At 43.1% G+C, this 72,089-nt stretch overlaps 1 protein-coding gene and 1 pseudogene across 4 annotated transcripts; both read right to left on the bottom strand.

Moving 5' to 3' along the window:
- Positions 1-25,927: 25,927 nt before the first annotated feature.
- On the bottom strand, positions 25,928-26,632 carry LOC121273353 (annotated as a pseudogene).
- Positions 26,633-32,521: 5,889 nt separating this feature from the next.
- Positions 32,522-69,980, bottom strand: fam241a (family with sequence similarity 241 member A). Of its 4 annotated transcripts, XM_041200815.1 has the most exons (4): positions 69,888-69,980; positions 69,127-69,198; positions 61,722-61,919; positions 33,183-33,314 (listed from the first exon to the last, which is right to left on the bottom strand). In XM_041200815.1, exons 1-4 carry the CDS (start codon positions 69,947-69,949, stop codon positions 33,224-33,226), a joined length of 423 nt encoding a protein of 140 aa, XP_041056749.1. In that variant the 5' UTR covers positions 69,950-69,980; the 3' UTR covers positions 33,183-33,223. The 4 variants fall into 4 exon arrangements, with proteins under 4 accessions (XP_041056759.1, XP_041056779.1, XP_041056749.1 ...); XM_041200825.1 differs by lacking the exons at positions 61,722-61,919; positions 69,888-69,980 and adding an exon at positions 69,577-69,811 and having other exon boundaries at positions 32,522-33,314; XM_041200835.1 differs by lacking the exons at positions 69,127-69,198; positions 69,888-69,980 and adding an exon at positions 62,340-62,541.
- Between the last annotated feature and the right edge of the window lie 2,109 nt (positions 69,981-72,089).

The raw sequence follows: 72,089 nt of genomic DNA, 5'->3' as shown, positions 1-72,089 counted from the left end.
CTTCTCCGCCGATGCTGCCAGACCTGCTGAGTTTTTCCAGGTAATTCTGTTTTTGTTTAGTACAAAGACACTCTGCCTCAGAACAGTATGATATAGGTAGAATGATTGAGACAGGGCTGTGAAGAATTATATATCTATAATTCTCACACCCTTTGTTTCTTATACCAAACTGGTCTATCCAGTATCTGGATGCAGTTAATAATCAGCTTATGCTTTATAATTGAATATTCCTGTCCATTGCTACCAATAAATACTGTTTTTGTTGGTTCTTTTTAGATCATTTTATGCAAGCATGAGAACCATGCAATTTCAGGGCAAGGCAGAATGTCAGTAATTGGCAGGAATATTCAATTATAAAACACCAACTGATTATTAACCTGTCTAAAACCAGACAGACCAGCTCAATAGGACATTTATAAAAGGAAAAATGTTCTCAGAGCTCGAAGCATGGTTTGAAAATTATTTTTTCCTAAAAAGGAACCACTGGACTTGGTAGCATCCTTTCTCTCTGCTGCTCTTTGTAAAGGCATATTATCTTGCACAGCAGGGATGGTAGAAGATAATAGTGTTTCTTCCAAGCCACCAGTACATTTTTCTATGCATTCTTCCTCCTCCTTGCATCTTCACTGTATTGAAATGAAGGGCAGAATTTTCCATTCTGGAGGCTAAATGCGGTGGCAGGCGGGAAAGTCGGTGCAATTCCTGCTGGGCAGCGGGTCGGCTGATGGGGCGTGATCTTCTGTTTTTCAGCTCTTTAATTATGCACCAGCAAGGAGCGCGGCAAATATCATGATGGGGCAGGCAAGGATTCATCCTCCCCGCCGTCACCTCATGGGGTCGACGGTCCTGGTGCTATATTTAAATGCACACAGACAGACATTCCCTCACTGCAGGTGAGGTGTTCTGTTGGATAGATAATCAATGGCACCAAAAAGATCAAAACCATTAGCACCGTGTTTTTAATGAAGCCTCCCTGGGGATTCTCCTCCAAGCTGTCCAGGAGAGGCTGCTGGAGACCATGCACATGCTGAGTCCGTGTCTGATGATGACCCTCTGGAATCAGCCCTAAGAGAAATGTTGGAACTGCAAAGATAGGCAGTGGAACATCAGGCAGAGTTGTCAGAGGCCGTCAGCAGACTGGAACGAAGGATGGAGGAATCCTTCCATGTTCTGTCTGAAATCGTGGCTCTGTCATGTGAGTGCATCAAAGTCTCCATTGGAAGGGTGGTGACCACCTTGGAGACCCAGGTCCAGCAGTTTCTGCTGAATTTGTCTCGGACCTGCACACCATCACTCTAGCCATGGGTGCATTCCAGCAGTAGCTAGGCAAGAGGCGGACAGGGCACCTTAACCTCCCTCCAGGTACCCCTTTTCAAGAAGCCAAGGAGGACCCATTGAGCACCCAAAGGGAGGACAAATGCCAGCCAGGCACCCTGAAGGTATCCGCCTAGGACACTCCAAGAGTACCCTGTGCTCCAACTCCCCTCTGCCAGTGACCCCATCAACACAGCAGCTCAGGCCAAGAGAGGTGCACCTGCCCCTGAGCAGGAGACCCCGAGCAGACCAGGGCCCTCAGGCCTGCCAAAGTCATTTTGGACAACAGGGCATAGTAGTCAGCAGGCTGCCTCCACCTCTGCTGCGGATGTTGGGGCTGCACCTATATGCAGCAGTAGGCTTAGAAAAATTAAGAAGATTTGAATGCACATTGGGGACATGTGTATTCCCTCATTGTATATACTTTCCACTTTTGTAAATATATTTCACATTAATCCATCCCTAAGTCTCAGAGATTCAATGGCTAACTGGTGTAATTCAAGGTCCCGTATTCATTCAAGGGTCAAAAATGTGCTCCCCCATCCCCAACAAATGAATTCCCATCTGGATCCTCAGTTGTATTAATTCTCAGACAATCTCACCACAGCGAGTAGCCGTTATTTCTACATCTGTGACATTGGCAAAGGCACATCATATATGACAATGATGGCTGGATGATATACCTGTGACCCTGAGATCTAAGGCAGACCTTATCTGGGCTGAGGAAAATTGCTTATCAAGGTTAGTGATTATCCTGCCACTGTCACATTGATGTCTGTTATTTGAGGATGGCACATGTATTTGTCATGATGAACATTTTTTCCAAAGTACGCTTTGCAGTGGTGTTTATTTTATGACAGTGAGTTTTTGGAAAAAAATAGTATTCATTGTCAAACACCACAGGCTTTCATGCCTCCTTGCAGATTGTTATTGTCTCTGCATTTAAGGCTGAATGTTAATCCATTCTCAGTTCCCACTCTCCCCATGCATGACGCTGAACTATGGAAGTTGGGATCATTCGGTGACATTCCAAATGCCTACCAAGTGTATGATGTTAGAGGTGTCTGCCCACCTTGGTGAACCCATCTTCTTACCTATGAATATCTTACTTTGGTCCTGAATGGCTGCCTAATGTTGCTTTATTTGATCCTTCTGTAAAGTTAGGACACAACTGGATATGGAATTCATTGCATGGCTGTGCACTCAATGACACAGAGTAAATAGAAAGGATTGGTCTTTGTGAGCTGGACAATGTCGAGAACTGAAAGTGATGCTTTTGAACATCTCCTAAGTACTCAGCAGGGTCTATAAAGGGAAGAAGTTGTCAGTGACTGCTGTGTCAACATTGACTGGGCCACATTTCTCCCTAATGCCAAGGTCATCCAGGACAGAAATTTGGCAGGCTTTCGACGAATGACGGGTCCTGAGTGTTTGTAACTAATTAACCATGATCCTGTTGAGGCACTCTCTGTGGGGACAACACAAACAACACTCGCAGCTTTGGGTGCATGATATTGAATTATAGGTCACTGCGCCCTGATGGCCGAAGGCCTATTGTGGGACAGTAGCAAAATGATGCCTCTGCATTGTTCATCCATGAAAGTTGGTGATTGGAGAGATGGTGTTCTCTGGATGCTGCTCCCCCTTGAGATGGTCAAATACTAACCATTGATGAATATTTTTTCTGTTCGCTCCGCCTTGCTAAGCTGGTGTCATACTGACGTGAATGCATGCATGTGTGCATCGGTGTTTCAGCCGCTTGAAAGCTGCCATGCCCACTGACTTGGTGATGCCATGGTTGAAAGAACTGCACTATGTGGTGTTGCTTAAGGAGGTGTGCTAATAGAGTGCTAATCAACTCCATGGTGGCAAAATTTTGCCAAGGCTACTATGCCTTCCAAGGGTAACTCCGTTGTTAGTGACTGAAGCAGCTTCCATAAACATGGTGAGATTTCTGACCTATCCTGAGACTTTGATGCTGAGAATGAAAGTGCTGTTGTGTCCCCTGAATCAAAGGCTGAGGAGAACTTCAATTTTTTTTTAAATTCATTCATGGGATGAGGGCTTTGCTGGCTGGGCCAGCAATTTTGCCCATCTTTAGTTGCCCTTGAGAAGTTGGTGGTGAGCTGCCTTCTTGAACCGCTGTAGTTCATGTGGTGTAGGTACATCCACAATGCTGTTAGGAAGAAGGCTCCAGGATTTTGACCCAGTGACAGTGAAGGAACGGCGATATAGTTCAAAGTCAGGATGGGGAGTGTCTTGGAAAGGAATTTTCAGGTGATAGTGTTCCCATCTTCCTGCTGCCCTTGTCCTTCTAGATGGTAGTGGTCGTGGGTTTGGAAGGTGCTTTTGAAAGAGCCCTGGTGAATTCCTGCAGTGCATCTTGTAGATGGTACACACTGCTGCTACTGTGCATCAGTGGCAGAGGGAGTGAATGTTTGTGGATGTGGTGTCAATCAAGCGGGCTGCTTTGTCCTGGATGGTGTCAGGTTTCTTGAGTATTGTGGGAGCTGCACTCATCCAGGCAAGTGGGGAGTATTCCATCACACTCCTGACTTGTGCGTTGTAGATGGTGGGCAGGCTTTGGGGAGCCAGGAGGTGAGTTACTCTTTGCAGGATTCCTAGCCTCTGACCTGCTGTTGTAGCCACAGTATTTATATGGCTAGTCCAGTTCAGTTTCTGGTAAATGGCAACTCCCAGGAAGTTGATAGGGGCCGATTCAGTGATGCTAATGCCATTGAATGTCAAGTGGCGATGGTTAGATTCTTTCTTGTTGAAAATGTCATTACCTGGCACTTGTGTGGCATGAAAGTTACTTGTCACATGTCAACCCCAGCCAGGACATTGTCCAGGTCTTGCTGCATTTGGATATGGACTGCTTCAGTATCTGAGGAGTCGCGAATGTTGCTGAACATTGTGCAATCATTAGCGAACATCCCCATTTCCGACGCTGTGATGGAAGGAAGGACATTGATGAAGCAGTTGAAGACGGTTGGGCTGAAGGCATTACCCTGAGGAACTCCTGCAATGATGACCATCCCCTAGTCTTGCCTCTTCTCCTTCCTCCCCACTGGCTGTGCCTCCTGTGCATAGCCTTGGTGCAGCTTGTGCTATAGGCACCTGAAATTTCTTAGTTACAGTCTTAAGGAAAGGCAAAGCATCTGCTCACCTCCAAGTCATGAATGAACTGAAGCTCGCTAGGTGCATGCCACTTATATACAGTTGTGAAACAGATCATTCTAATTTTGCGCTGGCAGGGCACTTAATTTGGAGGAGGAACATAATCCCAGCAAGTAGGTCTTTTAATGAACATTCATGAGATGCAAATGAATGCAAATGTAGCTCCTAACATAGCTCAGTAGGAAACTTGACTGTCTTTAAATCGCCAACAAAGTCTAAAGAACAGAATTCCAAACTAATTTTCTGCCGGTGGGAAACTGACTTTTTCATTCATGCCATATGTTGTCCCCTGCCTGCCATGATTCTCACCGCAGGTGGGAGGGGAAAATTCCACCGAATATAGATCACGGTCTCACATGTCTCTCTCTCTCTACCTTATTTTGTTCCCAGGCTCTCAAATATTTGAGAATGCTGTCTTGCAATAAACTATGGTCACCCATTATGTCTGGTCAACACTGACCAACACTGGCTTCCTGTCACCTAACACGTTAAATTTAATATCTTCATCCCCAAGCCCCTCTGTGACCTAGTCCGACTTTATCTGTGCAACCTCATCAGCTTTGTAATCTATCCCTTACCCTTCAATCCTCCAGCAATGGCCTTTTCTGCATTCCACATCCTTCTTTTGCTCTACTATTTGTTGCTGAGCCCTCAATTGCCTTGGTGCTGCCCTTCAGAACTCCCTTCCTAAACTTGTCTCAAAAACTAGCTTTTTGCCCAGTGGGGGTACTTCCTACTTCTCATTCTGTGTTAATGAGGCCTTGGGTTCCACCAACAAGTCTATCTCTTTTCCAACTTGAAAATACTGAAGGGTCAGTGATTACACCAGGCTTCACTATATCAGGCTTCAGCTGATAGGCCTATTCCCATGCAGATTACTGGACCTGCTGAGGCGTCCTTGGGAGTGAAAACATAACTAGAGCCAGTCAAAAGGAGGGGGTGCTATCTATCAGGGCGAATCTACACCCGTCCCATTGAAGCCCAATCTCAAATGACAGTAGATATTCTAGAAAGAAAGTAAGACCAAGCTACCCAGTGGCTTGCTCAGTTATTTCAGAGGTCAGTTAAGAGTCAACCACATTGCTGTGGGTCTGGAGTCACATGTAGGCCAGACCAGGTAAAGATGGCAGATTTCCTTCCCTAAAAGACATTAGTGAGCCAGATGAGTTTTTACAACAATCAATGATTGTAGTCATAGTCACCATTACTGAGACCAACTTTCAATTCCAGATTTTTATTAATTGAATTCAAATTCTGCCAACTGCCATGGTAAGATTTGAACCCATATCCCCAGACAATTGGACTGGGCTTCTGGATTACAGGTCCAGTGACGTTACCACAACATCACCATCCCACTGTGCAGTGCACAGGCATGCATGACAGTGAATTTAGTAGGCAACCAGCTGGGGGAATATCTTCTCAATTTATATTGGCTGCACCGTCCTCAGAGTTACTCTCAATGCAATCATTTGATTCCTGCAAATTGGGCTTTCTTCACAGCAATTAGACATTTTTGGATAGTAAAATTGTGAAACATGTAGCAGAGAGTTATAATCCTGGAGACCCTGGTGGCCTCTACTGCAATAATCCCCCTGCCCAGGTAGCTGAAATATTGTTTCAAGATGCAAATGATCCAATCTGTGATCACTGTGCTAATGCATGGGGATCATGGTATTTGTGTTCAGTTTTTGATTGTGGATCTTACAAAAATATCTTTAATTGGGGCTGTTGCTTTTTAGGAGCCATCCTTCAGGAATGGCTTCTCTCTCAAATAGTCCATGCATAGAGGATTGACTTAAAATATTAGAATTGTGAGGGCTGCCTAGGAAATGGCCATTCACCTTCTGCTCCTTTGTTGCTGGTCACTTGCCATATGTATGCTGATGCAAACCAGAAATGATTCTGCAATGTGTAGTATTAGTCTCTCACTACTTATTAATATCGTTTCAATCAAAGACAACAAACCTGGGGAAGGGGGCACCTGACCTAGACCCAGTAAATTCCCTGACTTTTTGTTCCAGTTAATTACAGGAGATGATACTGTGGAATGTGGCATTGATGTTCCCCATTGGGTCTATACTTTCGGGAGTTTAGGAGAATGAGAGGTGATCGCAATGAAACATACACGGTTCTGAAGGGGGTTGGTAGGGTGGACACTGAGAGGTTCTCTCCCCTGGCTGAGGAATCTAGAATATGGGGGCACAACCTCAGGAGAAGGAGTTGATCTTTGAAGGCTGAGATGAGGCAAAAGTTTTTTTCACTCAGAGGATTGGGGATCTTTGGAATTCTCTATCCCAAAGGTTGTGGATGTCCCATGTTTTGGAAAATCCATTATTAAGTATATTCTAGCCCGATTTCAAAGTTTTTGGTTTCTCTGAGAATCAAAAGAAATGGGGAATGGGTGGGAATGTGGAGTTGAGGCAGAAGATCAGCCAAGATCATTTTGAATGGTGGAAAAAACTTGAGGGACGTATGGTTTACTCCTGGTCCTCCAGTCAGCATTGCCGTGAAGCAATCTGGGAAGAGTGTCCTGCAGTCAGCATCGTGGTGAAGCAGTCTGGGAAGAGTGTCCTGCAGTCAGCATCATGGTGAAGCAGTCTGGGAAGAGTGTCCTGCAGTCAGTGTCGCGGTGAAGCAGTCTGGGAAGAGTGTCCTGCAGTCAGCATCGTGGTGCAGCAGCCTGGGAAGAGTGTCCCTGCAGTCAGTTCTTGTTGAAAATAACAAGAGTGACATCACAAGACAGCGCGAGAGATCAGAACCAGCGCAAGTGTGGGGAAGCTTCAAAAAGTGACGTCAGCATAAAGGTGAGAGCTGATGGTGAGTAGTGGATAAGTGTTTTTCTCCAGTGTTTTCTCCAGTATTTCTCCATTTTAAAATAGAATAAGCTAAGGAAAGGTAAAAGTTCTAGATTTTATTTAAAGTACATAAATAATTTAACTTTTTTTTACTGTATTTAACTTAAAGTAAGGGTTTTTTTCAACTAGAGGCATGGCAGGGCAGCTCAATCCCGTGTTATGTCCCGCCTGCAACATGTGGGAAGTTCTAGATGCTCCTTGCGCTCTGACCGACCACGTGTGCAGGAAGTGCCACCAGCTGCAGCTACTTGAGCTCCGTGTTTCAGAGCTTGAGTGACAGCTGGAGGCACTGAGGTGCATCAGCGGGGCTGAGTTTCATGGATAGCACGTTTTTAGATGTGGTCACCCCACAGCTTACGGAAGTACAGACAGAGAGGGAATGGGTCACCATTGGTCAGAAGAAAGGCGTCAGGCAGATAGTCAGGAAATCCCCAGAGTGCATCTAGTTCGAGAATCGTTTCTCTGTGTTGGAAAACGGTGAGAGTAACGGTTCCTCTGGGGAGAGCAGCCATGCTCGTGGCACTGTGAGTGCCTTAGCTGCACGGGGACGGGAAGGAAAAAGAGCAATAGTGATAGGAGACTTGATAGTAAAGGGAACAGACATGCGTTTCTGCGGCTGTAGACGTGACTCCAGGATGGTATATTGCATCCTTGGTGCCAGGATCAAGGATGTCACTGAATGGCTGCAGGACATTCTAAAGGGGGAGGGCAAACAGACAGAGATTGTGATATATATTAGTACCAACGACATAGGTAGAAAGAGGGATGAGGTCCTGCCATCAGAATTTAGGGAGCTAGGAAACACATTAAAAAACAGGACCTCAAAGGTAGTAATCTCTGGATTACTTCCAGTGCCACGTGCTAGTGAGTATAGTGAAATAGGAGGTTAGTCCAGATGAATGCGTGGCTTAGGGAGATGGTGCAGGAGGGAGGGCTTTAGAATTCTGGGACATGGGGACTGTTTCTGGGGGTGGTGGGACCTGTACAAGGCATACAGGTTGCACCTGAACCAGAATGGGACCAACATCCTTGTGGGGAGGTTTGCTAGTGCTGTTGGGAGGGTTTAAACTAACTTGGCAGGGGGCTGGGATCCTGAGAGAAGGTTCAGCAGGGGGAGATGCACAGCCAAAATTAGAAGAGAGAGCAAGTGAGTCTGGAATGCATAGAAATTATAGGCCAGTATAGGCACAAGGTGTGACCACCTCTCTATACGTGCTATCTACGATACTCTCCACCTCGCGAATGCTCCACAGTGTCCCCAGCCGCTGCTCCAGCTCCAAAACCCAGGCTTCCAGGAGCTGCAGCTGGAGACACTTCCCACACACATGCTGGCCCTGGGCACTAGAAATGTGACCGGCTTCCCATATAGAGTAGGAGGAGCACACCATGGCTTTGAGCTCTCCTGCCATGACTCACCCCTTTATATTAACTTAAACCTTTTGGAAGATACTTAATATCAATTACTCTCGAGCCTTTCTTCCCTGCTCCTCATTGTTACAGAATACCCTACAAACGATGAACCACAAAATAAGACCTTAAAAACTATAATCAGTAAAAGTAGTAAATGCTTACCCTGCTGTACTCACAGTACTCAAAGGATCACCTCGTTCCCTTCTCACCGAACTCCCTCAGTCACCCTGCTCTCCCAGCTTCTCTTCAACTCCCGACTCCTCTCGCGCTCCTTTTCAACTCCCGGCTCCTCTCGCCCTTCTCTTCAAATCCCGGTTCCTCTCCCAGCTTCTCTTCAACTCCTGACTCCTCTCGCGCTCCTCTTCAACTCCCGGCTCCTCTCCCAGCTTCTCTTCAACTCCCAACTCCTCTGTGCTTCTCTTCAACTCCCTGCTCCTCTCGTGCTCTTCTTCAACTCCCGACTCCTCTCGTGCTCCTTTTCAACTCCCGATTCCTCTAGGTGCTGCTGACTGCCTGTCCCAGAGTCCTTCTCTCACTCTCTCCTCTAGGTGCTGCTGACTGCCCTGTCCCAGAGTCCTCCTCTCACACTGTCCTCTAGGTGCTGCTGACTGCCTGTCCTAGAGTTCTCCTCTTGCTGTCTCCTCTGGGATACTTGCCTTTATTAGCCAAGGCATAGAATATAAGAGCAGGGATGTTATGCTAGAACTGTATAAAATGTTGGTTAGGCCACAGCTAGAGTATTACATGCAGTTCTGGAACCTGCATTATAGGAAGGATGCGATTGCACTAGAGAGAATGCAGAGGAGATTTACCAGGATGTTGCCTGGGCTGGAGAGTTTTAGTTATGAGGAGAGATTGGACAGACTGGGGTTATTTTCCCTGGAGCAGAGGAGATTGAGGGGGAGTATGATTGAGGTGTATAAAATTACGAGGGGCATAGATAGGATAGACAGGAAGAAACTTTTCCTCTTGGAGGGATCAATAACCAGGGGGTATAGATTTTAAGGTAAGGGGCAGGAGGTTTAGAAGTGACGTGAGGAAGAATTTTTTCACCAAAGGGTGGTGGGAATCTGAAACTCACTACTTGAAAGGGTGTTAGAGGCAGAAACCCTCATAACATTTAAGAAGTATTTGGATGTGCACTTGCGATGCCATGGCATACAAGGCTATGGGCCTATTGCTGGAAATGGGATTAGAATAGTAAGGTACTTGTTTGACCGGCACAGACTTGATGGGCTGAAGGGCTTTTTTCTGTGCTGTAGACCTCTATGACTCTATGACTCCTATGTCCTTGCCATAGATCAAGGCATATAAGTCGATCCAGCGTATGAGGATCCCATTATGTTGGCCCTAAAAATCAAATTTTTGCAAAGGCTTCATGTGTAAATTGACCCCCCTTTTCAACCATGAAATGCAATACTTGCAATTGTATTCAGGCTTAATTCTTCACTCCAGAAATGGATGCTTTACTTACTAGTACCTTAAAACTGGGTGCAAGGGATCAAGTATGGGTTCTGTTGCGAAGAAACGCAGAAGTTTAAAACATGCCAATACAAAGCAGATCGGGTGTTGCAAACGACAATGATGGCGACCACTCACACCCACACCAGTGGTTCATTGGTGTCTAAGTCAACTCCATTTTTTTGGAGGGGCTTTTCAAGGCTTCAAATGTTGTCGATGATGTATGATGCACTCCAGGGATTTGAGCACATAATCTAGGGTGACATTTCAGTGCAGTACTGACAAAACACTGCATTGTTAAGAGGTGTCATTTTCCAGATTAAATGTTAAACTGAGGCCTCATATTTCTTCTCAAGTGCAATAAATGATCCCATTGGACTATTTCGATGAAGTGCGGGGGAGTTCTTCCTGCTGTCCTAGCCATTAGTTATCTCCAAACAACATTATTAAAACAATTACCTGATCATTTTTACACCGTTCTTTGTGGAATCTTGCTGTGCCCGTTTGCTGTCTTACAACGGTGACTACATCATTGGCTATAAAGTGCTTTGGGATCTCCTGAGATCATGAAAGGCACAATATTAAAACAAGTCTTTATTCTCTGTGGATTGCAGACATCCTCAGTGATGAAAGTATTGAATAAGAACAGCATTGTTACATGGAGTCAGAAAATGTGTCACATGAATTGGCCTCAACAAAGACTTGTTCTTTTATGACTCCAGCTTTAGTTGGATGCTGTTTGAAAAATACAAAGAGACAGGGTACTGCAAGAGTTAGGCTGCCACCCACCTAGTTCCAACTAGACACTAAATGGAACAGCACCCTAAATTTACAATTAAAAGCCAAAAACTAGATCTTAATTCCACTGAGCATCCCATCTGGAGTGAGCACGCATCAAAGAAGCATGGATTTTGAATATGAAATGGAGAGACCGTACAGGAGAGAGAGTAGAAAAAGAGAGCACTTCATGTTGAATGCATTCTTTAAAGTGCAGTCACTGTTGCTTTTGCCATGATCCCCATGGAGACCAACAAACTAAAAGGACCAAATTTACCAAATGACCCTAACGAAAAACCAGATGGACGAGATTTCACTTTTTATAACTTTAACAATCAAACCAAAATCAACATAAATTAATAGGTAAATTGTGGTCAATATAAATTTCACTTTAAATAATGATATGACAAAGATGGATCTCACAGATGCACCAGGCAGGCCACTTAGCATATACAGCACCATGAGCAGCCTCAAAGTCCTTCAAAACTCTTGTCTTCCTCCAGTAGAGTTCCAGTTTCATTCTTCACACAGGATTTAGCTACCAATTCTTCTCTGACAGTTGCTCCTAACTAATCTGAGTTCCACGGACACGACCTTAACCAAAAGTGGCAGGCTCTTATTAATCAGTCTCTTTAAAATAACTGAAGCAGTGGCAGTAATTTTCTTATCCACACTCTGGGAACTGCCTTCAGGTTTTCTTCTGTAAACTGCCCTACACATAACTCTCCACAGCCTGCTTGCATTGAACTGCACTGAGGAGATCATTTCATGGCTCTGCCCTTTGTCTGGTTTCAACTGGTTTTCGGTTCCCTGGCAACCTGACATCACAGCCCAATTCCCAGGAACCTGAGGTCTTAGGGCAGAATCACCCCAGATTTGCACTAAGTGCAGTAGCGGGCAGGAAAAAGGATGTTTTACCCACGGGCAGCAATGGCAGCTTTACATGCCGTATCATCCCAATCCCACATCATTAATCATGCATTCCTGATGGCGGAAAACACGCCATTTTGATGACACGGTGTTATCATCACCTGCCACGCCATCACGTTGCTGCTTCATCATTGCCAGGCACAATATTTAAAGTGCAGCTGCGTGAACATCTCTTGGTGCTTCCATCCCAGGACTGCTGCAAAGAAGACATGTCCTGAAAGGCAAGAAGACTACAGCCCCCAGTTTAATGATGCATACTTCGAGCGCCTTTTGGATGCAGTGGAGTTCTGCTCTGGCTGCAGGAGGGGCAGCAACATCATTAATCCAGCATGGGAGGTGGTGACAGTGGTGGTCAGCATCAATGCTGCAGTCACCACAACTCAGAAGGGGATTGAGGAGAAGGTCCCCTGCCCTCAATAGGAGGAAGAGCATCCAACAGAGGGCGGTAATGAGAAGTGACTGAGAAGCATTCTGGGAGAGACCTGCCGGAGATGAAGATCCTGATGGTGGAGCCGCTCTTTGCTGTGCAGTTGCAACGGGACCGGGTGGTGGCGGTGCATCTTTACAACCCCTACGTCCCTGTCGCCGACGTGCTCACCTTCCTCACCGGGTACTTTGACAAGGTTGGGAGCTGCACCAAGGTTAGAGACACTTTGGGGATCTGGACATGCGAACGCCAGGTTAAGGTCACACTCAAGACCGACAGTAAGGGAGCCATCTTCCACCCTCCTTCCAGATTCATTATCGGGGGAAGCCGTGGCTACCTTGTCTACACTGGGCAACCCAAACTTTGTCGCTCGTGCGGCGGCCAACTGCAGTGCCGTCCTCTGCAAGAACTGCAAACAGGAAGGGCACCAGACAAAAGACTGCAAACAGGCTAAGTGCTGCAACCTGTGTGGCGAGGCAGGTCACCTCTACAGGACCTGCCCCAAAAGCTGCCGTACTTATGCACAGGCAGCCAAAGCCAACGAGGGGGAAGCAGAAGAAATGCTTCATGTCACTCCAACCACCAAGGGAGATCAATTGGACAAAGGAGGACAAAGAGAGAGATAAGGCGGAGGAAAAGATTGAGGCAACAGACAGCCAATCAACAGCACTGCCCCCTGAACCTCCCACTCCTCAGGAGAGCGAATTAATGGAGGAGGAGGAGGCAGCAGTGGAAAATCAACAGGGGTAGTGGCAGCTGGTGAAGAGAGCCAAATGGAAGAAGGGACCAAGCCATTTACCAGACAAGTGGCAAGAGGCATCTCCCATCCGACACGGATGACAAGGGCAGCAGCTCTTCGGGCGAAGCAGTGCCAGGGCGGCACCAACAGTAGAAGCGGCAAAGCTCTCGGGATTTGGAGGACGAGACACCCGAGCTCCAGAACATTGGAGACAATGAGGCAACCAGCAAACCCCAACTTTGCTTACAACCTGAAGAGGCCAGTGCACCACAGCCCCAGGAATCTGGGAGCAGTGAGACACTCAACACACCCCAGCACCGGGAAGCTGGGAGCAACAACGCCCCAGAGGGGGAGAGGATTGGAGAAGCTTCTCCAACAAAGGTCATTTCAAATCCCGCTCTCTGCACGAACCCCCAGATGCCACCTGAGCAGAACATCACCAATGGGGAGTTTCAGGACAGTTTCCTCAGCCCATCCAAAGTGAGGCGATTTGAGCACACTATGGTTATGAAGGAGCAGACTAAAGGTCTGGGACTCTCAGAGACAACAGGTTTGGTAAGAGAATAAATGCGTTAAAATGGGTTTAAAGATTGTATCCATAAATGTGCGTAGCATTAAATCTACTACGCGATGTGTTGCGACCTTGGACAACCTTGCCAAGGTCAAAGCTGACCTGTTGTTTCTGCAGGAGTGTGTGATACCGCACCTCAGCTCCTACAGGCAATGGTCACGATGATAGTCCCACGGGCCATTGATCTGGTTGGGTGGAAATGACTCTCGTTCCTCCGGCCTGGATATTTTGCTGCGGGGAGGCAACTTCACCATCTCCGAGGTTAAGGAGGTGGTGGGTGGGCACCTCCTCGTAGCAGACATAATGTACAAGAATGCTCCACTCTGGTTAATTAACGTATACGCCCCGTCACAAGGGGCCGAGCGGCTGGATGTTTTTCAATAGCTCCCACTGCTGCTGGCGACCTCCAGGCTGGTCATTGTGACTTCAACTGCATCATTGATGCGGCTGGAAGATCCAGCAGGGCCGACAGCAGATTGGACATTACGTCCAGATCCCTGATGGAAACAGTTAAGGATGCCAAGCTGCATGACATCTTCAACAACCCTGCAGACGGAGCGCAGCATAGATACATCTGGTCATGGCCAGACGGGTCCATCTGTTCCAGGATAGACTTCCTGTTTGTGTCCCGTGCATTTGCAGTCAGATCCACTGACGTCAAGCCGGTGTTTTCTCTGACCACTCCCTCCTACTGGCTGACTGCCACTTAGAGAAGGAGCAGAGGGTGGGCGGGGGGGTCATGGAAGCTAAACGTGCAACTGCTGACCCCAGAGAACATTGAGGAGCTCAAGAGGGATTAAAAAGGTTGGAGAACCGTGAAACCCCTCTTGGAGTCCCTGACACACTGGTGGGAAGCGATCAAGGGAAACATCAAGAGGTTTTTCATCCTCAAAGGCACCCAGAAAGCTAGAAAGGAACAGAGGGAAATGTCCTGACTCCAGGAAAACATGCAGAATCTGCTCTGCCTGCAGTCAATGGGGGTCGATGTCAAGAAGGAATTCCAAGAGGTGAAGAGCCAGCAAGCCTCGCACTTTGCCTCGGAGGCCTCTAAGATCATCTTCCGTTCCAGAGTCCGCTCCGTGGAGCAGGATGAGATGTGCTCACGTTTCTTCTTCCAAAAGGTACACAGAGAGAGCTCTGTGATCAGCAGCCTGAAGGAAGAAGACGGCTCAGTAAAGTCATCACAGTCCAACATTTTGAGGATCAGCAAATCCTTTTATGCTGGATTGAATGACGTGAAGCCCACAGACAGCACGGCCTCCCAGTCCTTCCTGTCCTCTATCACGGAGGTCTTAGACGACAGTACATGGGAGCGCCTGGACAAACCACTAACTCCTGATGAACTGACTAAGGCCCTTGATTCCTTCGAGAAGAGTAAAACTCCCGGAAGCAATGGCTCGCCGGCGGAGTTGTATTCGGCTCTGTGGGACTGGATCGGCCCAGACCTGCTAGAAGTGTATGAGAGTATGCTCCTGGCCGGCAGTATGTCAGAATCCATGAGGAAAGGCATCATCACCCTGATCTACAAGCAGAAGGGGGAAAGGGAGGAAATTAGAAATTGGCGACCCATTTCACTGTTGAATGTGGACTGTAAGATTCTGTTCAAGGTCATTGCCAATCGGGTCAAATCTGCTCTGGAATTGGTGATCCACCCCGACCAGACTTGCACTGTGCTGGGCAGGAAGATCTCTGACAGCCTCGTGCTGCTCAGGGATACGATTGTCTATGCATAGGACAGGGGTGTAGATACCTGCCTCATCAGCCTGGATCAGGAGAAGGCCTTTGACAGAATATCGCACACCTACATGGTGGATCTCCAAAATGGGGTTTGGGGAGGGAATTCGCAATTGGATCCAACTGCTCTACACTAACATCAGTAGCGCAGTCTCAATGGGTGGGAATCAGTTAGCTTTCTGATTAAATCTGGAGTCAGGCAGGGCTGTCCTCTCTCGCCTGTTCTTTTCGTGTGTTGCATAGAACCCTTTGCTGAGTCCATCAGGAAGGATCCAGGCATAAAAGGAATGACGCTCCCAGGCAGTGGAGGCACTCAGATCAAAGCCACCCTGTACATGGACTATGTCGCCGTCTTCTGCTTGGATCCCCTGTCGGTGCGCAGACTGATCCACATCTGTGACCAGTTCAAACTGGCCTCGGGAGCCAAGGTAAATCGTGGGAAGAGCGAGGCCATGTTCTTCGGGAACTGGGCTGACCGATCCTTTGACCCCTTCACTGTCAGGGCTGACGGCCTGAAGGTGCTGAGGAAATGGTTCGGAGGGACCAGGGCATGCGTTAGAAACTGGAAACAGCGAGTGTCTATGATGAAAAGGAAACTGGGCATGTGGGAGTGATGCTCCCTCTCCATTGCGGGTAAGAACCTGGTCATCAGATGTGAGGCACTCTCACTGTTGCAGGTCTGGCTCACTCCACACTCCTGCGTGGTGGTGATCACCCGAGCCATCTTCTGCTTTATCTGGAGGTTGAAAATGAATCGTGTCCGCAGGGACGCAATGTACAAGCCTCTAGATAAAGGGGGAAAAAACGTGCCCAACATCTCCCTCATACTGATGGCCACCTTTGTGTGTGGCTGCATCAAGCGGTGCATAGACCTTCAGTATGCAAACACCAAGTGTCACTAAGTGCTGAGGTTCTACCTATCCCCGGTGTTGCGAAGGATGTGTCTGGCCAAGCTGCCGCGGAACGCTCCAAGTAGTTGGACCGTGCCGTACCACCTGTCCCTCGTGGAAAAATTTATGCCACAAGTCCATCAGGCAGTGGTCGGCATGTAAAGTCTTAGAGGCCCTGCGGGAAAAGGAGAGGGTGGATCCTGTGGGATGGTTTTCCGAGCAGACTGTCAAAGGTATTTGGCAGAATGCATCATCGCTAGAGCTTTCCAACAAGCACCAAGACGTAGCTTGGCTGGTGGTGAGAAAGGGCCTTCTCGTCAGATCCTTTCTACGCGCCAGGAGTCTCACCCCCTCGGTACGTTGCCCTCGAGGTGGCTGTGGTGGGGAAGAGACCGTTGTTCACCTCCTTGTAGATTGTGCCTTTGCAAAGAAGGTCTGGGGAGAGATGCAGTGGTTTCTGTCGAGGTTTATCCCGAGCAGTTCTGTCACACAGGACTCTGTGCTCTACGGGCTGTTCCCAGGGACACACACCGAGACAAACATCAACTGCAGCTGGAGGATCATCAACTCGGTGAAAGACGCTCTTTGGTCAGCCCAAAACTTGGTGGTCTTCCAGCGCAAAGAGTTGTCCCCAACCGAGTGTTGCAGACTGGCACATTCCAAACTCCAGGAATACATGCTGAGGGCGCACTAAAGCTTGGGGCAGCTGCCGCAAAGGCGCAATGGGGAAGGGTCGCCTAAGACCTTTTTGCCACAGTGCACCGAGGGACTGGGAGCTGTGTAGAGCCCCTCGGGCTGTACAGCTCAAAATAAATGTCTGCAAATGATTGTAATATTCATTGTTTGTCCTGATGCACCTTGTGATACATGTTGTAAAAGTTGAACCTGATTGTACTTTTGTGATGGTGATTTTGAAATGGTTTGGAATGTCGTTTAACATATTTTATGAATAAAGTATATTTTTGCAAAAAAAAAGCATTCTGGGAGAAGTCAGCGCAGTCACCACAACTCAGAAGGGGATTTAGGAGAAGCTTCCCTGCCCTCAACAGATGGAAGAGCATCCAACAGAGGGCGGTAGTGAGAAGCGACTGAGAAGCATTCTGGGAAAAGTCAGCGCAGTTACCGCAACTCAGGAGGGGAGCGAGGAGAAGGTCCCCTATCCTCAACAGGAGGAAGAGCATCCAACAGAGGGCAGTAGTGAGAAGTGACTGAGAAGCATTCTGGGAGAAGTCAGCACAGTCACCGCAACTCAGAAGGGGATTGAGGAGGACCCACTGTCAAAGAACGGAATAGCCCCAAACATTACATTGCTTTAGAGAGGGAGAAGCAGTACCTTCAGGAGTTCGCCAGACCTGCGAGGGATACTCTTCCAAAACTGGATTTTTAAAAAAGCAGCTGATTAGTGAGTAAATTCTGGTGAGTTTTTTTTTCAATCTATTAAAATAATTAATTGCTTAATACTGAGGTAGGAGCTAAAACATTTTTTTAAAAAGTATCGAATAGTACTGTACAAGTATAATTAGTCAAGAAACAAGGTTCCTAACTAACATAAATAAGGCCCCAAGCTAGCGTTTTTTTTTAAGGGAGTATCTAGCTTAATCGAGAGGGACGTCATGGCAGGAGAACTCAGACCCGTGATACGCTCCTCCTGCAGGATGTGGGAAATGAGGGATGCTTCCAGCGTCTCCGATGACCATGTATGCAGAAGGTGTGTCCAAATGCAGCTTCTAGCTAACTGGATTTCAGAGCTGGAGCTGCAGGTGGACTCATGCAGGTGGAGCATCCGCAATGCTGAGCAAGTCATGAATAGCATGTTTAGCGAGGTGGTCACTCCACAGTTGAAGATTACACAGGCAGAAAGGGAATGGGCAACCGTCAAGAACAGTAAAAGACTCAGGAAGGTAGTGCAGGAGTCCCCTGTGGTCATCCCCCTCTCCAACAGATATACCGCTTGGGATACTGTTGGGGGGGATGGCCTCTCAGGGGAAAGCAGCAACAGCCAAGTTCACGGCACCGTGGGTGGCTCTGCGGCTCAGAGGGGTGGGAGGAAAACAAGTGGCAGGGCTATAGTGGTAGGGTATTCAATAGTTAGGGGCACAGACAGACGCTTCTGTGGCCGCAAACGTGAATCAAGGATGGTATGTTGCCTCCTTGGTGTCAGGGTCCCAGGATGTCACAGAGCGGCTGCAGGACATTCTGGGGAGGGAAGCCAGTGGTCGTGGTACACGTTGGTACCAACGACATAGGTAAACTAAGAGATGAGGACCTGCAAGCTCAGTAAAGGAAGTTAGGAGATAAATTAAAGTGCAGGACCTCAAATGTGGTAACTTCAGGATTCCACGTGCTAGCGAGAGCAGGAATAAGAGGACAGACCAAATGAACACATGGCTGGAGAGATGGTGTAGCCGGGAGGGATTCAGATTCTTGAGGCACTGGTACCAGTTCTGGGGAAGGTGGAACCTGTACAAACCCGACGGGCTGCACCTAGGCAGAGCAGGGACCAGTGTCCTTGCGGGGGCTTTTGCTAGTTCTGTTGGGGAGTATTTAAACTAGTGTGGCGGGGGATGGGATCCCAGGAGTAGGATCGGATAGGTCAGATTCAGATCAGAAAAATGGAGTTAGAATATTAGCTAGGGAGTTTGTGATAGACATGGAGTTACAGGAGAAGGAAAGTTTACTAAGTGTCCAGCAAGGGAAATTGACGGGGTTAATCTGTTTATACTTCAATGCAAGAAGTATTACAAACAAGGTAGATGAGTTAAGGGCACAGGTAGACACATGGCAGCAGGATGTCATTGCTATAATGGAGACCTGGCTAATGGAGGGACAAAACTGGCAGCTTAATATCCCTGGTTATAGAGTCTTCAGATACGATAAGAGTAGGAGATAAAAAAGGAAGGTGGGGGGGGTGCTGGGTAACACGAATGGTTAAAGAATCAATTCCAATTGTGGGAAAGGATGATATACTAAATGGGTCAACAAACGAGGCTTTATGGATTGAGCTTAGAAATAAAAATGGGGCAGTCACACTACTGGGAGTATACTACAGACCCCCAAATAGTGAAAGGGAGATAGAAGAACAAATATGTAGGCAAATTTCTGCTTGTAAGAACAAGAGGGCAATAATAGTAGGAGGTTCAACTATCCTAATATCCAATGGGATTCAAACAATATAAGGCGCGCTGAGGGAGAAATATTCATACAATGTGTCCAGGAAAATTTTTTTCAACCAATTAGTGACAAACCCAATGAGAGGAGATGCAATTCTAGACCTTGTCTTGGGGAACGAAGAAGGGCAAGTGGGTGAAGTGACAGTTGGCGACCATATTGGGGACAGTGATCACAATTCAGTTAGATTTAGCATTACCATGGAAAAGGACAGAGATAAGGCAGGAGTAAAAGTCTTGAACTGGGGGAAGGCAAATTTTGCAGAAATGAGAAGGGACTTGGCTGAGGTGGACTGGACAGCACTGCTGGAGGATAAAACAGTGAAAAACCAGTGGGAAGCACTAAAAAGTGAGATCCTAATTGTACAAAGTAGACATGTCCCCTACAAAAATAAGAGTGGTACTGCCAAATCTAGACCCCTCTGGTTGTCTAGAGGAATACAGGGGAAGATCAAACAGAAAAAGAAAGCGTACGATAGGCACAAAGAACTAAGCACTGAAGATAGCCTAGACGAATATAGGAAGTACAGGGACGAAGTAAAAAAGGAAATAAGGAAATCAAAGATAGGGCATGAAAAAAGATTAGCAAGTAAAGTTAAAGATAACCCAAAGATGTTTTACCAATATTTTAATGCTAAAAGGTTAGTTAAGGAAAAAATGGGACCTATCAGAGATGAAGATGGAAACTTGTGTGTAGATGCAGAGGCTGTGGGAAGAGATTTGAATGAATATTTTGTCTCTGTGTTTACAAAGGAAAGGGAGGATGTAAATATAGTAGTCCAGGAGGAACACTGCGAGATTTTGGACGGGATAGTCATAAAGAGAGAAAGTATTTGAAGGGTTGAAATCCTTGAAAGTTGATAAGTCACCAGGGCCAGATGGATTGTTTCCGAGGCTGCTGAAGGAAGTCAGGGAGGAGATAGAAGATGCTCTGAGGATGATTTTCCCACCTTCACTAGATACAGGGGAGGTACCTGAGGACTGGAAAAATGCAAACGTAGTTCCATTGTTTAAAAAGGGATCAAAGGAAATGCCAAACAATTATAGGCCAGTTAGTCTTAGTGGTGAGCAAATTACTAGAATCAATCCTGAGAAATAAGATTAACTGTCATGTGGAAAGGCATGGACTAGTCAGGGATGGTCAGCATGGATTTGTTAAAGGAAGGTCTTGCCTCACAAATATGATTGAATTCTTTGAGGAAGTGACAAGAAGGGTTGATGAAGGTAGTGCAGTGGATGTTGTGTACATAGATTTTTGCAAAGCATTTGACAAGGTCCCACATGGCAGATTGGTCAGGAAAGCAAAAGCCCATGGGATTCAGGGTAATGTGGCAAACTGGGTAAAAGGTTGGCTTTGTAACAGGCAACAAAGGGTAATGGTCGATGGATGCCCTTGCGAATGGAAAGTTGTCTCAAGTGATGTTCCACAGGGCTCGGTGTTGGGACCCTTGCTGGTTGTGTTATATATTAACAATTTGGACGTGAACGTGGGGGGCACGATTGGGAAATTTGCAGATGACACAAAGATTGGCCAAGTAGTGGATAGTGTAGAGGATAGCCATAATCTCCAAAACGATATAGATGGGTTGGTGGAGTGGGCAGTAAAGTGTCAGATGGATTTTAACATAAAGAAGTGAGGTCATACATTTAGGAAGATCAAACAGTTATAGGGATTACACAATAAATGGGAATATACTAAGAGGGGTAGATGAAGTGAGAGATCTTGGCGTACAAGTACAGAGGTCCCTGAAGGTAGCAGTTCAAGTAGACCAGGTTGTAAAGAAGGCATGTGGAATGCTCTCCTTCACTGGCAGAGGTATAGAATATAAAAGTAAGGATATAATGTTGGAATTGTATAAAACACTGGTGAGGCCACAACTGGAGTATTGTGTGCAGTTCTGGTCACCACATTACAGGAAGGACATAATAGCTCTGGAGAATGTGGAGAGGAGGTTTACAAGAATGTTGCCAGGCTTAGAAAAGTGTAGCTACGATAAGAGATTGGATAGGTTGGGATTATTTTCCTTAGAACAAAGAAGGCTGAGAGGTGACTTGATTGAGGCATACAAAATTATGAGAGGAATAGAATTGTTTCCCTTGGTGGAGAATTCTAGAACCAGGGAACATAGATTCAAGATAAGTGGCAGAAGGTGTAGGGGGGACATGAGGAAGAACATTTTTTTACAGAGGGTCGTGGGTGTATGGAATTCGCTGTCCAAGATGGTGGTAGAGGCAGAAACTGTAAACTCTTTTAAAAAGTACCTGGATCTGCTGTAAGCTGCAGGGCTATGGGCCGGGTGCAGGAAGGTGGGATTAGAAAGGGCACCTGGGTGTCCTCGGGTTGGCATGGACAAGATGGGCCGAATGGCCTCCTTCTATGCTGTAACGTTTCTATGCTTCTGTGGTTCTAATCTGTAGTTCACTGGTTGAAAAACTTCCTTTTCAATGTCTCTACCAGTGATGTTTCCCCCTTTCCTCTTGACAGGTATTCAGAGATAACAGGTTACAGAGATGTGAGGAATAGCCAGCTAGCTACTATGGCAGAATTACTGGAATCTTACAAACACAGGAGAGAGAGGTTTTAGGCCTTCCCTCTTTGCAGGCTAGGAGTGGTACTGCCTGCACTGTTACCACACAAATCCCTGGTCACCTGGTCAATTGAAATGCTGCCGCCAGGTAGTTCCCCTTAGTCCAGGGCTCCTTTCGGGCACCATCCTGTTCTTTTATGACACACTCTGTTTCAGGATAGCAACATTGTTGCTATTCCTCATTCTATTTCAGTGAACATGTCTTTCAACTGCAGCCATGCTAGTTTTTAAAGCCACAGTCCAAGAAAAATAAAAATAGGTTCTTTACACACTGATGGTAAGCACTGCTGTTACTATGCATCAGTGGTGAAGGGAATGAATGTTTGTGTATGTGGTGCCAATCAAGCGGGCTGCTTTGTCATGCACGGTGCCAAACTTCTTGAGTGTTGTGGGAGCTGCATTCATCCAGGTAAGTGGGGAGTATTCCATCACACTCCTAACTTGTGTTTTGTAGATGGTGGACAGGCCTTGCAGAGTCAAGAGGTGATTTACTTGTCGCAGGATTCCTGGCCTCTGACCTGCTCTTGTAGCCTCAGTATTAAATGGCTAGTCCAGTTCATTTTCTCGTCAATGGTAACCCCAGGATGTTGATAGTGGGGGATTCAGTGTGATAATGCCTTTGAATGTCAAGGGGCGATGGTTAGATTCCCCTTTGTTGGAGATGGTCATTACCTAAATCACAGAATCACAGTGCAGATGAGGCCCTTCAGCCCATCGAGTCTGCACCGACCCATGAATAATACCTGACCTACCCACCTAATCCCATTTACCAGCACTTGGCCCATAGCCTTGAATGTTATGACATGCTAAGTGCTCATCCAGGTACTTTTTAAAGGATGTGAGGCAACCCGCCTCCACCACCCTTCCAGGCAATGCATTCTAGACCATCACCCTCTGGGTAAAATAGTTTTTCCTCACATCCCCCCTAAACCTCTTACCCCTCACCTTGAACTTATGACCCCTTGTGACTGACTCTTCAACTAAGGGGAACAGCTGTTCCCTATCCACCCTGTCCATGCCCCTCATAATCTTGTACACCTTGATCAGGTTGCCCCTCAGTCTTCTCTGCTCCAACGAAAACAACCCAAGTCTATCCAACCTCTCTTCATAACTTAAATGTTTCACCCCAGGCAACATCCTGGTGAATCTCCTTTGCACCCCCTCCAGTGCAATCACATCCTTCCTATAATGTGGCGACCAGAACTGCACACAGTACTCCAGCTGTGGCCTCACCAAGGTTTTATACAACTCCAACATGACCTCCCTACTTTTGTAGTCTATGCCTCAATTGATAAAAGCAAATGTCTCATGTGCCTTTTTCACCACCCCACAAACATGCCCCTCCGCCTTCAGAGATCTATGGACACACATGCCCAGGTCCCTTTGTTCCTCAGAACTTCCTAGTGCCATGCCGTTCATTGAATACTTCCTTGTCAAATTACTCCTTCCAAAGTGTATCACCTCACACTTTTCAGGGTTAAAATCCATCTGCCACTTATCTGCCTACTTGACCATCCTGTCTATATCTTCCTGTAGCCCAAGATACTCAACCTCACTCTTAACCACCCGGCCAATCTTTGTGTCATCTGCAAACTTACTAATCCTACCCCCCCACATAGTCATCTATGTCGTTTATATAAATTACAAATAATAGGGGACTGAGCACAGATCCCTGTAGTACGCCACTGGACAGTGGCTTCTAATCACTAAAGCATCCTTATGTCATCACCCTCTGCCTCCTACAGCTAAGCCAATTTTGAATCCACCTCATCAAATAACCCTGTATCCCATGGATGACCAGAGATTTTCAGGTTAAGATGAGAAGGAAAAGAGAGGCTTTTAGGTAAAAGGGAAGCAAATCAACAGAGGCATTAGTGGAGTACAGACAGTGCAGGGTGGAGCTTAAGAAAGCAATTAAGAGAGCAAAGAGGGGATATGAGAAACTTTGCCTTCTTTATAAGTCTCCTGTGTGGGACCTTGTCAAAGGCTTTGCTGAAATCCATATAAATTACATCCACTGCACTACCCTCATCTATACATCTGGTCACCTACTCAAAAAATTCAATCAAATTTGTTAGGCATGACCTCCCTCTGACAAAGCCATGCTGACTATCCCTGATCAAACCTTGCCTCTCCCAGTGGAGATAGGTACTCTCCTTCAGAAATTTCTCCAATAGTTTCCCTACCACTGACGTGAGACTCACTGGCCTGTAGTTCCCTGGCTTATCTCTACAACCCTTCTTAAATAGCAGAACCACATTAGCTCCAGTCTTTTGGCACCACCCCCGTGGCCAGAGAGGAATTAAAAATTTGGGTCAGAGCCCCGGCGATCTCCTCCCTTGCCTCCCTCAGCAGTCAGGGACACAAATCATCCGGACCTGGAGATTTGTCCACTTTTAAGCCTGCTAACACCTCCAATACCTTGTCACTCCCCATATCAATTTGCTCAAGAACCTCGCAGTCTCTGTTCCTGAGTTCGATACCTTCATCCTCATTCTCTTGGGTGAAGACGGATGTGAAGTATTCATTCAACACTCTAGCAATGTCCTCTGGCTCCACCCATAGATTGCCCCCTTGGTCCCTTATGGGCCCTTCATTTTCCTTGGTTATCTTCTAATCATTGATATACTCAGAATATCTTGGGATTTTCCCTACTTTTATCAGCCAGAGTTTCTCATATCCCCTCTTTGCTCTCTTAATTGCTTTCTTAAGCTCCACCCTGCACTGTCTGTACTCCACTAATGCCTCTGCTGATTTGCTTCCCTTTTACCTAAAAGCCTCTCTTTTCCTTCTCATCGTAACCTGAGTATCTCTGGTCATCCATGGTTTTCTGGGCTTGTTACTTCTTCCTATCACTCTAGAGGGAACATGTTGAGCCTGTACCCTCCTCATTTCCTTTTTGAACACCCCCCACTGTTCCTCTGTAGATTTCCCCATAAGTAACTGTTCCCAGTCTACCTTGGCCAGATCCTGCCTTATTTTACTAAAATTCACTCTCCCTCAATCCAAAGCATTTTTTTGCAACTTGTCGATTTCTTTGTCCATAACAAACTTAAACGGTACCATGTTGTGGTCGCTATCACTAAAATGCTCGCCCACTACCACCTCAGCCACCTGTCCGGCTTCATTCCCCAGAATTAGGTCCAGCAATGCACCGTCCCTTGTTGGACCCTTTACATATTGACCTAAAAAGTTCTCCGGTACACATTTCAAGAAATCCACTCCATCCAAGCCCTTAACACTATGTCTATCCCAATTAATGTTGGAAAAGTTGAAATCACCTAATATAATTACCCTATTGTTATTGTTTTTACACACCTCCACAAATTGTGCACATATTTGCTCCTCAATTTCCTGCTGACTATTTGGGGGTCTATAATAAACACCTAATAATGTAGTTTCTCCTTTTTTATTCCTAAGCTCTACCCACTTTTTTTTTTACTTCACATTTTCATGATGCTCAGTGAATAAAGGAAAAATTAATTCCAATTCAGCATTTTAGTCAGCAACACATTCTCATGTTGATTATCTTGGTTTTGTCTGCACCCAGGACTGGCAGGAGTAACTGCTTAAAGGGCAACCTTTTTCATATTCTCAGCGGATAAATAGAACATCTTGCTGCAACTAAGTGTTCATTTTTCACAAGATTTGGGGAAAGAAAGACGTATCTCACTCTACATCCTGTGCTTCCCAACAGCTAACATCAATTTGAATGAGATACTGCCTGTTCAAAATAGGCTGGTTTCACTAGTAAATATTTGCCTTTTTTAAAAAAAAAATTAATTAAAAGCAGCAACACTTATTCTCTTGTAATGCATAGTGTTGGTGGAATTAGTCTTTGGTCTAATGAACAGCAGTTAAGATATCCTGGAGAATCCTTTACATTAAGTTTTGGAAACCTTCATACTGCTTGCCTTCAGAGTTACTTTCTGAGTTAACAGAAAGGCCAGCTTTTTTTCATATTAAGCGGCTTCATTCACAAACACAGGATTCACAGCACTGCTTCCATTGTAAGGGATGGTCTTTCCATCCAAGGTTAGGAACAAGGGGTCACCTGGCTTCAGTTGTTTCCAGTCGTTGTCCTGAAGCTGAGGGTGAACGACAGCAAGAATCTGTTCTTCTGAATCTCTGGGGAAATCGACTTTCTCAAAAACTCTGTAAACGTCAAGGGTACATGGAGGGAATTCCATGCCTCCGTTGTAGAAATGTGCAAAATCCAGGGCACTGTTAATGAGCTTCCGCATGTTTTCTGAAATATTTGCCCTGACCACCCCTTGAGGTTGAGGACCTTTTTCAAGACCTATAGAGTGCTTTGTGACAGTTTGAATTGCACCATATTGGACCACAGGGTTTTCGAGCAGCAGCACTTGACAATTATCATGTGTCAAGGTATTCTTAATATAATGAATCATCTGGATGGTAAAATCATCCTTGGAAGTTTTCATAATCAGACAGTTTCCCATGTTGGAGGTAGTGTTGTGAAGATCTATAGCAAGATCGTAGGCATTCTCGCTGTCTTTTGGTCCAAACAAACGGTTTATCTCCTGGGCTCTTGTAACTTCATAAGGCATTGAGTCACTTGGCGGCATGCTTTTATATAATACAATCTCTGCCCCAGCCAAGAACATCATGCTCCAGATTCCATTTGAGGTATGTAGAGAGCACATACTGCACAAGCTGGGAATGCATTCCAGAGGCTCACTACTCTCTGGGAAACAAGCTGCCTAACACCAGTTTATTCATATTTTTGCATAGTTTAAATCCATATTCCCTGGTCCTCCCCAGTCTGTCAAACTGAAAGAACCAGTCTTTCATTCTATCTACCTGGCACTTGTGTGGCATGAATGTTACTTGCCACTTGTCAGCCCAAGCGTGAATATTGTCCAGATTTTGCTGCATTTGGACATGGACTGCTTTAGTAACTGAGAAGTTGGAAATGTTGCTGAACATGGTGTAATCATTAGTGAACATCCCCACTTTTGACCTTATGATGGAAGGAAGGTCATTGATGAAGCAGCTGAAGGTGGTTGGGCCTCGGACTCTACCCTGAGGAACTCCTGCAGTGATGTCCTGAAGCTGAGATGACTGACTTCCAACAACCACAACCATCTTCCTTTGTGCTAGGTTTGACTCCAACCAGTGGAGAGTTTTCCCCCTGATTCCCATTGACTCCAGTTTTGCTAGGGCTCCTTGATGCCAGACCCGGTCAAATGCGGCCTTGATGTCAAAGGCAGTCACTTTAACCTCACTTAGGGAGTTCAGTTTTTTTGTCCCTGTTTGAACCAAGGCTGTAATGAGGTCAGGAGCTGAGTGGCCATTGCGGTACCCAAACTAGGCATCAGTGAGCAGGTTATTGCTAAGCAAGTGCTGCTTGCTAACACTGTTGATGACCCCTTCCATTAGTTTATTGATGATTGAGTGTAGTCTGATGGGGCGGTAATTGGCTGGGTTACATTTGTCCTGCTTGTGTACAGGACATACATGGGCAATTTTCCACTTGGCCAGGTAGATGCCAGTGTTGTAACTGTACTGGAACAGCTTGGCTAGGAGCGCGGCAAGTTCTGGGGCACAGGTCTTCAGTACTATTGCTGGAATATTGTCAGGGCCCATTGCCTGTGCACAATCCAGTGCCTTCAGCTGTTTCTTGATATCCCGTGAAATGACTTGAATTGGCTGAAGACTGGTATCTGTGATGCTGGGGACTTCTGGAGGAAGCTGAGATGGATCATCCATTCAGCACTTCTGGCTGAAGATTGTAACAAATGCTTCAGCCTTATTATTTGCACTGATGTGCTGGGCTCCCCCATCATTGAGGATGGGTATATTTGTGGAGCCTCCTCCTCCATTGTGTTGTTTAATTGTCCAGCAGCATTCATGACTGGATGTGGCAGGACTGCAGAGCTTAGATCTGATCCGTTGGTTGTGGGATTGCTTAGCTCTATCACTTGCTGCTTATGATGTTTGACATGCAAGTCGTCCTGTGTTTTAGCTTCACCAGGTTGATACCTCATTTTTAGGTATGCCTGGTGCTGCTCCTGGCATGCCCTCCTGCATTCTTCATTGAACCAGTGTTGATCCCCTGGCTTGATGCTAATGGTAGAGTGAGGGATATACCAATCCATGAGGCTACAGATTGTGGTTGAACACAGTTCTGCTGCTGATGACCCACAGCTCCTCATGGATGCCCAGTTTTGAGCTGCTAGAGCTGTTATGAATCTATCCCTTTAGTACGTGGTAGTGCCACACAACACGATTAAGCGTGTGCCTAGTGTGAAGACAAGACTTTGTCTCTACAAGGACCATGTGATATTCACTCCTACTAATACTGCCAAGGACAGATGCAGGTGTAACAGGTGGATTTGTGAAGTTGGGGTTAAGTAGGTTTTTCTTGTTGGTTCTCTCACCAGCTGATACATACTTCAGCCATCTCAGTTAATAGTGGTACTAGCAAGCTATTTTTGTTGAACATTTAAGTGTCTTGACCCAGGATACATTCTGTGCACTTGCTGCCCTCAGTTCTTCTAAGTGGTGTTCAACATGGAGGAGTACTGATTCAACAGCTGAGAGGAAGCAGTCAGTGGTTATCGGGTTTCTTTGCTTGACCTGATGCCATGAGACTTCATAGAGTCCAAAGTAAATGTTGAGATCTCTGACAGCCACTCCCTCCTGATTGTATACCATTGTGCCGCTGCCTCTGGTCTGTCTGTTTTACTGATGGGACACGACTTATCCCGGGATAGTGACGGAGGAGTCTGGGACATTGGCTGTAAAGGTATTATTTGGTGAGTATGACTATGTAAGGCTGTTCCTTAACTAGTCTATGGGACAGCTTTCTCAATTTTGGCACACATACCCAAATGCTAGTGAGGAGAACTTTGCGGGATTGACAGTGCGGAGTGTGCCTGTGTCATTTCTGTGCCTGGATCCCAGGTGGTCCATCCAGTATTCTTCTCATTCAACTTTTCTGTAATAGTTTGATACAACTGAATGGCTTGCTAGCACAACTCAGAGGGTAGTGAAGAGCCAACAACATCACTGTGGATCAAGGGCTGGATTTTCAAAGTTGCAAGGATTCTAGAGACATTTAAAAATGGCAGGCACGACCCAATTCGGGGTTCCTGCTCCCATTCCGTTGCTCCCAATTTTTGATGGTGCAGAATAAGGGTACAAGCAGTGAGCCTGGACCCTGTACTAACCTGGTTGGCTTCACTGTGGGGTAGGCATCTCCTAGCCTCCCACAGTTTTCATGGAGTCAGGCCAGCTTCTCCATGACTCTTGTTCATGGCTCTTCGAGAAGAGTTGTGAACCACAGTCTGGATGCAGGAACCTTTGATAAGGCAAAGTTGAAAGGTCTTACCTGTGCCTGTCCATATGCCAACTCATACCCCCACTGGTTCCTCATATTTTCCAAGCTGGCTGAGAGCACAGACTCCTACAAAAGGATTAACTTTGTTGACACAGATGGAGAGAAACAAAACTTTGCTTAATTAACAGCTTTATGTTATAGAAGCTATTTTTTCTGTGATTTTTTGTCAGTTGTTCAACTGTTTATTTGCACTAGCTAAAGAGCAAGTGCTCATAGCTTATTTTATTGATACTTTGATTGACACTTCAGGGTTGTAGCGATAATTTTTTTTTTAAAAAAAACTATGGATGGGTGTTTGTTTTTTTAAAGCAGTTTCTCATTCCATTATTACTATAGGGTTCTTGGTTCTGTAGTGTATACTGGATAAATGAGCATGGAAGTACTAGGAGTTGGCATGAATGGAGGTGGCTCAGGGAGTGGATGGGGGTTGATGGGGTGCGAGGCCTTTAGGGCCTAAAATATAAGCAAATGACTGGGATAAAGCCGCAGAGCACTGAGGTGAGCCTTTTAATCAGCCTGCCTTGGCACTCGGCCACTCCTGTAGCCAACTACAATATGCTTCTAGGGGTGGCCGGCCCCACTATCTTGCTCCACCTTCCTGGAACAAAAATTGTGTCTGACAAATCACTTTCTGCCCACTTGGAGTTGAGAGATGTCCCGACTCAAGCTACCTGCCTCAGTAGCGAAAATCCAGTCCCTAAAGTCACATGTAGGCCAGATCAGAAAAGGAAGACAGGTTTCCTTCCCTGCAGGACATTAGGTGTATTATAATTCCTTTCCTTACCCTTTTCTCTGCCTAATTTTAAATGCTTCCATTCCAAAGAGTTACATCTAACTCTTTTGAATATCTCTTCTTTTGCAGTAAAACCTGTGTTCGAATAGCTGTGTGAGAAAAATGTAATCCACTTCCACTCTCTTGTCGATAATCCTACCTTATATCTGGTTACTGTTTCACCAATTGGTAGAAACAATCTCTCACATTCATCCTTTTAAAATCTTTTGTAATTTTGAAAATTGATTGGGGTCACCCAGTGAGGATTGGTGCGTAGGAGAGTTGAGATCAGGCGAAGTTTACTTACTGGCCTGTGGCCACACTTACCGCCCGACGATAATTTATTTTCACTGACTTTGAAGTTGGTTGAGGCCCCTGCAGCAGGCACTGGTCTAAATTTAAAAGCCACAACACCTTAATGACATCAATGTCACAAATTGAGTTTCATGATGACTAGGGGAAAACTGCCCAGCATCAAAGTGAGCCGAGAAATATGGTGGGATTGCAGTGTGGCCAGAGGGGGTATAGCTAAGAAAGTATTTTTTTAATTTTATGGATGAGGCTGAAGAAATTCTTCTCTGGGTCTGTCAATTAGAGTAAAGGAAAAACTTTTCAAGTAAAGCAAGCTGTGGTTTATCTGGACGGGTGGGGCACAATGACAAAGTAGCTAAGAAGGTTGCCTCATCAAAATATGTCCACTGCATATTATGGCTACAAAGTGGCAACACATGAAATATTTTCGCATCAACACAATAAGTGCTCACAAAGTTGTGGTTGTGTTCCTGAAAATAGTGACTTTTAGTGAACCAACTTTAGGTTCCCATAGGAATCAATGTTAAAGCTGAAGTTTGGTTCTTCTGGGTGAGAAATGTCTGAAGGAGCCTATGTACAAGTTGAAATACTGTACCATACATGTGCAGCACTCTGCATTCCTAGCTGAAATAACTTAAAATAAAACACATCAGCAAATAAATATTCAATTAAATTGTTTTTTTAAAAAAAAATCACAGTACTCACCTCAGTAAATGCTCTTAGATTTACCAGGTTCCATAAAGTGGCAGATGTCAGTTGGTGCAGGCAGCAACTGAAGTCCTGACCACCTGCACTGACCAACATCTGCCACTAGATGGAGTCTAGAACTTCAGTGCTTGTTCAGAAGCGAAGCCAGCAGGGGAACCAGAAGCCGCTGAAGAACAGGGGATGGGATTCAGCAAGGGTGGGAGCAGGGGGAACAGGGACTGAGAGCAAGGATGGAAGCTCTGCGAGATAAGCCATGTGAACAGAGACCACAAACGAGGAAGTCTGTAGCAAATGACAAAGTCAAATGAGGAATGTTAAACAGATATATTGGCACTACTCTAGTAATAACATTAAAGTGAAACAACATTAAGCAACTTGCCATTAAGTGGGGACTTTAACTGTAAAAGGCACAAATACAATTTATAAAGTGGTTCAGAACATAAACTAATTTAATTCAATTAAGCCATACAACTCAGGAGCTATTTTAAGTTAACGCTGCCAGTTTGGAACAGAGTAAAAATTCTGCACAAATAAAAGTCCCAGGTTCTTGTCATGTTCATTCAAATACAAATTTGTTTACCTTGCAGAAATACACATATCAAAAAAGGTTTTAAAAATAGTTGAACATTCTGCAAGTGCACTTGTTGCCCTGAAAGAAGAAACTAGAACAACTGGCTGACTTTTGCAGGCCCTCTGCCAGCGGCATTTTCAGTTTCCACCGAAGTCAATGGGGGTTTTGAATGGCTCGCCACATTTTATGGCCCTGCTCCCGCCATGACAGGGCTGTAAAATTCTACCCAACATTTTGGATATTACTTCTACATTTACATTTTAGGAACAAAATACACAATTGACCAGAGGGATCACATTTACCAATTAAACACAAAAGAGAAGGAAATGCAGGAGGATTTTTTTTTAAATGAAAGGGTGACAAGAATGTGGAACGGATTACTGGCATTGATAGTGAAAGAAGAAACCTTAATGGGTTTCAGGAAGGAGTTAAAGAAGTTCTTGTCAGCAAATGGGATTAAAAAAAATGAATGAAGGGAATACTGTAGGTAGATGGGAGAGTTGGACCAAAGGTCTTTGCCTGCCTGAAACTGTTACTTTGTTAAAATGTTCCAATTCTAAACTATTCAGCGTTTATTCTAAACAGCCTCATTTATCCTGTCACTGCAGCATTGCTTCCTTACATGCCATCTTCCCTCCCTACACAGATTTCTCCCCTCCTTTCAATGCTGGTAATAGAGTGGACTATGGTTCCACAGAAAGAGGAAAGACGGAAGGAAAATTAAATCATGGTGCACAATAGACTTGTACTTTTAATTTACAAAATGTTTTATTTTAAATATCCATGTATTGTAAAGCAGATTCATGAGAATTGATTAAATCAAAATTCGCTTCAGAAAAACATATTTCAACCAATGCTTCATTGCTATAGAGAATGATGCAAAGATAAATCTGATACTTAGGAAGTTTTCTTAAAATATCTGGAGTAAAAATAATTTACAATAATTAACAAGACCCTTACTTCTAAATAACAAGGCAAATATTTCTCCTACTTATGCCTTGAGCTTTTCTGAACAAAATGTCTTTGAGACAAACGTAGTCTTGTGTCCCAATGAAATATGTTCAATAAAAATACTGTATTTCAGCCAAAGCCTTGCAAATATTATATATGTATATACAGTACAATCATTTTTTGCAAAGGAGATTAAAAAAGCTAAAAATATGGTAAATTGTAATATTCTAAAATTTGTGTATATGGCATTTTACATTATTGCATATATTAATATATACACAATACAAATTTTGGATATAATTACATTACATATACAAAGTAGAAAATTTAATTTCATATACATTCTTTTGAAGCCTTTTATTCTTGGATGAAAATAATAACAAGGCAGAGAGCTCCCACTAAAGTTAAAGCTTGTAAACCAAGGAAGCCCAACATGACCCAAAAGAAAACTATTACAACCGGCTCAACAATACGAGTCCCCAAATGCATCCGTGAGAAGCCTATACTGAGCAGGCATTTGTTGAGTTCCCCAAAGAGTGTCCCCATTTTTTTGCAGTCATCAATGGCACTTTCTTCCTCTTCAACTGGAATCTGTTCAAGAAAAAAGAAAAATAGTACTTGCCATTTTGCCACGTACACTGATACTGGAAATCCTATTTAAGCTATATATGTTTTCATTATTTACACACACACATGTACATTTTATGAAGTGGTGCTGTTTGGCAATGATGTTATTCTAATAGACATTGCTTGGGAAGTATCATTTTTTAATTCTTCAATACCAGCAACAGACATTGAAAAAGATGTAGAAAAAAAAAATCTACATTAGGTGCAAAATATGTCAGTAGAAATCTGGCATTCTTTGGGATGCTAATGAGATGGAGAAGAGAGCTATGTGGCATGTGGGAGGGAAGATAGAATTAAAATGACACCACAACTGGACTAATTAAATAAAACAAGCTCAAGGGAACAGTTATGTTACAGTGAAGTAGTAACGAACACTACAAATCCATTAAAGTCATGAAAAGCTGGAAATGAATAGCAGATTATTCAGTGCCTGAACAACAAAGGAAGGTTCATGCTAAGAGTATGGTCCTTTAATTAACATTTTCTGTTATTTCAGATCTTTTTTGTTTCCTTAGACCTTGGTTAGCATATTTGGGTGTTGTTGCTTGACAACCTTTAATTAAACATCATCCTTCCCTTCGTTTTCCAGGCAAAAATATAAATTGGGTTTACCCGCATCCTTTAAAACAGTGCCAACAAATGGTTAGAATATGTTACCTGCTTCATTTTAACTCAAATTTATTTTAAAAAAAAATCAAGATTAAAATGAAAAACTCATTGACAGAGGATAGTGACCTGAAATTTAACACCACCACCCCCAACAGCAGGTTAAGTGTCGGATGAGGGAGTAAAATTTTAAAATTCTACGTCCTGGCTACAGTCACAAAAAAAGTGAGTTACGGCATTGATGAGACTCCCGCTACAGACAGGTGACGGACTACTTAACATTCAAAAGTCTCGGCCTAGTGACTTCACTGGTTCTATAGTGTAATCTTAACTTAAAAAACAATGGGAGTCTCGCGCTGTCTGCACTTTGGCAGCAGAGCTACAATGGGAGCCACTGGCAAAGGTAAGTTTCAAAAATTTTTCTTCTGTTCAAACTTTATGGGCCAGGATGAGCAGCAGTGCTTCTCTTAGGAACTGTAAGGAGTTTTTTGGGCTTTCTTCCCAACTATAACCCCACTTCCCCCACCCCACTGATTTCCTTCGGACCCCTCCTCCTACTGACCATTCCACAGATCCCCAGATGCAACATCCTGGTGCCAAAGTTCTGCTTCCCGTCCCACTGACCAGGCACTGGATCTATGTTAATGAGGCCCTGTGATTAAGATTGAGTGGGCTGCCATGTACCTTGACTCTGCAGATGCACTGCCCACTTTGGGTCCTGCGTGCACTGTTCCTGTCTCCCTTTTAAATTCAGGGCTAATGAGAGATTAATGGTCAAGTACATTCAATGTAAATACATCAACATTTAATGTTTATAAAGAAAAACACAGAGCATTTGCAGAGTTGTGGAAGATTGAGAGCTGGGCAGCAGCTATGAAATAATTTAAATATGAGCATAAAAATTTTAAATTTGTGACAATAGAGAACTGGGAACAATGTAGTTCAGACAGTGTAGAAGTGATGGTGGACATGACTTGGTAGGAGATTCGATAGGGATAGTAGAGTTTTGTACGAACCGAGACAACTAGCCAGGCCAGCAGTGGAATAAAGTCTGGTGGTGACAAAGCACGGATAAGGGTTTTGGCATCAATGGCAGAGACAGGTGATGTTAGAGGTGTAAGCAGGCAATTTGTTTGTTGGGAATTCTCTCCTCCTTTATGACCCTCCTTAAAACCCACCTCAGATTTAGCTTACAGTTTTCCCTTCTAATATTTGTCTATTTTCATCTGGTAACATCCCTGTGAAGCGACTTAGGGTTTTTTTTTAATGTGAAAAGCACTATGTAATTATTTTGATGTAGAGCAAATGCCCTGTATATTTAATTGCTGAAATTGATTAGAATTTATTCAAGTTAAAAACAAAGAACTCTACACTGAAGCTTATAAGTGACCATATTTTGATCTTGGAATAGTTAAACAGTTGGCACTAAAATGTTCTGGCAGCAATTAAAATGTTGTGAAACGAGCTGCAGGGAAAATCTCAACTACATTGTGTACTTTGGGAACATTTCCTACTCCATTAATCAACAGAGCATTGTAAAACTGTGTTAAATTTGTATGAACAAATTCAATAAACACGAATGCAGTTAAAGATGCATTTTGCACAAAGGGGTGCTATGCAGGAAAAAGTGCAATGTTACTAATTTCCTAATGGTGCAAAACCAGAATACTTAAACAGTCTGAAAGTGCATGTTGTCCATTGACATTAGGACGCAATATTTAAAAAAAAAAGTTAATCCTACCCCCAAAATGTCAGACAGGAACAGTTTCAACATCAGGGGCATGATGCTGTAGAAAGGTTTATGTAATTATAAATTGCACTGAGATTTTACAGACATCTATTTTCCAATATACTTACTTTGAAATTACACAGTGGGCATTAGTATACGACTAATAAATGACATGAATCCATTTATTAAAATAGCAAAGAGAAATTTCAGGCAAGTATTTATACGCCGGCGTCCCCATTGTGTAACTTCAAGATGATTACTATAAAATACATTGAACCGATGTCTTATCCATCTCCTAGTCGCATATCTTTACTATATTAATACATTTAAAAAAGTTGCTCCTGGTAATCAATGTTGTACATTTCTCTCAATTTGCGAAAACTGAAGCTTTTTTCTCCAGTCTCCACCACAAGTTTCAACCTTCAAGCTGACTTGACCCCCTACCATCAGGTTGAACTAGCTTTTTCATAACCAAAGCATCCTGATTTTCCATCTCCGTTATCCTATCACAAAAGACCCATTACTTGCATCCCTAACAGTGGACACCTCCACTCTTAAATTATCTCTCTCACTTGACAATGGAAATCCAAGGCTTGTAACAAAACTTTGCTTTCTAGAACAAAAATACTTCTCTGGTGTGACACTACGATCACCTAAAACTTTGATCTTTTCCACCCTCCCCCCACCACCCCCCCCACCTTTCATCCTCTATCTTCCATAAACTCCTGCTTGTTCCAGATTCTGCTGTCACGCACATCAAGTTTACTCAATCAGTCCCGGTCATTGCTGACCTACAATGGCTGCTAGTTTCTCAGTATCTTAAGATTCTTGTCCATGTCTTTTAAGTCTCTTCAAAGCCTTAACTTCTCCCCATCCCCCCACAATGTCCATAATCTTCTCTTACTCTACACCACCATGCCCCCTCTCCAAATCTCCATTGTTCCAACTCTGGCCTTTCATCCACTAATGACAGTCATGCCAAGGTTACATACCCTGGAAATCGCTCCACTTCCTCTTTAAGACCATCCTTAAAGTCCATCTCTTTAACCAAACTTTTGGCCATCCCTCCAGTATCCACCTTCGGTTGAAAATATATCCACACAGCTTTCAATCTTTCCTTAAATATGTTTCTTTCTCTTTCATCTTTAAACCCATTGCTCTTAACTTTTATGGCCACTATTTTAGGGAAAAATAAACTTAACAACATAACTTTATTCATTTATAATCTTTTGCCAGTAGTAAAACTTTCTTCCATTGCTCATTGAAATTCAACAGCTAAAATTTCAAATCCTCACCTCCTAATGCAAATTCCTACTCATGTTGTATCTACTGGTATCCCATCTTAGCTTGTTCGCCTCCACTTCAAAATGCCTGTTTTTACACCTAACCCTTTGATGATTTAAACCTTGCAGTCTGATTAAATTAAATTAGTCATATACATACACAAACATACACAGCCCCCACAAGCCTGCTTTACAGTATCCCACAGTAATATTGAAAAAGCTCATTTTTCCTTACATCAGGACCTTGGCAGCTGAAGGCATGGCCACCAATAGTGGAGTAATTAAAATTGGGGATGCTCAGGTGGTTTGAATTTGGTAATCATGGGACTGGGGGACATTACAGTGCCAAGTGGTTATGGTACTGGGTTTGTAACTCCAAGATCAAGAGTTCAAATCTCACAATGGCAAACTATGAACCAATGTAATTTCATCTGAATAGGAACAGATGGAAACATGTTTGGAGCTTGGCCTAAATAGCCAAGTGGTTATGGTACTGGGCTTGTAACCCCAAGATCAAGAGTTCAAATCTCACAATGGCAAACTATGAAACAATGTAACTTCATCTGAAACAGATGGAAACAGGTTTACTCAAAAGAGTATCAAGAGTTCAAATCTCACAATGGCAAACTATGAAACAATGTAACTTCATCTGAAACAGATGGAAACGGGTTTGTACTCGAAAGAGTTACAGTGACAGGGAGGTTTGGCCTAAATATCCAAGTGGTTATGGTACTGGGTTTGTAACCCCAAGATCAAGAGTTCAAATCTCACAATGGCAAACTATGAAACAATGTAACTTCATCTGAATAGGAACAGATGGAAACGTGTTTGTACTCGAAAGAGTTACAGTGACAGGGAGAAGCACAGTGACAATATAGTATGTATGAAAATGCAAAGAACAAAAGGACAGGTAAGAGAATATAACTAATGGGGTTGGCAATAGCATTGTACCAATACAATCTCAATTTAATCCCATTGTGTTCCTGTGTTGGAAGCAGTTTACAGAAGGTTTACCAGACTAATACCTGGAATGGGCGGGTTGTCTTATGAGAAAAGATTGGACAGGCTAGGCCTGTATCCGCTGGAGTTTAGAAGAGTAACAGGTGACTTGACTGAGACATAAGATTCTGAGGGATCTTGACAGGGCAGATGTGGAGCGGATATTTCCTCTTGTGGAAGAATCTAGAAATAGGGGTCACTGTTTAAAAATAAGGGGCTGCCCATTTAAAACTGAGATGAGGTGAAATTTTTTCTCTGAGGAAAAACTCAGAGTTCTCTGGAACTCTCTTCCTGAAAAGGTGGTGAAAGCAGTCTTTTGAATATTTTAAGGCAGAGGTGGATAGATTCTTGGTAAGCAAGGTTGTAATAAGTTATCTGGGATAGGTGGGCTGCAGATTTGAGGTTATTATCAGTCTAGCCATGATCTTATTGAATGGTGGAGCAGGCTTTAGGGGCCAAATTGCTTACTCCTGCTCCTTGTTCTTATGCTCGTATTTCCAGGTGTTATCATAATGTTTACTATATGTTGAAATAATATCTGTTCCTGTTAACAAAGGATTCATGCTTTTAGAGGAATGAAAATTGACAGTGGCTTATTTTCACTGGGAAATACCTTACAAAGACAGCACAGGATTTTCTTGTTGATATACTGCTCAGTAGATTCTGAAACATTGTTCCAACGTGACATTTCTGAGAGATATATTTTTGAGAGGTAATAACTGCCACAAGTCATGATGCAACTTAGTGTTGCCAATTCTGTACAGTACCTATCCCTGCCAGTTACTTCTAAATAACTGAGAAGTTACTTCTATAGAAGAGGTATTTTGATGGAGTCTTTTGAGTACACGTATATAAACGAATAGACTGCTATCGGTGCAACAGGACTGTCAGTGCCGCAGATGAGATATTGTAGCCTGAGGCAGCTTTCCTGCGTTTAACAGTGGGAAAAAGAAAATTACCTGAAAAGTTGACAGTCAACCTTGTGGCATGAATGTGTGAATCTTTAGACTTCTGAGATAATTAATATATGTACATACGTATACAATATGCACATACGTATACAATATGACACACTTGTATAAAAAGATAAAATAAATCATGCAAACACACCATCAGATTCAAAATACTAATAATGAAAGACCTCAAGTCCAGGCCACAATGTAGAAATCTAACACTTCTGCAATCTTGTTTGTTTTGCTTGGCATGAGTGAAAACAGAAGTGGGACCTCAGTTCTCATTCGTTTCATTTTACTAGATTAATCTGATAACACAGCAGAATTCATTTGAAAACTGAGAATTAATCATTTCAGGCATTCATTTCAAATCAATTTGGGGTATTTTATATATTTCAAAGGCAGCTTCAATAATACAGACTCAAAACGTTAACTCTGTCTTCCTCTCACACAGATGCTGTCAGACCTGCTGAGGTTTTTCCAGCTATTTTTATTTTTGTTTCAGATTTCCAACATTCACAATATTTTGCTTTTATCTTAGTGTTCATTAATTTTAACTCAGTCCCCTTACCTATACAATGCAGAATGTCAAAGTTAGATTTACAGTTTTTTTTTAAACACACTGACTTACAAATCCTGTTAAGTTGTAAGAGTAGTGTTCACAACATAGACCCATTATTCCCTCCATTGTTCCTGCCCTGAGTAAAAAGACTCAATATATTTACACATGAAGACTGATAACATTTGAGGAGTAATTAGATTAATTATTCATTTGTATCTGTAAAATGAGCACGAGAAGACCATTTAAGAGGATAGATACCAGAGACCGATGAATATCTAGCATTTGTAATGTGCACAAGAGATGTTGCACAAATAAAGTAATTTATATCACTGAGAATGCATCCACATTTTAGGGGAATACAGAAGTTATACAGCTTGCTATACAATCAAGTTTCTACCACTTTCTTAGCAGTGCATCAAAACAAATAGACTATAGCACCTGTATAGTAAATTAGACCCAAACAATGAACCCACCATTACTACCATATTCTACAGAATGCCCACTTTGAAACATGGTTACTGACCTACAGCAAACAAAAATAAATATGAAACTTTGTATGCCTAATTGCATAATCAATTATAAGAGAAAGCAATTATATGTCTTGTTAAGTTGATAATTTATTCCATGGTGCAGTAAAAGTTACTTGTCTTACAAAGGCTGGATTCAGTAACAAAGCCAAGAGCTTAACACAACAATATCAATTAACAGAGATAAAAACAAAAGATAAAAACAAAAAACTGCGGATGCTGGAAATCCAAAACAAAAACAGAATTACCTGGAAAAACTCAGCAGGTCTGGCAGCATCGGCGGAGAAGAAAAGAGTTGATGTTTCGAGTCAGTTCTGTTGAAGGGTCATGAGGACTGGAAACATCAACTCTTTTCTTCTCCACCGATGCTGCCAGACCTGCTTAGTTTTTCCAGGTATTTTTGTTTTTGTTTTGGATTTCCAACATCCACAGTTTTTTGCTTTTAACATAATAATTCAACTCTGGGTAGTGTCAAAGTTGAACTGTCAAAGTGCAATACAGTTCAATTTCTTTCAATCCTATGTGGCTCTGAGATGCCTCACTGTATTTACTATAATGTTATGTTTACCATACACGTTTATATTTAATGGTGCTTACAGCCCAAAGGACATTACATGGGTTCCAGCAACTCAATGTACTATGGCAGGAGGGCTTAAGACTGTGGTCTTTCCTCATTGAGTCTTTGCAAGGGCTATCCCAAACTTTAGTGCATCCCTCAGCAAATTGTCTTGGACCTAGGAATGAGCAAGTCTGCAAGTTGGTTTTGCCTGGCTCTTTGCAATAGAAGACCAACATGTTTAGGCAGACTAAAGAGTGCTTTTCACCAAACTGATGGTTCTCCAGCAACAGTTGACACTGGTCTTAGTATGTGCCCCTAGGAACAACCCATAGAGCACAGAGTCCTGCATGATGGAGCTGCTCGGGACAAACTTTTATAAAAACCACTGCATCTCTTTCCAGGCTTTTTGATCCTTTTTCCCCCTTTACCTGATGGTGATAAAGTTTGGAGGGGCCAGGATGTGTGACACAAACTGGGATGAGCGCAAAACCAAGGTGAAGCCGAAAATGGCCATGTGGGAGCGATGCTCCCTTTCCATTGTGGGTAAGAACCCAATCATCAGGTGCAAGGTGCTCATGGTGTTGCTGTGCTTGGCGTAGGTCTGATCCACATCCCACTACCGTGCAGTGGCAATCACCCAAACTATCTTTTACTTTATCTGGAGATTGAAATGGATCACATCCACAGGGGCACAATGTACAAATCTCGAGATAAGGTGGGATTGGGGAGGTGGTAGGGAAATGTTATTTATCTTCGGTACACAAACACCAATTGTCTGTATACTGAGGGTGTATCAGTTCCCGATGTTATGAAGGATGGGTCTGGCCATATTGTCATGGAATTCTCCATTCAGTTGGACTGTGTCGTACACCTGAACACAAGTCTATCAAGCAGCATTCTGCAAGTAATATCCCCAAGGCCCTGTGGGAAAATAAAATAGTGGGTCCTATTGGATGGTTTCCTGAGCAGACTGTCAAGTCATTTGGCAGAATGCCTCACCACCTGAGGTTTCAAACAAGCACCAAGATATAGCGTGGCTGGTGTCAAGAAGTGCCATCCTAATGAGATCCTTCATGAGCATCCAGACTCTCAGTGTGAAACTTGTTTATGTACCAAGAATCAAAGCATAGATTTTTGCAGCTGCACACAAAGGTGCATTACAATGGTCTTGCTGCCTCCAGATAGATACAAGTACAGTTGCTCATTTTCTTTCAAACTTTTTGGGACAACTTATTGGACAGAATGTTAAAGTTGTAGCCATGAACCAGAGAAACTAGAATATTGTCCAGCAAGAGAAAATCATTTATACTTTGCATACTACAAGGGTACAGAAACTCTAAATTCAAACCTCCAATTACGATCAGCATTAGTCAAATGCAGAAGTCCCACCACCTACAAGATAAAAGTAGTGAAGGAAAACAACATGATCCCCTCTGTACACCCATCACCCGCCTCCCAAATAAGTGCTGAAACCGTATCCTGTATCCCTTATACCTGTGGAACATACAATGAAATCTGCTGCCCAGTTCACTACATGTAAGAGATAATAGAATTTTCATTGACAACGTAGAATCTCAATCTGTGTTGCTTTAAGAAAAATGCAAAACATTTGCTGACATTGAGCTCACAAGACCACTAGATGAGAACTTTTGGTTTTCATAAAACTTCCAAGAGAACAAATCAATTTGCAACCTCCATAAAAATCTTGTTTAGGGAGCAAAAATTGAGAGAAGAAAACACCCCTCTTACATTCCCGAAATCCCTATAGCAATCAATTCAATCCAAATTAAATAATTCCTTCTGTGATTCCTTAGCCTCCAGTTTTACTTCAGGTTTAGTTTTTAAACCCATGTCTTCTAATATAGTGACAGTGATTGTTCCAAGTTTCTCCCTCCCTTTTTCCTCTAGTTTCTCCAACTAATGTTGGGTCACTTTTTGTGTCTTTTAACCGTGAAGACAGATACTAAATACTTGTTCAAAGCCTCTGCTACTTCTTCATTTCCCATTATTAATTCTCCAGTTTCACCAATGCTCACACTAGCTATTTTTTTAAAAATATTCCTGTAGAAGCTCTCACTGTCTGTTTTTATATTTCTTACTAATTTTTTCTCGTACTCCAATTTCTCCCTTTTTTAAAAAAAAAGTCATCCTTTGCTGGTTTCTAAAACTTTCCCAATCTTCTGGCCTACCACTAATCTCCACAGCATTGTACTCCTTTTCTTTCAATTTGATACTATCCTTAACCTCCTTGGTTATCTATGGATACTGCATCCTTTTGTAGAGTCTCTCTTCCTCCATGGAATACACATCAGAGTTGTGATATAACTTAATGTCTGCCACTTCATCTCCACCGTTTAACCTGTTAGCCTATTTTTCTAGTCCATTTTAGCCAACTGTCTCCATAAACTTATATCAAGGCAATTACAAGGGTAAGACACTAATTATGGACCCACATTTTTGATTCTCAAATTGAATGTTAAATTCTATCATGTTATGATCACTCTTGTCTAAAGGATCCATTACTGTGAGGTTCTTAATTAATCCTGTCCGGTATACATTACCGGGTCCAAAATAGCCTGGTCCCCGGTAGGTTCCGGAACGTACTGTTCTAAGAGACAGTCCCGAATACACTAATGAACTCATACTCCAGGCTACCATTTTCATTTTACACAATCTCAAATTGTGCAAGTGATCTACATCATTCACCATTCATTCAGCATCATAGCTATGACAACTGAAAAATAGTACTGTATCATTTATTAGAGCCAACAGAAATAGTCAGGACATTTTGCTCTAATGTACTATTTAGACATTTAGCAGACACTTTTATCCACGGTAACTTACACTACATACTATGCTATTTCTCACTCATACACTAATCATTATCCAAAATGAAAAATTAAAAGTTTAGAGTGCGAGTTTTATGAACCAGAGACTCAAAGGATATTGGTTGTCCAGGGACACAATACCTCATCAAGGAATGTACAGACACCCTAGTCCATCCACTCACTTTAGAACATCATATCCTAGGTTCTCCTGATCTCACTTCATTGAATCTTCTGCAGCACATCAATCCTACATTAAAGATAGGGGAATAAAAACTAATTTATGTTGCTCCACTATCTGGATTATGTTGATTTCCCAGGAGCAGATGGTGCTGCCAGCATCTATCGGAGCAAAGTTCCTCAAATGGAATGAAAAAGAAAATCCATGAAAGCCGTAAAGGTAGAATCCCACAGTGGTGTCTGCCCCTGGGGAACCAGCACAATCTACGTCACATCACTTTGAAATGGTGCTACGCAAAAGAATTTTTAGCTCTGGGTACCCAATGCTTTAAAAAAAATTCCAAATCCCTCCTGATCAGTGATTTACAAAAGTTAGAATAACTCATTAAATTATAGTCAAATAACCTTGAGAGATCCTAATTCTTGATCAATTTTGATGAGAACTGCTTCATGTTGGTTGGAAATTTTCAGCAAATGGCAGAGAGGAGGACAGGCAGTGTGATATTCTCTGGAGAGGACAGGGAGGAGATCTGATAAAGGTCTTTAAAATTACGAATGCGCTCAGTAGGAAAATTGTTGACAAAATGTTTGCACATGTGGGTGAGTCCAGAACAACTAGACACAAATATAAAATTTCCACCAAAAAGATTAAGGAATGAGTTTAGGAGGAATTTCTCGAGCGGTGAAAATGGGGAAATTGTCACATTGAGTTGTTGAAGCAGATAACACTGTTGCATTTAACAGGAGGCCCTTGTTAAAAAAAATCCTTCTTTGGGTGTGAGCATCACTGCCAAGGCCGGCATTTATGCCCATCCCTAATTACCCTAAGGCAGCAGAAGTGAGCTGCCTTCTTCAAACGTTGCAGTCCATGTAGTGTAGCTACACCCACAGGGCTGTTAGGTTGGAGTTCCAGGATTTCAACCCAGCACTGAGGAACATAGTTCCAAGTCAGGTTGGTGTATGACTTGGATGGGAAATTTGAGGTGGTGGTGTTCCCATGCATCTGATGCCCTTATTCTTCTTGATAGTAGAGGTCACAGGTTTGGAAGATGCCATCAAAGGAGCCTTGGCAAATTGTACAGTTCACCTTAGATATGGTATACATTGCTGCCATTGTGTGTCAGTGGTGGTGGGAGTGAATGTTAAGGTGGTGGATGGGGTGGCACTCTAGCCAGCTGATGTTCTGGATTGTGTCAAGCTTCAAGTGTTGTTGGAGTCGCACACAACCAGGCACTTGGAGAGTATTCCATCACACTCCTGACTTCTGCCTTGTAGATATTGGTCAGGCTTTGGAGAGTCACGAGATGAGTTATTTGCCACAAAATTCCCAGCCTTTGATCTGCTCTTATAGCCACAGTATTTATATAGCTGCCCAGTTCAGTTTCTGGTCAAAGGTAACCTCCAGGTCTTGATAGTGGGGGATTCAGTGATGGTAATGCCATTGAATGTCAAGGAAAGGTGGTTAGATTCCCTCTTGTTGGAGATGTTCACTGGCTGGCACTTGTGTCACAAGAATGTTACCTGTTACTTATCAGCCCAAGCTTCAATGTTGACCAGGTCTTTTTTGCATCCAGGCACAGACTGTTTTAGTATCTGAGAAGTTGTGAATAATGCTGAACAACGTGCAATCACCAGCAAACACCCCCATTTCTAACCTCATGTTGGAGAGAAGGTCTTGATGAAGTAGCTGAAGGTGATTGGGCCAAGTACACTGAAGCCATGTCTGAGGCTGAGATGACTGGCCTCCAACAACCTCAATCATCTTCCTTTGTGCTACTAGAGAGTTTCTCACCCCACCACCCCTAATTCCCATTGATTTTAATTTTTCTATGGCACCTTGATGCCACACTCAGTCACATGTTGCCTTGATGTCAAAGGCAGTTACACTCTCAACTCACCTCTGGAATTCAGCTCTTATCCGTGTTTGGCTGAAGACTTCAATGAGCCTGGAGCAGAAGTCAGTAGTACAGCCACATGCTGTCTGGGCCCATAGCTTTTGCATACATGAAGAAAAAGGGAATAAAGGTATACGGTGCAGAGTTGGAATAAGTAACTTAAGTGGGAGGAGGCTCATGTGGAGTCACCCAAATACATTATTGCATAAGGCACTCAACAACATTGAAATGGAGTGCTGCATTGTCAAACCTTTCAAGCCTGTTGTCAATCTGTACCAATGTCTAATAAGTGAACTGTTGCTAGTAATGGGCAGTGTGTAAAACTCACTTTGACTGAAAATAAATTATATAATGTTTGATTTACTATGAGTTCATGTTTTTTTTGTATAAGACTGAAGTTGTCTCTGGCATTTATTTTCTAAGTTCTTCATGATCGCACAAATTAAGTAAAATACTGCCACTGCAGATAGTATCAGTGGATAGTGTGAGGAGAGGAAGCTTGGAAATCTGCTTGAAGACTGATATCATTGAATCTCACCTTAGTCTTGTGTTCAAGTTTATGGTCAGGCTTTAATATGGCCCTAAGAAGCTATTGCAGGAAACAGATGAAAGCTTAATTTTAATAATTTGATGTATATTTGCATTTATACATTAGATGTGTAAATTGCTTTGATTCTCATCAGCAATATCTTGTGCGCTAAGTTAAGCTACATGAAATAGATGACGCTACTGAGCTGCCAAAGGTTAACATTTAAAAGGAGGACTTGCTGTATTTCTAAAATATCAAAAACCATCATTTCTTATTTTGCCATGTGCTAAGTTATTTTCACTGTTAATTGGCAGTTTTTTTTTTGTTGGGAGAAAACAACCTCAGCCAAGATCAAGACAAAAGATCCAAAAAAAATTCCTGTGAAGGTTTTCACAAACAGCAAGAGGTAAGAATTGTGGTGCGTCAATTCAAAACCATCTCGTTTAAACCAAGTAAGATCCACTGATGTGGGGATGTACTGCATATTCTTAATTTTGGCATTTATGCAAAATTAAGTTACACCATGTAAGTAATTGAATCCAATCATAACAGCTGTTCTGTATGTCCACCTCAGAACAAATTGCATTTACATCACAATGTATCACAATAAAATATCCCAGGTGCTTACTGTGAAAAATAGTAAAGCAGATTCATATCAGGCTTCATCTCACAAAATGTTTGCTTAGTCTGCTTTCAGGGTAATTTAAAAAGCACCTTCACGAATGACACGACTATGCAATCCAAATCAAAAGAGAGTATTCAATCTAGTCTACTGTATTTGCTGCTTCACAATGTGGTCTCCTCTAGTGGGGAGACCAAACGTAGACTGGAAGATTGTTCACCCACAAGCATGACCTTGAGCTTCCACTGTTATTTTAATCCTTCACCTTACTCGCATGTTGACATTTCTGTCCTTAGCTTACTGCACTGTTCCACTGAAGCTCAACATAAGCTTGAGGAATAGCACCTCACCTTTCAATTAGGCACTTTGCAGCTTTCAGAACTCCACACAGCTCAACAATTTCAGACCATAATCTCTGCCCCATTTGTTTCCTTTCTTTGCTTATTTTTGCTTTCAGTCAGCAGCACATGTGCTCTAGGCACATCTTTTGTTCCTTTTCTTGCCCCATCACCATCCCCTTTGGCCCTGGAAGACAAACTCTTCTGTCATTCAATCTTTCCTGTCTTTTACCCTATCACAGACCTTCCTTTTGTTCTTGCCGTACCCACCCCTTGCTTAAAACCTACTACATTTCCCAGTTCTGATCAAAGGTCACAAATGTGAAACATTTACTCTTGTTTCTCTCTCCACAAATGCTGCCTGACCAGTTGAGTATTTCCAGCATTTTGTGTTATGTATTTTAGATTTCCAGCATCCGGAGCATTCTGCTTTTCCACAAGAGTATTATTGTTGCCCCTCCCCTCTCCAAGGTTACTTTATCGCTCAAGTAAATATAGAACAGCACGAGTCATAAAAGCAACCTGCTCAGGTCATCAAACGCAAGGGCATATCTACATTACACTGAAAAGTGGCAAATCCCACAAGATTAGGTGAGTGTTATATTTACAACCACTTAGTACTGGATGGGTAAATTTCTCCTCCTGTTTAATATTTCTATTTGGGCTTTTTCTACAAACATTAGTTGCGAGATCCAAACTTACCTCATTGTTGGGCAGAGACTGGGAATTACAGGTCCCAGCATGCCTCGGGAGTTTCCGCACATGACCAGCCTGGCATTTGTCATTCTTTGGGCCAAGGATGGGCCCAGTGAGCATCCATTTTAAAAAAATGCGCAAATCTGGCATCTGTGACTGAGGAGGAAAGCACCATATCGGAGAAGAGCCCCAGACAGGGGACTAGGAGAACGGTTCCAAGTGGGAGTGATGCTGCAGATGGCAGGCTTTAAGTAATGGGGGCTCAGGAGAACCCTTGGAGATTGAAGGTCAGTGACTCTGTACTTTGGGCTGTTGGGGCAATGGTAATCCTTTGGAGCAGCAGTGTTATATTCAGTGCAGCCAAAGAGCTGAAGTTGTGATTGTGAGTTGGTGCTGGGGTGCAGACTCAGGAAACCAGGGAATGGAGTCTCAGGAGAGGAGACTGAAACCCTGGGAGGTGGGCATTTGTGGGTGCGTCTGACATTTGGAGCGAATTCAGAGGTTAGGTCTTCAATGATGAAAACTGGAATCCCCCATGAGTTTCAACGAGACAAAAACAGAAAATGCTGGAAAAACTCAGCAGGTCTGGCAGCATCCATGGAGAGAGAAACAAACAATGTTTCGAGTCCATATGACTTCTTCAGAGCTAAAGGGAAGTAGAAATGTGATGGAATTTATACTGTTTAAGTGGGGGTTGGGGGGTGGAGGAGGTGAAAGAGGACTGAAGGTCAGCGATAAGTGGGGGTGAAGGAGAGATTGACAAAGAAGTCATGGACACAAGACAAAGGAAGTGTTAATGGCAGTGGTGAAGACTAAAGGAGGTGCTGATAGTGGCATAAAGGTCAGAAAGCAGAATGTGCTTATGTCAGAACAAGGTTCAGTGCTCTGTGAAATAACATGAAAACAAGTGACAGATGGCTCCATTTGGGGGTGGTGGTTGGGGAAAAATTATTTTAAAAAAGTGAATAAATGAATGAAAATGAATAAATAAATTTGACAAAAAAGGATTAAAAAGGGGGTAAAGATAGAAGAGAGAGAGAGAGAGTTCATGGTCTGAAGCTGAAGTTTCAATGAGATTGGTTGACTCGGTTTTTACTGACTTCTGGTGGGTTGCTGAGAAATTTGTGTAGTGTGGGTGTTAGACCATAGTTTGTCTGTTAATTCACATGTAGCTCATTAACCCTGAATGTTAAAATAGAAAATAGATATTGTAAATTGTTTAATCTTTCTGACCTTGTACAGTAAAGTTTATTTTGTTTGTTCAAAAACCATAGAACTTTGTGGCATTAGTCTCTTAGTAAGTGTCTTGGATCTCAAACTTTGCTTTAAACAAAACAAGTTACTGGTCCCTAACCAGACTGTAACATAAAAGTGAAATACTGCAGCTGCTGGAAATCTGGAACCAAAGCAGAAAATGCTGGAAAAAGAAAAGTGGAAATGTGATGAAATCTATACTGTTTAAGGGGGATGGGGCAGGTGGAGCTGGATAGAAGGCCAGCGATAGGTGGGGACAAAAGAGGAATTGACAAAGATGTCATGAACTAAAGGACTACAGGAGTGTTAATAGTGGTTAGTGCTTAAAGAAGGTGCTCTTAGTGGCATAAAGGTAAGAAAACAGAATGTGATAACAGCAGAACAAGGATAGCATTGTGCAAAAGAACAACATGGAACAAGTAACAGATGGCCCTGGGGGGATGGGGTGGGGAAAAAAGGATAGAAAATGGTATAGAAGGGGGGATAAAAAGGGGGGAAAACCACAGATAAATGAAAAATAAAAATAAGTGGATAAAAAATAAAAATGAATGTGAAAAAAGGTGATTAAAAAAAAAAGGGGGTGAGGATGGATGAGAGAGTTTACGGTCTGAAGTTGTTTAACTCAATGTTAAGTCTAGAAGGCTGTAAAATGCCTAATTGGAAGATGAGGTGCTGTTCCTCCAATTTTCATTGGGCTTCACTTGAAAATTGCAACAGGCCAAGGATGGACATGAGAGCAGGGTGGTGTGTTGAAATGGTAAGCGACCGGAAGGTCTGGGTCATGCTTGCGGAGGTGTTCCGTAAAGCGGTCACCCAGTCTGCGTTTGGTCTCTCCGATGTAGAGGAGACTGCACTGGAAGAAGCGAATGCAGTAGACTAAATTGAAGGAGGTGCAAGTGAAATGCTGCTTCATTTGAAACGAGTGTTTGGGCCCTTGGATGTGAGGAGGGAGGAGGTAAAGGGGAAGGTGTTGCACCTCCTGCGATTGCATGGGAAGGTGCCGTGGGAAGGGGATAAGATGTTGGGGGTGATGGAGAAGGGGACCAGTGTGTCCCGGAGGAAATGATCCCTACAAAATGCTGACAGGGGGATGAGGGGAAGATGTGTTTGGTGGTGGCATCATGCTGGAGTTGGCAGAAATGGCAGAGGATGATCCTTTGAATTTGGAGGCTGGTGGGGTGAAAAGCCCAACAACTCCCACAGCTACCTTAACTACAGCTCCTCACACCCTGCTTCCTGTAAGGACTCCAGCCCATTCTCTCAGTTCCTTCGCCTCTGTTGCATCTGTTCCGATGATGTCACTTTCCAAAACGGTACTTCTGACATGCCTTCCTTAACCGAGGTTTCCCACCTACTGTGGTTGACAGGACCCTCAGCTGTGTCCAACCCATCTCCCACACCTCTGCCTCACACCTTCCCCTCCCTCCCAGAACCATGACAGGGTCCCCCTTGTCCTCACTTTTCACCCCACCAGCTTCCTCATTCAAAGGGTTATATGGACTCAAAACGTTAACTCTGTTTCTCTCTCCACAGATGCTGTGAGACCTGCTAAGTTTTTGTTTCAGATCGTAACATAAGTTAGTGTTCTGGTCCGGGATCATAACACATTGACTATAAAAATTAACCCTGCAAAATCTATTTGCAATGCGTGATATCACCTGCAATATTCTATTTAATACACAGACACTAAAAAGAAAAATTTACATTAAAATCTGTTTCAACACAGTGGAGGAATGTAGCTTCCTGACAGAAGTCCAGAAGACTTCCATGTCCTTACAAGGCACGATATATGGCAGAAAATTTGTTGTTAATTTCTTTAGACTAAGATCCAAGGTATTCTACATCTATATCTAATTAGAAGCATATAACTAAATACTTTAGCTCAAAAGGACTTAAGGAACAAATTAAGCAGAGGTGCAGCCTCACCCAGGGGAATTCTTGTGTGATTTCAGTTTTTCCCAAACCAATTTTTGAGAATTCCACATGGAAGAGTGCAACATTTTTATACTCTTCCTAGTATCTCCTGTTTGACATATGTGAAAGTACGGATTGTGTTCAAAATGGGAATGTATCATTTGACCCAGATTCTTCTTGCCTGCAGTCTCTGTTCCTCTGTAGTGATATGTTTTAATGCCAACTGCTGGTGCAGGCAAAACACTCCCAGTTCAATAATGAGAATTTTTTTTTTCTTCTGGGAAGCTAGAACTCCAGAGATATAATGTTCAAACAATTTAAATTATAAAATAATTTAATAATGTCAGTTTGGTTGGATTGCTTGTGCTCTCATCTCTGAGCTGTTGGGTTGTTGGTTTAAACCCTACTTCAGGATTCAGCATATAATCTAGGCTAGAATTTCATTATTCCACTGAGGGAGTGCTCGATTGTCCAAGGTGGCATTTTTCAGAGATAAGGCCACAGCCTGTTCCAGTTTTTCAGGCTGTGAAAGGACTCACGATATTACACAAGGGAGCAAGGAGTTCTCTCCTGTCATGAAGCTATTAAAGTATAAAATATTATTGGAAAATATTTTTCTTCTAAAATAGAGGTTTAGTCTGTGGGTGTTTCTTAATTGGATTAAAACCAGCTAGTCTGGGTGCTTTAATATTTAATAGTTTTGAGATGTAAACAGAGAGGTAGAGTGCATTTGCATTTTTTGAATAAAGCATTCTAGCAGTGGGGTGAAAACTGATGCCTATTTGGCAAATACCAAGCAATATGTTTATATTACTAATAAAATTGGTGCTATGAAAGGGGTTTTATTATTTGAGAGGTTTAGTTCAGAGGTTGTTGATACAATGAGAATTAACATTCAATGGGCAGTGGTAGGTATAACTTTAGCAGTTTTTGGGTGTGCAGAGCAGAGGCAATGTGAGATCAAAAGGCAGCTGTAAGCCTCCAGCTGGCTCCACAGGAACCAAGTGAAAAGAACCTCATTTTGAATTCATGAGGTGAAAATGCTTTGCCTGGTGTTTGGTTAACTCTATGGGCTGCTGTTGCCTTAATAGAGATTAGTTTGGGAATTTGTTAGAAGTTATGATAGTAGTAATTTGTAGCTATGTGTATATGTATTTTAACCTGTGTAAATAAATGAAACATTTTATTAAATGTAAAACCTCGAGAACTGGTGGTCTGATTCCTGAGTTTAGAGTTGCATCTCAAACATAACACTTAAAATGATAGGTTACGACAGTTGTTTAAAGTTGCTCTCTGACATAATGGCTGTTAGGGAAGTTGATTTTCAATTCAAATGTATGGCTGTATTTTCCTCCAAGGTAGGCTCACTGCTGGATGAAAGAAAGATCACCTTTTTAGCAAGAAAGGAGTTTTGATTTTTGAATCGTGATCAGTGTTGTTAAAAAAAACACCTGGTGAAGCTGAAATATTGAAACGGAACCCTTTCCCAATATTCTTGCCAGTGATTTACATTAAAGGAATATTTTGGTGTGTCAAGAACTTATATTTATACAGCACCCTTAACACAATGAAACATTCCAAGGCATTTCACAGCAGCATTATAGAACAAAGTTTGACACCAATCACTTAAGGAGGTATTAGATCAGATAAGCAAAAGTTTGGCCAAAGAGTTAAGTTTTAAGAAGTTTCTTAAAGGAGGAAAGCAAGGTAGAGAGGTCAAGAGTTGCAGGGAGGGAATTCCAGAGATTGGGGCCTAGGTGGTTTAAGGCATGGCCACCAATGGTGGAGCCATTATGACTGGAAGTGCACAAGAAGCCACAGAGATATCTCTAATCTCCTCCAAACCCAAAGGAATATGGAGGACCAAGGCAACGGGAGAGATTTGAAAACAAGGATGAAAATTTTAAAATCAAGATGTTGCTTAATCAGGAGTCACTGAAGGTCAGCAAGCACAGAGGTTGCAAGGGGAAAGGACTTGTTGCAAGTTAAGACACGGGGTAACAAAGATGACATTTAGTAAAGAATTTGACTAACTTAAAGTCATTCCAAACAAAGTTATTTATACTGTACGTGTGTGTCCTGTCCCTAGACTTAAATGCTTTCAACACACACTTGTAAAATTTGGGTGGTTATTCATATTTCAGATGAAACAACCAACTTCAAACAGACCCAGAGAGGCAGAAAGCAGAAGTATTGCTTGGGGTGTAATTGTGGCTTCATGAAGGGGATACCGAGCAAAAACTCACTGATTTATCTCATTATTAAGTCAAGATGAGATCAGTTTTCTCGAACCAGTTTCTGGGCCTTAGGAACAGGAAATAAAAGCAGATTCTTGTAATTGCAGGTTTCCTTTCCATGCATGCTGTGCATTTGCAATGGGTCAGTTGAAGGAAGCTTGTACTTGAAACAGATTGGGATTTTGTTGTCATATTTGAATGGTTTTGAGAGATAAATTGCCCATGACAGGCTTGTGAGCAATATTAGAGGTCATGGAATAAAAGGATTAGAAGCAGCATCGATATGAAATTGGCCGAGTGACAGGATCAGTTGTTTTTCAGACTGGAATGAAGCATACAGTGGGGTTCCCTGGGGTTGCTACTTAGGCCACTGTTTTTCTTGATAATATATTGATGACCTCAACTTTGGTGTTTAGGGCATAATTCCAAAATTTGAGGATGACACAAAATTTGGAAGTATTGTGAACTGTGAGGAGGATAAAGTGTTAAACTTCAAAAGGACAGAGAGACTGATGGAATGGGTGGACAAATGGCAGATAAAATTTAATGAACAGAAATGAGAAGCAATTAATTTGGATTGGAAGACCGAGGAGAGACAATATAAACTAAATGGTACAATTCTAAAGCAGGTGCAGGAGCAGAGAGACCTGGGCTATATGTGTACAAATCATTGAACATGGCAGGACAAGTTGAGAAAGCAGTCAATAAAGCACATGGGATCCTGGGCTTTTTTAAAAAGGTCCATGGAGCAGAAAAACATGGAAGTTGTTATAAGCCTGTTTAAAACATTGATTTGGCCTCAACTGGAGTAGTGTCCCCAATTCTGGGCATTGCACTTTTAGGGAGAAAATGAAGGCTTTATAGAGGAGGCAGAAAAGATTCACGAGAATGGTTCTAGGTATGAGGAACTGCAGTTACATGGATAGATTAAAAGTTAGAGCTGCTCTCCCTGAATAAGGTTGAGAAGAGATTTGATAGGGATGTTCAAAGTCATGAGAGGTCTTCATTAAGTAGATAGGGAGAAACTATTTTCAGTGGTGGAAGGATCGAGAATCAGAGGGCACTGACTTAAGGTTACTGGAAAAAGAACCAAGGGCGACATGAAGGAAAGCTATTTTACCTAGAGTGGTTAGAATCTGTACTGAGTGTATGGTAGAGGCAGATTTATTCTGGGCTTTCAGAAGAGAGTTGGATAATTATCTGAAAAGAATGGTTTTGCAGAACTACGAAGAAAAGGCAGGGGAGTGTGACCAGCTAAGTTGCTCTTGCAGAGAGCCAGCACAGGAACAATAGGCTCGAAGGCCTCCTTCTGTGTTGTAAATATTCTTTAATTTTAAGTGGGTGTATCCTCTTACATCTGCTTGCACCCTTTATACCAATCAAAAAGCAAGTGAAATTGGCAAATCAATAGCAGAGTGTTAAGGAGTTGCAGTAAATCTATTTAAAGAGCCAGCAAAATCCTTGCAGCAATTTTGAGGTTATTTCTGACCAGTGTTTATATTTCTTATTCTCCTGACATTTATGTTGCCTGTCTTTATGTTGAACATTTTGATTTATAATCACCTTATCCAAGTTGCTGATAGAAGTGAAGGACCAAGGGAGGGATGAATGAGAGGTGCTCTGTGCCCACCAGTCAACGCCTGTACAACCATATGAAGATAGTGGCGACCCGACCTTAACAGTATGCAGAGGTTCAACCTTCAAAGGTAGGCTGTGATAGCAGGCCTAGTGGTACAGACGTAAACTGACTAACAATTATGCCTGTCCACAGCATGTTCATGGTACTACACAAAAGGCAACATCAGCCAGCACAGCCTAGCTGGGCATTCCCACCCAGATGCCATCATACTTACAGGCTATGTTGCACTTAACTGGCAGCAGCTGTAGGCATGTCTCTTCACAGGGTCCAGTGTAGAACTCTTGTCACATGCTGCTAATATGCATTGTAGGGCTGGCGCAGGAAATGACAGAACCAATTCATTGTAGCCTCAAGTTGCATTTCCTGTCTCTTCAATTTTGGCTGCTTCATAATCTCCAATCCCTTGACCTACTAATCAGTTGAAATGCCTCAATTTAACTGGGTCCGACAGGGCCATTGTAAGGCTTGCTCCAGCTTATTGACGTCAAGCCTGTACCATTTTAATTCCCTGCTCTCATTTAATCATACTAAGACCTACTCCTGCCCAAAGCCGGTGTCAATAACAACGGTGGCAGACAACAGTTGGGTGAGCGTGGCAGGAGACAAAAGGCAGGAGCCATGGGAACAATCCCAAACAATGTTAAGTGGTGATGGGGGTGTAGGCAATTGCATTTGGTGAAGGAAATCCCAGAGCCCTGGTTTACTTGTGAGAACTAGAGGACCATACCTGCTCCTCCTAGTTTAAAGGCAGCATTTAACTTTAAAAAATTTTTACTGACCTTTCTGGCCTCCCTCTGGGACTTGGGTTGCTCCTTTGCACCCTGTGCTCCACGTGAGGTCAACAAAAGACGAACGTGGCTGCCAACAATCTGGGTCTAAATGATATCATCAGATCCTGACTTTTGTACTTCACAGAAACCCTTGATCACTTGATGCAAGAGCCTCACTGGCTGCCAGAATGTGCAGGTTAAATGCAATGCGATGTCAACCAAGATCAAGTGAGTAGGTTGTTGCAAGAATTTTAACATCTTGCATGCTCTGTTTTCATTATGTGTAGGGTTCTTTAAAATCAGGAGTCAAAGGCTTTCATGATTTTTGTGTCCCCCTCCCCTCCTCCCATTGTGACGCTTCTTTCCAATTGGCCCCATTCCTTCAAAATTTCACCTGCAGATGAATGTTTTGGAAACAATAGAAAAGAACCAAACATTTCCCAGTCAGAAATATAGGGAGAAGGGGCAGGTAGAAAGAGAGATAAAGGAGAAGGTAGGAAATTCTCAACAGGAAATACATTGTGAGAGACTTCTGAGGAATGTTTAAAACCCTCTACAGATTATGGAATTAAAGGCCATTCCCAGGATTCACACTGACCAATGACAGGTAAGGTGTTGCTCATTGAATGCTAGCTTTTGTCTTGAATTTGAAAATTAAATTAAAATTATCTTTAGGCACAAATATCAAATTGTGTCACCAAATCTAAAGTTTGTACTCAGACAAGAAGGATTTCCTTTTTGAGTGGACCTCAGTTCCTGACCCTTCTCGACATCAAGCAAGAAACCAGGAAATTTATGAAAAACAAGCCCAAAACAAAGCAATTCATCTTAGCTCCCTGTATTAACTTAGGAACCAGTTGCACTGTCAGTCGTTAATTTGGCAGAAATAATTGAAGAGGAATCTCAAGCAACACGGGAGTGCTGGCTGGTTTTCCTCATACTATGTACAAACAAACCAGTAGTAGCACTCGCATCACTAACCTTGAGTGTGATCAACTAAAATAACACGACAGGGAACCAATTGTAACATCTTTCTGGTCTGTAAACTCTATAGCACCACACCCACTGCACCAGAACAACATTGTAAGTGCTTGAATTAATGCTAAATTATCAGGATTGCTACATTGTACAAGGCGCGGTTCAGCAAATTGCACTTCCGTGTTCTAATTCAGCTGATGTTTGTTGGTCTAGCTTAACCCTGTCACTTTCCTTATCGCGCGACGGATTTGAATACAAGCAAATATGGCTGGAGACGGGGTTCACTAGCATTTCCAGAAAAGCAATCTAGAGGAATGACCGTACAATATCCTCACACTTCAAACACTGCATAGGACTTTATTAACTTACCTGTATAACACAATGATTGATCCATCCCATATGCGGGGAACTGAGAGATCATTTCCATTCATCGTTTTAAAACCAGCAAAACTACAAGTCCCAGAGCGCAGTGCAATAGGAGCACCCCGCCCGCAGTTTGGCTCTCCCAGCGTGATACTCTCCCAATTTAAAGCAGTCAACACGTTAGGGCGCCGGTTTTACATTTTCACATTCGGTTTGGGCAGCTGGCTGCGTTTGGCTTTCCATACCACAAACCCAAAATGTAATATTGCTTAAAATCAACTCACACCGCGGGCAAACAGCCAAACCAATTGCTGAAATATTTAACACATTCCTCTGGTTTCCTGACTTTTTTGAACGAGGAGGAACTAATGCAGATTCAGACTGATTTGGCCACCCTTAACTCAGTTTAAATTGTTAAGAAAACCCCTCCTCGCGCGAAAAACTTAAAGCAAACCAGTCTGCTTACAGGAGTCAGGAACTGGCAGTATGTGCCGGAGTTTACCTGTGGGCTTCTGCCGTTCCTCTTGCTACTGGTGTGGCCATTCTCGCTGGTCTGGCCCCAGCGCCGCTCCATGGCCCGTATTGTCTGCCGATCAGTCAGTCTGTCACTGTTTCAATCTCTGTCTGTGCAGCTCAGAGCCGCGCGCCTCCGCTGCCGCTCGCTCCCCTCAAAATGCACGGAGCGTGGCCTCAGTGACGTCAGCCCGGGGGAGGGCGGCTCCTTCGCAACCACAGTGATTGACAGCTGGAGGAGGCGTGGAAAGGCACTAATGTCTTCTTTCACCATCTCTTTTTCCACCTTCCAGTTAAGGCCTCCTTTCAGGTGAAACAGCGCTTTGCTTGTAATTCTTTCAATTTGACTAACAAACTCCAGTATCATCACTGATGCCAATTCCTCCATGATCATGAGAAATAAGCTCGGCTCGGTCTTGACGCACCGTCCGCGTGCCAAGGAGTTGGCTTCCAAAGCAGATCCTCTTTTCACAACTTCAGGATGGCACCCGATCTCAAGGAGGACAGAGAAAATGTTTTAAGGACATTCTGAAGGCCTCATTGAAAAGGGGACAAATTGACATTGGTGCACCGGAGGAACTTTCCACAAACTGTACCATGTGGCGGCACCTCATCCAACAAGCTGCAACTGACTGCATAAACTCTGCTGCAGAGAAGCAAGGAAAGGGGAGGGAAAGAGAGCAGAATCCTGGCTTGAGAAACACCTCCCTCCCATCCTCAGCACAACTCTTGTCCCCTTTGGCTGTGGCTCCAGAATCGCCCTGCTAAGTCACCTGAGGACACACAAATCATGAAACCTGGCAGACATCATCCTTGTTTGCAGGGCCTGTCGATGATGATGACGATGACTTCGCCAGCTGCTGCTCATAATGCGGTCTCTCCCACATTGGAGAGGCCAAATTCAGATTCGGTGATCACTTTGCACAACACCTTCATTCAGACCACCAGCACAACCCTAAACTTCTGGTCACCCATTTTAATTTTCTGCCTCATTTCCACTCTGACTTCTCTGTCCCTGTCTGTACAGTTCCAATGAAGATCAAAGTAAACTCCAGGTACAGCAACTCATCTTTCAATTAGCCACTTTTCAACCTTCCAGTCTCAACATTGAGTTCAATAATTTCAATAATAAAACTAACCCCAGTTTTTCAAACAGTGGCTGTTGATAATGATTCTACTTTTCCCATTTCCACCTCCTCTAGACACATCTTTTGCTTCTTTATTATCCCATTACCACATCCTTTTGCTTGCACCATCATCCCTTTAATCATTTGATCGCTTCTGCTTTCCACCTCATCACAGACTTCCCTGATTTTTTTTCCTCCCCCTTTCCATTCTCTATACTTGCTTTAGATCTGTTACATCTCTTCTAGTTCTGCATTTCCAGCATCTGGAATATTTTGCTTTCACACAAGTAAAGTCAGTCAGTTTGGCATGTCTGATACCTCTGCACCTGGATGGTAACCTGCGTAGCTCCTCTTTCAGCAGAAGTTTCTTGGGCAGTCCCTCAGATTTCGGCAAGAGCAACCAGCACATCAGTCTTATCCACATAAACATTGATCCCAAGTAACAGGGGTAGCTACACATTATTTATTTGAAGTTATGTGTATTATCTGGCAGATTGCTCATGCCTATTTACTGACTTTCTAGAGATAGTGGCTATTTTTTGGTACAGAAAAGGAATTTATTTTTTGTGTGTCTCAGCAGGGGGGAAACAAATGTAGTTTCAGTGTGATTGCAATCTACTGCATACTTCTCTGTGTGGTGTTTGAGGGTATGCACCTGTTTGTAAAGCGAAGTATTTAATGAGCAGTGTCTACTTGTATTTCCTCCTGTATTGCTGACAAAAAGATGAAACAAATAGACTGTCCTTTGCCTGTCTATTGTCTTTTCGTTGCTGCTGGTTCTTTCTCTACTACTTTAATATCTTTTTCTTCTTTTGCTGTTTGATTTCATTTTGTGTGAAAGAGATGTGTCTGGCAAGATGACATCCAAAGCAGAACTTCCACCAGTTCTGCCTTTCTTGTGGCAACATAAATAAACTGGCATCTTAGAGCCATATTTACTGTACAAAGGTGAAAGTCAGACCTATAACGTTGTTCCCAACTACAGGTGACAACAGGAGAATGGATGGTGACAAATTTCAGATTTTCTGACTAATTTTCCATAATAACAGCAACTTGCTGTTATAGACCGCCTTTAACATAATAAATTGTCCCAAGGCACTGAAGCAAAACTTGTCAACAAACCACATAAGGAGATATTAGGACAGATGAAAGGTTAAATTTTAAGCAGCATCTTAAAGGAAGAAAGAGGTGGAGAAGTTTAGAGAGGAAATTCCAGAGCTTGGGAAATAGGCAACTGAAGGCACAACAACCAATGGTGGAGCAATTAAAATTAGGTACACTAAAGAGGCCAGAATTAGAAGAGCGCAGATCTCTCTGAGTGTTGTGAGGCTGGAGGAGATTACATTCAAAAGGAGGAATTTGAAAACAAGGATGAGATATTTAAAATCGAGTTGTTGCTTAACCGAGAGCCAGTGTAGTCAGTGAGCGTACTGGGGTGATGTGTGAATAGGGTATGGTGTGAGTGAGGACAGGACTTCTGGATGACCACAAGTTTATGAAGGGTAGAACGAGGGAGGTCAGCCAGGAGTGCTGTTGGAATAGAAATGACTTGGAAAAAGAGTTCCATCAATGTTAGTTTTTTAAAGGCAAAGAGTTCAGAAGTTTAAAAAATGGTCAACTAGATGAGAAGTAATTAAGATTGACAATTATTTTCTCAAAATTGGGGAAATAAGAAATTCTTTAATTGGACTGGGTATTCAGAAAGACTTCTCACCACAGTGTTGAAAAACCCCTTTTACCTCTGTTGGTTTGTGAGAGGAGTAGGCTTTTTGACAACAAATAAGAGGCTTTTAAAAGCAGAACATAAACAACAAAATGTCAGGCAGCCAGTGAACTGCTGCTAAAAGGTTATTAAAAAAAACAGGAGACTATAGGGAGAGAAGGTCTGCCCATGCTGTAGGGCGTAATGCAGAGGAATTGTTATTTTAGAGTGCTATGCATAAATATGTTGTATTGATTGAACCAAGAGGCTCTGATCTTACTGGTTACGCTGCATAGCTCACTTTTCCATGGAATAAAGCAGTTTAATTATATGAACCAACATTGCCATACCTAATGTTAATTCCACCATCAGATATACAAGTACAAATAATGCAAGTTCAGAATTGCAAGGGTATCTACAATTATACCCAGGTCACACTACCATACAAATAGATGTTGGACAGCAAGGTCCCCAAAAGAAATTCAGACTGCTTAAGGGAACAGAGCAGGTTCAAGGATTTTTAATCCCAAGAATTCTAATATATTTAAATTATTTTATTGTTTATTGCATAATTTCTTTAAAAATCGTTGCCTTCAATCTAAAACAGATTGGAATTTTTTTTATTAATCCATGGGATGTGGGTGACGCTGGCTAGGCCAGCATTTATTGCCCATCCCTAATTGCCCTTGAATCAGTGAAGGTACAGACATGATTTATTTTGTAGACATTGGCCTGGATTTTCACCCCTGAGGCAAGTACACAGAGCAGGGAAATCTCCCAGTTCACCGCACCCGCCTCGGGAAAAAGTGTCCTGAATGGTGGAATCCTTATTTTGGGGGTGGTGGATGTGAGATGGAGTTGGGCCTGCTTGCCCCGGATGGAAATTGGAGGTGGCCATGAGCTGCTGAATGCCGAGCTGAGATGTTTAAAAGACCCTCTGTGATTTTCTGGGGCTTCGTCCCAGTTGTTTCAAACATTAGGCTCGCTAGCCCTCACCCCTCACATCCCCACCCACTTTCCATGTGCATACATGCCAATCCAAGCCCCCCAACCACTGCCCTGGCCTCTTATAGCCCCTATTAGTGCCAGCTCATGATTCCCCACCCTTATACCCTCCATGCCAACTCACCTAGTATCCACCATAGGCAGACCTCAGGAACCATCCTGAGATGAACTAAAATAAAGGTATAAATGTCTATTACAGATTTCAGTATATTAAAAAAATCATTCATAAAAGTTCATTTAATAAATTTAAATCCTGTCAAGTACTTAATCCCTTATAAATACAAACATTTGTATTGATAACCCCACATGAAAGTCAGCTAATCCCCTTTGATCTGTCAATCAAAGTGTGAACTTACAGTCCCCACTATGATAGTAACAGGTTGTGGAAAACAGTCAAGCAGTAATAATGTTATAATGATAGCACTTAGGGTTATATCGACAAACAGCTATTGAAACTGCTACACAGATTTTTTTTACTCACAGACACAGGTAGGGACCTTTTTTTCAATTTTTATGGGGCAGGGAATTTAAATAACTTGACAGCTTAAGAGTTCTATATACCTTACCTGCTCTTTAAGAACCTATATGCCGACTCTAAACATTGCGGGATAGAGCCCTTGCTGCAGTGAAAATGGGATCTGTTTGAACTCAGCACTGAGTTCAAACGGCCCTGCTGAAAAAAGACTTCTGCTGGATACGGGAGCAGGACTTCTGGATCTGGGTTCCTTCTGCCATTTTGGATATGCCACGGAATCTCCACAACTCTGTAATAATTGTATGCAGACCTCACGTTAAATGTTGCTGCTGAAATTTTGCACGAAAGATATCTTGTATTTCATAAATGTTAGGAAATAAAATTTTGGGATAGAGTATATGAATAATTTGAGCTTTGACATGTGGTAATATAACACATTTGGAAGGAAAAGGTGAACTTGGACCTGTAGAGGGAGAAATTTGTTCGCTCTGCTTCTAGGAGTCTTTAATGATATCTAGAAGCAACGCAACGCAAACATATTTTTTCACCATAGTTCCAAAAAGCTTTCCATCACTGGAGCTTGTCATGTCATATCTGGGTATGTTCTAAGTTTATTGATAGAGATTGATTGCTGTGACTAGTCAATTGGCTGAATCTTCCATGGAATGGCAATCACTGTCAGATTGCCACTCTGCTCCTTTTTACTTACCTTAGTCTAGAGCTGCGCATTTCTTGCCTGGACTTCCAAACCTGGATGGCTGAGAAAGTGTCAGCGTAGCTGCTCCAGGAGACTCTTCTGAGCAGGGCAGCAGCATCGGGGAAAGTGAAACCACGCCCCTATTTTACAGCACTATCTGCCATAAAACAGTAACTTTAAAGCTCCCAGCCATTTTGACAAGCCAGGAGATAAGGTAAATGTGTAAGGTAAGTGAGTGTGGGGTTAGAGTAACTGGTGGTGGTGGGGGGTTCAGGGGGTCGAGGTTGGGAGGGAGGGGTCAGGTAGTCAGGGAGGGTTGGATGGTTGGGGGGTCAGGTGGTCTGGGGGTGGGTGGATTATTCGGGGGGGGATCAGGGGCACTACTTGTGTGGGTGGGGGGGTTTAGCTGGGTGGTCAGGGTTGGTTCAATGGTCAGCAGGGTAGTCAGGGGGATAGTTGGGGGGGGGGTCGGGGCAGGGGGGCTAGTCAAGGTGGAGGGGGTTGGGGGTTTTAGTTGTACGTGATTGGGGGGTAACTGTGGCAAGAGGGGGATAGTCTAGGGGTCAGGGGGTAGCTGAGAGGTCAGGAAGGTGTAGTCAGGGTGTCGGTAATATAGTTACCTAGGAGTTAGAACTGGTTTTAATTCTTCTAACTTACCCAGGGTAACTATTCTGCTAAGAGAGTCGGAACCATCCAAAGTCCCTGACTTTAAATTGGAGTTTCAGAGGGTTCCAGGTGCAGGGTAATTGCCCAACAGAAGTCAAAACTTGCCAGACAATTTCCATGTATTTAGTGCACGTGAACTTCCAAGGGGTCCCACAGCTCATCTTCTGGAGTATGTCTGGGGTTTGACCCTTCGGGGAACAGAAGAATTGGGCTAATAACTCCAAATTTTTTCTGGCTTTCTGTCAAAATAATGTCCTTCTGACATTGGAGGTTAAATGAGGTGGGAGGAACATAAATACACCCTTCTGCTTCATTACCATGGGCCTAGACCTGGCAATAGAAATGGAGAGGCCCTGGACAGGAAGGTTGTTCCATCTGAGTTTCTCAAGTGTGAAAAGATACAAACATACAAACATTCGAATTAGGAGCAGGAGTAGGCCATTTGGCCCCTAGACCCTACTCCGCCATTCAATAAGATCATTGCTGATCTGAATGTAACCCTCAACCCACATTCCTGCCTACCCTGATAACCTTTCATCCCCTTGTTAATCAAGAATCTACAGAATCATAGTGCAGAAGAGGCCCTTCGGCCCATCGAGTCTGCACCGACATGTGAGAAACACCTGACCTACCTACCTAATCCCACTTACCAGCACTTGGCCCATAGCCTTGAATGTTATAAAGCTCCGTTTTAAAAACGTTCAAAGACTCTGCTTTCACCGCCTTTTGAGGAAGAGAGTTCCAAAGGCTCACAACCCTCTGAGAGAAAAAAATATTCTCCTCATCTCTGCCTTAAATGAATGACCTCTTATTTTTAAAAAGTGACCCCCAGTTCTAGATTATCCTGCAAAAGGAAACATCCTCTCCACAGCACCCTGACAAGACCCCTCAGGATCTTAAAGGTTTCAATCAAGTCACCTCTTACTCTTCTAAATTCCAGTGGATATAAGAGTAACCTGTCCAACCTTTCATCATAAGTCAACCCACCCATTCCTGGTATTAGTCTAGTAAACCTTCCCTGAATTGCTTCTAATGCATTTACATCTTTCCCTCAATAAGGAGACCAGTACTGTTCATAATACTCCAGATGTGGTCTCACCAATGCCCTGAACAACTGAAGCATAACCTCCCTACTTTTGTAATCAATTACCCTCACAATAAACAATAACATTCTATTAGCTTTACTAATTACCTGCTGTACCTGCATATTAGCCTTTTGTGATTCATGCACTAGGAGACCCAGATCCCTCTGAATCTCAGAGCTCTGCAATCTCTCATCATTTAGATAATAAGTTTCTTTTTTAATCTTCCTGCCAAATTGGACAATTTCACATTTGCCTATACTAAACTCCGTTTACCCGATCATTGCTCACTCAATTAACCTACCCATGTCTCTTTGCAGCCTCCTTATGACATCTTCACAATTTACTTTCCAACCTTTCTTTGTGTCATCAACAAATTTAGCAACATTCCTTTGGTCCCTTTATCCAATTCATTTATAAAAATTGTAAAAAGTTGAGACCCTTTAGCTTTTTTAGTTAACCACAGATGGTGGGACCTCCCCTTGAAATTTTTCTTTCTTGTTGGAATGTATCTATTCGGTGTATTCTGAAATATCCCTTTAAATGTCTGCCACTGAACTTCTATTGACTAAGCCCTTAAACTCATTTGCCAGTTCACTTTAGCTTGCTCCACTTTCATACCCTCATAATTGCCTTTATTTAAGTTTAAAATACTAGTCTTGGACGCACTTTTTTCCCTCAAAATGAATTCAAAATTTCAGTCACTGCTACCTGGGGTTGCCTTCACTATGAGATTATCAATTAATTCTGGCTCAGTGCTCAATATCAGGTCTAATATAGCCTGGTCTCTAATTGGCTCCAGAATGTGCTGTTCTAATAAACTACCCCAAAAACATTCTATGAACTCCTCATTTAAGCTACCTTTGCTCATTTGATTTTTCCAGTCTATATGTAGATTAAAATCCCCCATGATTATTCACAGTATCTTTACAGTGCAGAAGGAAGCCATTTGGAACATTGCGTCTGGACTGGCTCTCTGAAAGAGCATTCCACCTAGTCCTACTTCCCTACCTTATCCCCATAAGCTTGCACATTCTGTCTTTTCAGGTAGCATTCTAATTCCCTTTTGAATACCTCAATCAAACCTGCCTCCACCACCCTTTTAGGAAGTTTTTTCCAGACTCCAACCACCCTTTGGGTGAAAAAAAATTTCCTCACCTTACATTTTTGCCCTTTTGCCAATTATTTTGAATCTGTGCTCTCTAGTTCTTGGAGTTCTCTTGAGTGGGAACAGTTTCTCATTATTTACTCTGTCCATACCCCTCAGGATCTTGAATACCTCTATCAAGTCTCCTCTCAGCCTTCTTTTCTCAAGGAAAAGAGTCCCAACCTCTCCAGTCTACCCTCATAGCTACAGTTATTCATCCCAGGAATCATGCTTGTGAATCTCCTCTGTACTCTCTCCAATGCCTTCACAGCCTTCAAGTATGGTGGCCAGAATTGGACACAGTACTCCAGATGAGGTCTAGCTAGTGTCTTATACAAGTTCAACATGACCTCCTTATTCTTGTACTCAATGCTCCTATTAATAAAGCCCAAGATTCTATATGCTTTATTAACTACTCTGTCAACATTCCCTGCCATCTTCAATTGCAAGCATACACCGAGGTCCCTCCATTCCTGCGCCTCCTTTAGAAACTCTCCCTTTATTTTATACTGTCTCACCATATCTTTCTTGCCAAGGCGAATTACCTGACACTTCTCTGCCTAATTCACCAATTTGTCTATGTCCTTTTGAAGTGCAAGAATATCCCCATCACAATTGACAACATTTCCAATTTTTGTATCATCTGCAAATTTTGAAATCATGCCCTGAACACCACAGTCTAGGTCATTAATATATATCAGGAAGAGCAAGGGTCCCAACACTGACCCCTGAGGAACTTCACTACAAACCTTCCTCCAATCTGAAAAACAACCATTTATCACTATTCTCTCTTTCCTGTGACTCAGCCAATTTCTTATCCAAACACCTATTGCTGTACCTTTCTGACAAGCTCCCATTATCTCTTCTCTTATACTCTGTCCTACCTTGTAGTTACAATTAGGAGGCCTGTACACCATTCTCACAAGTGACTTCTTGTCTTTATCATTTCTCACCTCAACCCAAACCGCTTCTACATCCTGGTTTCCTGAACTTAGGTCATCCCTCTCTAATGTGCTAATATCATCATTAATTAATTCCTTCTCCACTCCTCCACATTTTCCTGACCTTCCTAAATATCATGTGCCATTCAATATTCAGGTCCCAATCTAAGTCATCCTGCAGCCATGTTTCTGTAATGGCTATCAGATCATACTTATTTATTTCTATTTGCGCTTTCAGTTTATTTGCTTTGTTTCAAATGCTTTGTGTGTTTAGATACAAAGCCTTTAGTTTTGTCCTTTTATTATTTTTGTAGCATCTAGCTTTATCTGCTGATTTACTTTTAGACTTGCTCTCTGTTCCTTCCTCTCACCGTCTGTTTATCATTTCTCATATTAATTCTCTTTTGCCTCTTCTCTACCCTTTGATTTACCACATTTTCCCAAATCCCATGCCCCCACTATTCAATCTAAAACGCTCTCTACTTCCCTAGTTATGCGACTCGCAAGGACATCAGACAGGTTTAGGTGTAGATTGTCCCAACAGCACAGATCCCTCACTTTTCCCAATACTGGTGCCAGTGCCCCACAAATTGGAACCCACTTCTCCCATGCCAGTCTTTGAGTCACACATTCATTTCTCTAATCTTCTTTGTCCTATGCCAGTTTTCAGGTGGCTCAGGTAATAATCCAGAAACTATTACCTTTGAGGTTCTGCTTCTTAATTTGGCGTCTAGCTCCTCATACTGACTATGTCATTGGTACCTACATGGATCACGACCACTGGATCCTCCCCCTCCCACTGCAAATTCCTCTCCAGCCCTGAGCAAATGTCCCAAATCCTGGCACCGGGCAGGCAACACTGCCAACTGCACTCTCGTTCCTTGCTACAGAGAACAGTGTCAATCCCCCTCGCTATACTGTCCCCCACTACCACTACATTTCTTTGTGCTCCCAATTGAATGGCTTCCTTCACCACAGCGCCATGGTCAGTCAGCTCATCCACCCTGCAGCCCCCTACTCTCATCCAAACAAGCTGAAAGAACCTCAAACCTTTCGGACAATTGCAGAGGCTGCCACTCCTACCCTTTGGGTCCCCTTACCTGCCTCAGCTACAGTCTCACCCTCCTGTCCCTGACTATCTTGCAAATCAGAAGATCCTATCCTAATGGGTGTGGACTTAATGAGACAATTTTCAACATACTTGATTTTGCCCAACCCATGATCAATTCTGTTCATCAGTGTTTTGATATTGAACAGGACATCACATTGTAAGATATGATATTACGTCTTCATGAGGGTTTATTTACAATCATATACGGAACAACTTGATGTAGCAGCACGCCGGCAAGTTTTACCCAATACTATATGTATATGCTGCTAAGAAATTTATTTTAATGAACCTCCCATTTGTTCTAACATTTACATTCCATATCCCTTACATGAAAAGTGCCCTATTAAAATTGGTTTGAGTTACTTGACTTCCTTAGCCAATATTGTTGTGTTTCAAACTTGTTCCAAAGAAGGAATATTGTTGTATTAATAATGGGATGTTATAATAGCGACAGTGTCAAAATCAGCTTTGTAGTGAAACATTAAAAAGATGATAAAGCTACAACAGGACCACACAATTCTGCAGCTAATGTTTAACCTCAGTGCTGTATTTCATTTGAAAGACTTGGTTGATATTGAACTGGTGGGGCAATTTAAACACTGCTCAAACTGCAATCTTCTAATCCAGCATAACAGAGTTATGAACTGAGCCAAGCTGATGCTTAAACCAAAATGGATTAATTAAAACTTAGTTTGGTGAGCGCTTATGATTGTAAAATTATCTGATGTAAATATTTCAGAAACTATTTTAATGAGTATATTTGGTAGAGAATGGAGAGGGATTGGCTGTTATCAAAATGAGTATAGGCTTAGATGATTAAATACTCTGTGTCATACAATGGTTCTCGGCTCTTGGGATCCTTTTTATGTAGACCAGCTGGCCAGAGCTGAACAAATGTTGGAGACATGAAAGAGGAATATTAAATAAAATAAGGACAGAACCAGGAAGTATGGCATGCATTGATTACCAATCTCCAGAGCAGAAATGAAATAGAGTTTAGATTTTTTTAACACCCATTTAAACACAATATTACAGTTGAGCACTTGTGAAATTTATTTCTAAAAAAAATGTTCCCCTCGCTGTTGCAATTTAATGCTGTGGATTTTTATGGGGTGATATTAAGTGGACAAACGGAAGAAAACACTGGTGCAAACTTGCTGATATACATAACAATATATCTCACAAATTACTTATGACCAGTGTGGAAAGGCATATAAAAACCTATGGAATTAAAATTATTGTGACAGCAAGATCTTTGTCTTTAAAAATAGGTTTTGCAACTTCTCACCTGTAGTGTTGTACCTTCTCATTGCAAATGCAATTCAAAAATTCTATGTCAATGCTACACTGCATTGCATGTTGCATAGATGGATTGTATCAGTCCTGATCTAACAATGTCCTACTCTATCACTCCACTTCTTTCTTTCATTGAGCTCCATTACCATTCACTTTTCCAGACATTAACAAGCCCACACAACTTTTTTTGTGACTCCAAAATAATGGGTTTACACCATGTCATTTTTCTGATTATAATTAGCCTCAATACACACTTTGTTCTTCCAATAGCCCTCTCATTAGCCATTCTTTTTAAGCCACTAATTTCCTGTAGATGTCAGTGACTGAATTATACAACCTACTTGTTAATCTTGCCCTTGCAAGCCTCCTACACTTCATTAAAATTGAAAATATGAACACAAGCTGACTGAGCCTGTGTCACCCAAGTATTATCTACAACTATGTGCCACTTAACAAGCTGCTAGTGTCAAAATATTCTGCAATGTACATTAAATTTGTAGTGTACTTGAAGAAACTTTTAACATATGCAAAATAAACACAAAGGGCAGAATCTTACTGCGTTTGAAGATTTTCTGATGTTAGGACCAAAAGCAGATCCTGACCCTGCTGGTGAAGTCTGGCGGCCGGCCTGCATGATTTTACCAGAAGTGGCCTATTAAAAGGTTCCCTTGGAAATGCAGTTCAAATAAGGGCCGATTGTCCACAACTATGTCCTTGCAGGCAGCCCTACCAGGAGAGGCGGGTGCTGCTGTGGCAAGCAGGAGAATGTGAGACTGCCCCGAGATGGAGGTGCCGTTGGAAAATGTATAAACTAAAAAAATTATTTATGGCCACAGCTGCCAGGCCATTATTATGGGGCTCCCTCCACAGGATGGTCTGTGATTGCAGCAGTAGCTCGATGGCAGAAGCAGCTCTGCGGGGTTAGGTGGGGAGATAAGTAAGAGGCCTCCTGGGCCCACATGGCCTGCTGCCTGGAGGCCTCCCCCAAGGATCCGCCCCAGTTTACCTGCAGTGCGGGCTGCCTGTAGGATCCTGGTGGCATCCAAAATCTGGTCTTGAGTGGCCAGTTATTTGTCACCAAGCTGCCCGCCTTTGCCTGATGGGTAACCCCTTCTGTTGCTCACCCGCCTCCGCAAAGATCATCTGGAGGTGGAACATGTCCGGCGACCAACCTGATCCGTCATTCTGCAAATCTTTCCCTCCCATCCCATGCCCGCCTGCGTAAGTGGTAAGATATTGCCCAAAGAAGCTGAAAAAACTACAATACATCAGCCTTAGAATCATTGAACCTTACAACACAGAAGGAGGTTATTTGACCTATTGGGATATGTTGCCGGTTCTTTGAACGATCTGTCCAATAAAGTCCCACACCACAGCATTCTCCATGTAACTCTAGGGGCAGAATTTTGCCGTCGGCGAACAGGGGGCGGGGCCTGCTCGCAGACGCATAAAATGATGCAGATGATGTCGGGCAGAAGCCCCGACGTCATCCCGCCCCATTTATATTTACAGGAAGGCAGGGCGCAGCAAAATCAGCTGCGGGCCCGCCGACCTGTCAGTGGCCAACTGAGGCCATTGACGGGATCAATTAAACAATTAAAGGACCTGGTGGGCAGGCCAGGAGCCCCGGCGGCAACTAGAGAAAACATGAAACCTCATCCACGGGCGGGATGAGGTTTCATACAGGGTTTTAAAAAGTTTAGTAGTTATTGTGTAAATTATGAACATGTCCCATCTCATTGACATTGTCACATGAGGGGGACATGTTGGAGATTTTTTTTTCTATTTTTAAACTTTTTCAAAGTGGAAGCGATCTCCCTGAAGCTGCACTTTGCCTCAGGGAGATGTGCGCTCTTTTGTGTGCATGCGCAAAAGCGCACACTCTCGCTTTTGGGGAATCCCCCCCCACCCGCACAGGAAGCGATTTCTGCCGGATGTCATGCTGGGTGGGCCTTAATTGGCCCCCCTATGTAAAATGGCGGTGCAGCCTGCCCCTCCGGTGGGGATCAGCTCCCCACCCGCCCGACAGGCAGAAAATTCTGCTCTCTAAGTTAGTTCACTTCTAAATGTCCTAGCATTTTGATAATTCTTATGGAATTTGATTCCACTGCCCTTTAGGCTAGTGCATTCCTGATCTTAACAACCCTCTGTGTGAAAATAATTGTCCTCACTTCTTCCCTACATTTTTTGTTAATTATTTTAAATCTCTGGCCTTTGGTCACTGCCCCACCTGCCAGAGGATGCAGGCCCTCTGCTGCACTTCCTCAAAATATTACTATTAAATTATATTGCCTCCCCATATTGTTTCTCCCAAAGCATATCGCTTCACACTTAACCACTTATTAAATTGTATCTACCATGCATCTGCCCGTTTTATCAGCCAGACTATGTTCATCTGAAGTCTGTTACTATCCTGCTCCCTATGTTGCCAAGTACTGTATCATTCACAACTTCAAAACGGCATGCCCTACACACAGGCCCTGATCATTTATGTAAATCAGGGAAGAAATTGTCCTAATACCGACCCAAGGCGAACTCACTATATGCTTCTTTCCAAGCAGCAAAACATCTGTTCACAACTAGTCCCTGTCTCTGATCCCTTAACCAATTATGTACTCAAGTTACCATTACCCCTTTAATCCTATGTGCTTCTATTTTCAAAATAAGTCAATTATGGGACATTTTATTAATGATGGTGGGCAATTAAACAACTCACTTGAGGAGGAGGCGCCACAAATACACCCACCCTCAATGATGGCGGAGCCCAGCACATCAGTGTAAAAGATAAGGCTGAAGCATTTGCAACAATCGTCAGCCAGAAATGCCATGTGGGTGATCCATCTCAGCCTTCTCCGGAGGTCCCCAGCTTCACAGAGGCCAGTCTTCAGCCAATTGCATTCACTCCATGTGATATCAAGAAAAACGATTGAAGGCACTGGATACTGCAAAGGCTATGGCCCCTGACAATATTCTAGCAATAGCACTGAAGACTTGTGCCCCAGAACTTGCAACGCTCCGAACCAAGTTGTTTCAGTACAGCTACAACACTGGCACCTATCCAGCAATGTGGAAAATTGCCCTGGTATGTCCTGTACACAAAAAGCAGGACAATCCAACTTGGCCTATTACCGCCCCATCAGTCTAGTCTCGATCATCAGTAGTAGTCATCAACAGTGCCATCAAGTGGCACTTGCTTAGCAATAACCTGCTCACTGACGCTCAGTTCCACCAGGATCGCTCAGATCCTGACCTCATTACAGCCTTGGTTCAAACATGGACAAAAGAGCTGAACTCCAGAGGTGAGGTGAGAGTGACACCCTTGATATCAGGCACATTTAACCGAGTGTGGCGTCAAGGAACCTTAGCAAAACTGGAGTCAATGCGAATCTAAGAGAAAACTCTCTGCTGGTTAGATTAATACCTAGCAAAAAGCAAGATGGTTGTGGTTGTTGGAGGTCAATCATCTCAGTTCCAGGACATCACTGCAGGAATTCCTCAGGGTAGTATCCTAGGCCCAAC

The sequence above is a fragment of the Carcharodon carcharias genome, chromosome 1, assembly GCF_017639515.1.
Source record: "Carcharodon carcharias isolate sCarCar2 chromosome 1, sCarCar2.pri, whole genome shotgun sequence".
In the NCBI taxonomy this organism is placed as follows: domain Eukaryota; kingdom Metazoa; phylum Chordata; class Chondrichthyes; order Lamniformes; family Lamnidae; genus Carcharodon; species Carcharodon carcharias.
The sequence above is the reverse complement of the archived record's forward strand: the minus strand, read 5'-3'. Positions and strand labels throughout refer to the sequence as shown.

Bases quoted from the DNA above. Each gene is read 5' to 3' on its own strand.
- fam241a (XM_041200815.1), bottom strand. From the start codon at position 69,949: ATGCTGTGGTGTGGGACTTTATTGGACAGATCGTTCAAAGAACCGGCA. The intron at 69,199-69,887 runs GTCAAATAACCT...AAAATCATGCAG, and splicing joins CCGGCAACATATCCCAATAG to GCCGGCCGCCAGACTTCACC. The intron at 61,920-69,126 runs GTAAGATTCTGC...CAATTATTACAG, and splicing joins TCAGAAAATCTTCAAACGCA to AGTTGTGGAGATTCCGTGGC.